This window comes from Abrus precatorius, unplaced genomic scaffold (genome assembly GCF_003935025.1).
Source record: "Abrus precatorius isolate BTA unplaced genomic scaffold, Abrus_2018 Scaffold7, whole genome shotgun sequence".
In the NCBI taxonomy this organism is placed as follows: Eukaryota; Viridiplantae; Streptophyta; class Magnoliopsida; order Fabales; family Fabaceae; genus Abrus; species Abrus precatorius.
The window spans coordinates 14,394,383-14,466,471 of record NW_020874417.1 but is presented as its reverse complement, the minus strand read 5'-3'; the positions used below and the strand labels follow the sequence as shown (position 1 = coordinate 14,466,471).

The 72,089-nt window shown below is 30.3% G+C and overlaps 7 protein-coding genes across 8 annotated transcripts; 4 read left to right on the top strand and 3 right to left on the bottom strand.

The window, feature by feature from the left end:
- Positions 1 to 1,713: 1,713 nt before the first annotated feature.
- On the top strand, positions 1,714 to 8,251 carry LOC113872337 (eukaryotic translation initiation factor). Its single transcript, XM_027509824.1, has 5 exons — positions 1,714 to 2,011; positions 2,471 to 2,645; positions 2,761 to 2,886; positions 7,795 to 7,860; positions 7,940 to 8,251. The coding sequence occupies exons 1-5, from the start codon at positions 1,818 to 1,820 to the stop codon at positions 7,985 to 7,987; spliced, it is 609 nt and encodes a 202-aa protein (XP_027365625.1). The 5' UTR covers positions 1,714 to 1,817; the 3' UTR covers positions 7,988 to 8,251.
- Positions 8,252 to 14,658: 6,407 nt separating this feature from the next.
- Positions 14,659 to 16,546, bottom strand: LOC113871523 (zinc finger BED domain-containing protein RICESLEEPER 1-like). The gene is made up of 4 exons (XM_027508613.1): positions 16,085 to 16,546; positions 15,626 to 15,904; positions 14,942 to 15,103; positions 14,659 to 14,862 (listed from the first exon to the last, which is right to left on the bottom strand). Exons 1-4 carry the CDS (start codon positions 16,544 to 16,546, stop codon positions 14,659 to 14,661), a joined length of 1,107 nt encoding a protein of 368 aa, XP_027364414.1.
- A 2,439-nt stretch (positions 16,547 to 18,985) lies between these two features.
- On the bottom strand, positions 18,986 to 20,524 carry LOC113872536 (protein PROTON GRADIENT REGULATION 5, chloroplastic). The gene is made up of 2 exons (XM_027510164.1): positions 20,064 to 20,524; positions 18,986 to 19,362 (listed from the first exon to the last, which is right to left on the bottom strand). Exons 1-2 carry the CDS (start codon positions 20,346 to 20,348, stop codon positions 19,258 to 19,260), a joined length of 390 nt encoding a protein of 129 aa, XP_027365965.1. The 5' UTR covers positions 20,349 to 20,524; the 3' UTR covers positions 18,986 to 19,257.
- A 3,405-nt stretch (positions 20,525 to 23,929) lies between these two features.
- LOC113872271 lies at positions 23,930 to 39,232 on the top strand. The gene is made up of 2 exons (XM_027509699.1): positions 23,930 to 23,940; positions 37,416 to 39,232. The coding sequence occupies exon 2, from the start codon at positions 37,519 to 37,521 to the stop codon at positions 38,386 to 38,388; it is 870 nt and encodes a 289-aa protein (XP_027365500.1). The 5' UTR covers positions 23,930 to 23,940; positions 37,416 to 37,518; the 3' UTR covers positions 38,389 to 39,232.
- Positions 39,233 to 39,574: 342 nt separating this feature from the next.
- On the bottom strand, positions 39,575 to 45,471 carry LOC113872270 (actin-related protein 2/3 complex subunit 2B). 2 transcript variants are annotated; one of them, XM_027509698.1, is made up of 11 exons: positions 45,346 to 45,471; positions 45,139 to 45,168; positions 43,134 to 43,200; positions 42,659 to 42,863; positions 41,503 to 41,669; positions 40,929 to 41,006; positions 40,714 to 40,846; positions 40,444 to 40,535; positions 40,291 to 40,347; positions 40,000 to 40,051; positions 39,575 to 39,762 (listed from the first exon to the last, which is right to left on the bottom strand). In XM_027509698.1, exons 4-11 carry the CDS (start codon positions 42,819 to 42,821, stop codon positions 39,575 to 39,577), a joined length of 930 nt encoding a protein of 309 aa, XP_027365499.1. In that variant the 5' UTR covers positions 42,822 to 42,863; positions 43,134 to 43,200; positions 45,139 to 45,168; positions 45,346 to 45,471. The 2 variants fall into 2 exon arrangements, with proteins under 2 accessions (XP_027365499.1, XP_027365498.1); XM_027509697.1 differs by lacking the exon at positions 45,139 to 45,168.
- A 6,062-nt stretch (positions 45,472 to 51,533) lies between these two features.
- Positions 51,534 to 55,927, top strand: LOC113872887. The gene is made up of 2 exons (XM_027510762.1): positions 51,534 to 52,137; positions 55,378 to 55,927. Exons 1-2 carry the CDS (start codon positions 51,899 to 51,901, stop codon positions 55,433 to 55,435), a joined length of 297 nt encoding a protein of 98 aa, XP_027366563.1. The 5' UTR covers positions 51,534 to 51,898; the 3' UTR covers positions 55,436 to 55,927.
- A 10,596-nt stretch (positions 55,928 to 66,523) lies between these two features.
- LOC113871522 (protein unc-13 homolog) lies at positions 66,524 to 71,700 on the top strand. The gene is made up of 5 exons (XM_027508612.1): positions 66,524 to 67,102; positions 68,513 to 69,397; positions 69,505 to 69,960; positions 70,080 to 70,266; positions 70,739 to 71,700. Exons 1-5 carry the CDS (start codon positions 66,524 to 66,526, stop codon positions 71,698 to 71,700), a joined length of 3,069 nt encoding a protein of 1,022 aa, XP_027364413.1.
- The last annotated feature ends 389 nt before the right edge of the window (positions 71,701 to 72,089 follow it).

Genomic DNA, 72,089 nt, shown 5'->3' with positions numbered 1-72,089 from the left:
AACACATAGGAAGAAATATAGCAGAAAAAAATATTTATATTAATATAAATATTTATTTGATAAAATTAACATAATATATATAATATACATATTTTAATAAAGTTGATGACAAAAAGTGTTAATATTTTTATTTTAATCAAAGTTTTATTTATTATTTTTTATGTTGTTGAATTAAGGTAATAAAAAATATTAACAATATTAAATTTAATAATAAATTATAACTTGCTACATGTCAAATTTTATTTAGTTTATTTTAATTTTAAATTTTAAAATGAAAATATAATTAAATCATGTAAAAATTATGATTAACAATGTGTTAGTATATTAAAATAATTTAGATCAATTTTTTTATACTAATAATTAAATACACTTAATTTTATAGAAAAGCTAACACATTCATTTATTAAGTTCTATTATTTATCTTTTCAATGGACAGATTTTTTAAAATATAAATAATATTATTATATATTTTAATTTGTAAATTTTTATTTATAATAATCTCTTTTATATAAAATAAGAAGTTAAAAAATTAATATAAATATTTACATTATTTAAACAAACAATTATATATCATGGAAAGTAATATTTACGTTAATATAAATATTTATTTGAGAAAATTAGAATAATATATATAATATATATTTTTTAATAAATTTAATGTAAAAAATTGTTAATTTTTTATTATAATCAAAGTATTTTTTATTATCTTCTATTTTATTGAATTAAGCTAATAAAAAATATTAAATATTATAAACTATTTCATGCATTGCATAATAAAATATTCATTATTATATTATATATTATACATTATTAACAAATATTCTTTTTTATTTTATGACAAAATAACAATACTTACTTTAATAATCATAATAATCTTATAATACAATAAAATTAATAATAATAATGTCATCTTTTAAATATTAGTAATATTAATATAATTTTTTTAATTAATTTCTTTATTAAATAGTAAAAAAATAATTACATTTATATTAATAATGATTACTATCATATAACGATCTATGTATATTTAATCTGTTATATTTTTATGTGACAAAATTTTGCTATATAAATATATGTTTTAAGTAAAAATTATTAACAAAATATACATTATTACATTATATATCATACATTATTAACAAATAATTTTTAATAATAAATTTTTTTATTTTATAACAAAATAACAACGCTTACTTTAATAATTATAATAATCTTAATTTTATTTATATTATTCTAAAATAATATGATCAAAATATATTTTATTTGAATAGTAAAAAATAATTTATTTATTTATATTATTAAATTAATTTCTTTAACAAATAGTAAAAAATAATTATATTTATATTAATAATAATAAATAATATATAATCACTAATGTATATTTAATCTGTTATATATTTATATGATAAATATATGTAATTAAATTATTAAATAATTTAAATTTATTTTATAATTTTTTAATTAAAAAAATTGAAAATTTAATATTATAAATTATTAATGCAAGGAAGTTTACACTAGTATATTAATAATTATGTTAATAATAACAGAGTTAAAAATAGAATAAAATAATTATAGGAACTAAGGAAACTGGAACATTCATGCATATTTGTGTAGTTAGAAATAATGTAAGTAAAAAAAAAACAAAGAAAAGTAATATCCATTTATCATATCAGAAAGGGGAGAGTCTTAAATCATCTTAAACGTTTTTTCATCCTCAAACATTGTTGGGCCATTAGGGTCCAATTACAAAGCCCTAAAACCATCCAAGTATTAACCATTGAGGTTGTTGGCAGAGAGAGAGAGAGAGAGAGAGAGAGAGAATGGCAACGACCGAAGCAGTGGCGGAAGCGGTTACGGTGGCGCCGGGGTCAGTGCCGGAGACAGGTTTGAAGCACAAACTGGAGAGGAAATGGACGTTCTGGTTCGACAACCAATCCAAACCCAAACAAGGTGCTGCTTGGGGAACCTCACTTCGCAAGGTTTACACCTTCGAAACCGTCGAAGAGTTCTGGTGGTATGTCTGTCTCTTTTTCCCGTTTTCCGTTATTTTAAAAATGGAATTTAAATATGCAATCTGAAATCCTGTGTTTAATTCTGATAGATTTGATTGATGCCACTGATTAAAAATAAAGGTTTTTTATGGATCTTAGGAGAAAAACCCTTAAAGGATCCTATCCTTTTGTTGGACTTTGTTAAAAATTTCCATATTTAGAGAAACATGAGTGTAAAAATTTCCATAGTAATATTATTACTGTTGGAGCAATCAGTTTTTGAGCAAAAAAGGGAGGATTTTTATGGATCTTAGTGGGGAAACCCTTAAAGGGTCTTAATCTTTTGTTGTTGTTGGGAAAATATTGTATATACAGAGAATAAAGGCTTATTTATTTATTTTAACTTGTGAGTGTAAAAATCAGGTTTTGGTAAATATTGCTGGAAATTTGATGATTTTGTGATGTGGAAAATTTTGCTGTAGTCTGTATGATCAGATATTCAAGCCCAGCAAGTTGCAAAACAATGCGGACTTCCACTTGTTTAAAGCTGGAATTGAACCGAAATGGGAAGATCCTGAGTGTGCCAGTGGTGGAAAGTGGACTGTCACTAACAACAGCAGCAGGAAGGCTAACCTTGATAACATGTGGCTTGAAACTGTAATTTCTTTTTATTGCTGACCTGTTTCGTTTTTGTGTTTAAATAATATCTGGAGATCTTTTGTTTATCTGATGTTGTTCTTAATGGTTATTTTATGGTGTTCCTACTGAATAGCTGATGGCTTTGATTGGGGAACAATTTGAGGATGCCGAGGACATATGTGGTGTGGTTGCAAGTGTGCGCCAGTGGCAGGACAAACTTTCATTGTGGACAAAGACAGCAGCAAATGAGGCTGCCCAGGTTTGTTAATATCTTGTGAATGGAACTTGCAACTTTATGTGTATTCTGTTATCTTGGCTATATATGATTTCTTGTTATAGTATCTAGAGACTAGATAATGGTATGCATACGAAAGCATCAATGTTATCAATGACGAATGATAGGTGACGGCAGAAGCATGACGGTCATAATAAAATGAAATGAAATATAATAAAAAGTTATCAAATATCAAGTTAACAAAACAAAGTGATAGAAAACAATAAAAGCATAGAGATTGATTATCTAGTCCTTCCTTTTAATACCAATATAGTCATCTTTTTTTTCATCTACTAAGGCATATCCTTTCTTGTCTTCTCCTTCAAAGTCTTGAAGATTAATTTTTAATTCATCTTTTATTTCCTCCAACATGTCTACAATCTACATCTTCTAGTTCTTCATTTTCACCATCTTCAATTATCACTTTCTCTTTTCCTTCTGTTGTTGAACATGACATGAAAACTTCTCTAGCTTTAATAGTAATACTATTTGATGAATTCTTTTGTTTCTTAGAATGATACCTAGTACATGTTCTAGGCTCTTCAACTCCATAAGCTTCATTAGCAGTTTCCCAATTTAAAGTGTTATCAACTTATCATCATAAAAAATTAAATCATTTCTAATATAATTGACTATAATTGGATAAATTACATTTTTAAGATTGAAACGCTGTTTGCATTGTTGATTATATTTTACATGAACCAAATCATGCAATTTTTTGGGATCAAACTTATCTTTCTTCTTTGAATGAATCTGCAACTGCAACGTTAGTATAATTGAAAAAATATAGATTAGTTTCTTTCTAATTTCTAGAAGAAAGTACAACAAGGATTGCCTATCAAAATAAAAGAGAAATGAGATTAAGAAATCATTTGCTAAAAACACTCTAGTTGCACTCACATCTTAATGCACTACATGTCAAGCTCAAAATTTTGATAGTTACACAAATTTGGAGCTGAATGGCCATACATTCACCCGTATTGAGCTACAAAACCAAAGATAAATTATAACTTAAGAGATGTTAATATTAAATTGACTTGAAATTAAAATGTTAAAGTCTTTGAAAAATTAACAAGAAGTTCAAGTAATATGTTTTGTTGCACATCCTAACCTGGCACCAATCTCTTGATACAATCATATAATCTATTTGTAACCTCCAAATCAAATTCTATTTGAGGGTTTTCATGAAAGAACTTCAGGTTTAAACTTAAAAATATGGTCAGTTGCATAAATGGGACAATGAAGTTGGCAAGTCCATCTATTTTTAATAATTGCAAACATATCTTTGTATTTGTTTTAATTATTTTTGAAAGACTTAATAATGGCTTCTTTAGCCTTGTTCATAACTTCATCAATATATCCCATGACTAGTCTTTTCTTACCATAAATCAAATGAAGCACCCAAATAAGAGGGACCATGATTTTGAGAGTATAAACTACATAGTTCTAAAATAAAGTCATTAATATAACTTTTGTTGCTTGCTTTCCTTTAGTTTTGTTTGAGAATTTATTTTTACATCACTGCGTAGAAGTAAACATTTTTTTAAGATTTGTCTTTTCTTTAAAATTTTTCAACAAACTCAAGGTACTTAAATGACTAGATAAAACCAACAAGAGAGATTAATTGTCTTATTTAAGGAAAGTTTTTCAATATCTTCAAGCATACGGTTTATGTAATGAGCTTTATAAGGAGTCCAATCCAATTTTTTTTTCTCTTCTAATATTTTACTAGTTAAGACATAACTGCTTCCATTATCTGCTATAAGTTGAGAGCTCAATGGTATCATGTGATCTATGTAACCAACCTCACTTAGTGAGATAAGGTTTGGTTGTTGTTTATTTGTTATAAGTTGTACAACTTTATTCTCTTCAATCTTCTCCACAAGAGTATCAAGCGAATCAAATAGGTTTTTATCAATATTTACAAAATTAGTTCCGTTAATGGACCTCACATAGTCCCCGCAAGAGAGTTCACTAAAAAATTACTCAAGCATCTTTGCTTATGATCGGTCTATGCATTTGACATGATGGAACAACTATGTTTGCACTATTGCTTATGATTTTTTAAGGGAGAATCAATGTATTCTAACTTTTTCTTTAGAAGTGGAACATCGTGATAACTCGAAACTAGCAAATTTGGACCAAAGGCATCAATGACTTTAACCATTTCTTGAAAGTTCTTCAATTTAATAAAGTTAAAGGAAAAACCAACTTGTACTAAAATTGAACTATGTATTGATGGACCATTGTCTTTGCTTCCTTGTCATATACTTCTCTTATATTTGTTTGTCTTAGTTTTAACTTCTTTCTTTTGTCAATGATAGTTTATGGTTTCCTATAAAACAAGTTCATTGGCCCTTTCTTATCAATCTTCTTATTTTTCATAGCAATACTATGTGTTAAACTATCTTGCTCATCTTCACTTTCATCATAGCCTTTACTTTCAAGGACCCTCACATTTGGAATTTCAAAGTTGTCTTGACTCCTTTTCTCCTTGTGATATGCCTCATGCTCCTTAACTTCTTTTGGACACTTGGGGCAAGATTTCATATCAACCTTCTTTCCAATTAGATGTTTTTTTGACTCTGGAATCCTTGTACTCAACTTTTTCACAAAAATTGCATACAATGTTATTTATTTCACCATCTGTGAACGAATGGACATATTTCCATCTCAGATCAGAATGATTAAAAGCTCTTGGCAAATTTGAAGACTCTTGTTTAGTCATGTTAAGAAAAGCTGAAATAAAGAACTATTTTGTGGAAAGAAAGAGAAAAATGATTTAAAACAAAGAACAAAGAAAGTGGGAGAGGGAAAATGAAAAAAAAAAAGGAAGTCATAGGTAATGCTGAAATAAAATGAATTTAAAACATAGAACAAAGAAAGTGGGAGAGGGAGAGGGAAAAAGGTAAAAAAACAAAAAAACGTAGCTATTGGAAAAAGTAGTACTCAGAGATGCAACAATGACAGTTGCTCCAGAAGAGAGAGGTGAGGATGAAGAAGAAAGAGCTGTTGGAACAGAGAAAGACAGGATTGTGAGAAAGGAAGGAAAAATTTGGAGTTTTTACGGTTTTGGTTTGCAACTCTTACTTTGGACCGGGTTGGGTCAGAGCTGAACTCTTTTTTTGCTCAAAAACTACCATTTTCATCATGGCTGCTAGGAATGTAATGGCCACCATGGCCCTGTCATCATGAACCTGTTATTTTTCGCTATGGTTGTGGCGATTTGGGAGGAAACCACGAGCAATATCTGCCATGGTGTTGTCATGGCCATTTTTTAATGACACTGGAAAGCATTGAAACATTTGGTAGAAGTTGTCATTGAGTATGCTTCTAGCTCTTCCTATCTTCAAAGTATCACTTCTTTTGGTCCTTCCCAAGGTTTTAGGAATTTTTTTGGAGCCAATAATTGAAATACATCAAATATGTATATTACATTCTACACTTTCGATGCTGATGTCTTGCTAATACAATATTGTTTGTTTATTAAAGGAAAAACTCTATCATGTTATGTTCCTTTCTCTTTCCATTGAAGTATTTTATCATTGAAGTTCCTTTGCAGTGCAAGCCATCACAACTGATGATGTAGATAAGCACAACTCTAGAATGCTTTTTCATGTGCTTCTGTGTTTTTCTCAAAGTAGTTAATGGCAGAATGTGATATGAAGCTCTTACCCCAAATAATGTTACAATGACATAGCTAATGGCGAACAGCCACTATAATCAAGATAGCAGATGTAATGTAAAATCTAAAATAATTTTATAATACGTACATAATTAATACTAAAACTGATACACATGTAAATCATCAATTCTCTGCTCTGCTTCTGTTATGTCCACTCCAGCTGCTCCTGCTGACAGCACCTTGCTTAAGATAAATGGTTGGACAAACGGTAACCTTTACCCATTTACAATACTAACCCTAATACAAAAGTAACACAATAGGCCATTTGACTCATTTCATATCTACTTTAGATGGAATGCTTTTTTCTTAAAATGTTTTGATGTCGGATATGTTGATATCACATGCATTCATTCACATTCTTATTTATTTATTTCATGTTGATGTTTAGACTGTATACTGTTATCCTATGCTGATGGTTAGAAATTCTTTTGGTTGTGGTGTGTTTAGAAATATTTGGAATGTTAACTTTATTATAGGAATATTTTAATTGTAATGATTCAAAAGATTTTTCACATTGATAATAGCTCTCTTTATTGGTTTGAAGTGTGGTGATAATAATATTTTTAAGGGATGATTATGTTTCTGGTGACTTTATATAATGGGCTTTGGGAAGGAAGATTCTATATTAACTGAAATTTGATTTACTCGATGGTTTTGGAAGGATAAACTAGATCCATGGTCAGTTGTCTACAACTTTTGAACGGCATGCTACTAAATTGGAAGTAGGTGAAATCCTAGTTCACAGTTAATTAAATTGGAGTGAAAATGGAAGAAACAAATGTAGTGTGATTAATACAAGTGAAGATTTCAGGTGTGTGTGGGGTGGGGGTGGTGGACAAGAATTGTAAGCACACAAAATGTACTAGAAAGATCAATGATGAATTCATATACAGCTTTATACTTTTAACGTTTATCTATGATTTCTCACATCTTACTAACCGCCTGATGTTTTATGCACAACTCCTACGCTTTAGTGAACAATCTTCTACATATTTTTATTTTGGTAGTTGCCCTACAACCTTTCACATTTTGTCTATATATCTGTTAATGTAATTTTGTAACTGTTTCATCTGGAATTTGTGAATATATCATATCATTTAAGTGCCATATTTGTCATGGCGCCATTCTACAGACAAGTGCAACATTCCTTGCCAAAACTCGGCATAACTTTTGATGTGACCTATTTTGTTATGGAATTTATTTTGCAGATGAGCATCGGAAGGAAGTGGAAGGAAATCATTGATGTTAACGACAAGATAACATATAACTTCCATGTAAACTTGTTCTTGTAAATTTTGATTAACTAATGTAATGCATATATATCTATGATTCTTACATCTCTAGTTGTTGCAGGATGATTCTAGAACTAAAGGAGCAACAAAGGGTCGATACACAGTATAAACACTGCTGGAGCATCGTCTTGCACCTGTGCTGGAAAGGCTGTAGTATTGATATTGATATCTTTATCATGTGCCATGTGTACTAGACCATACTACTCTCTTGGTTGAGGGGTTAGTTTTGTTTTGTTCACCCACCCCACTTTTGGGGTGTTAAAACTATCACAAATTTTTGAAATGGTCTGTCAAATTTTTCATTAGAGTTCATTTGCAGTTTTTCATGTCACATTCAGAAAGCTTTAAATTTTGAATATGTCGACTCCAGTTTAGCATGATAGTGAGTATACCTTCATTGTTCTGTTGAGTGTATAGCCCTACGATTAAATTAAGATGAAGTCAAGCTTCAACAAGTTAGAACTGTGGACGTAGAAAAATATGAAAACGAAGATATGCATGGTGAAAAGTAGTAGTAAGGGAGATAATGAGTAAATTGACTGTTGTGTTTGATTACCTTGGAAAGTCATTGCATAAGTTACAAGAGAGGCAATATGAGAGTAAAATTTTTTACGTTGGCCAAATGTCTGTTAGACTTTTTATTCTCTAGAAAAACCAAACGCACACTAAATGGTGAAAACAACTAACATTATTCCATTTTTTAAACCAAGATAAAAAAATCTTTTTTTTTTTTTTTGAGTCTAATCATATTTGGACTTGAACCGTCTTGGCTGTAACAAAAGATAGAAATAGATATTGATGCAAACCAAAGAATAGAGAGTATAATATACGCACAGAATGAAATAAGGAACCTTGGTTAAATTGAAAAAAGGTAACCAAAACAAGAAATATAGATGGGAATGGGAGAGCTAAGTTCCTTAGAGTCACCACACAAAAGAGGTATCTTCTACCAAAATGATGATAGAAAACAAAATGACTTCTATTCTCTCTCCAATCTGATACTAAATAACCGTAAAGATAAAAAAGACAAAAATATCTCACTCTACATCCTCAAAATACCCCTTAACTAACAATCATGACCCAATCACTCCTCTAATACCTTTTCCTCACATAAACATGACCCCATCTTCCATGGTTGCCTTCATGCACTAAAGGCTCACTTGATTGTAATTTCATCTTCCCATGTTGCATCTTTAGTGGGCTTCCCTTTCCATTGAATCAACCATTGTTTCAGTTGCTCTCCATGCTTGAGCATGTGTCTAGAGGCTAAAACAGCTTCAGGCTCTATGAATTCTACTCTATCATCTTTCAGCCCAGTAGGTAATTCTTCCTTTACCTCATAATTTTCCACTGCCTTCTTAAAGCAAGGACACATGAAACACAAGATGGTCCTTGAAGTGGGAGGAAGCTGCAGCTTATAGGCCACTTCTCCAATCTTTTCCAAGATTTTAAACGGCCCATAATAGCGGGCACTGAGTTTGAGACTAATCCTAGCAATTATAGAATGCTGCCTATGCTGATTGAGTTTTAAAAACACCATGTCACCAACTTCAAACGCTCTTTCCTTTCTGTGCTTATCAGCCTGGGTTTTCATGCAATCTTGAGCCCTTAGTAAATGTGTTTTTAATTGTCTCAGTGCTTCATCACGATCAATCAACTCTCTCTATGCTGACTCCATTCTCATTTCCCTAGGAATGCATTGTACCAGTTTTGGAGGCTCACGTCCGTACAATGCCTCGAATGGAGTAGTACCTATAGACTTATGGTAAGTCGTGTTGAACCAAAATTCTGCCCAAGATACCCAAAAGAACCAATTTCTAGGCTAGTTAGTGATGAAACAATGCAAATAGGTTTCGAGACACCTATTTGTAACTTTAATTTGGCCATCCGTTTGTGGATGGTAAGCTGTGCTCATCTTGAGCATTGTCCCCTATAGCTTAAAAAATTCTTTCCAAAACAAACTCATGAATAAGGGGTCTCTATCACTCACATTAGATTTTAGAACCCCATAAGCCTCACTACTTCTCTTACAAAAATTTCAGCAATTCCCTTGACAGTATAAGGATGTTTCAACAGAACAAAATGGCTATATTTGGTCAACCTGCCTACAACAACCAAAACAGCTTCACAGCCCTTTGAACGAGGCAGCCGTGTGATAAAATCAATTGATATATCCTCCCAAACTTGCTCCGATATAGGAAGAGGTTGCAGCAGGCCTCCAAGCGAGGTAGCACTATACTTTTGACGTTGGCAAATGTCACAAGCTTGCACAAATTGTTTAACATCTTCTTTCATGCCTTTCCAAAATAAATTGGAAGCCAATCTCCTGTATGTCTTGTAAAAATCGGAATGACCAGCCTGAGGAGTAGAATAAAATTCTTCCAATAATTTCTGAATCCAAGGAGACTACACATGCACCACTAATCTCCCTTTATGAAGCAACACTCCCTGATTAAAAGAAAAACCAGTATGAGCCTTCTTATCTTGTTGCAAATCAAAAATAATCTTTTTCCAGTGGGTATCTTGCTGCACCTCCTAAGATAATTGCTGCTAATCTAACCACTCAGGATAATAAATTACAATAGTCAATTCAGTGTCCTCCATACTTGTTGACTAGGCATTAACTCCTTTATTCTCCTTCCCAGACTTATAAATTATCTCAAAATTATACCCCATCAACTTGGCTAACCAATTTTGTTGATTACCTGTTGAAATTCTTTGACTTAACAACTGTTTTAGACTCTTTTGATATGAAAACACAACAAATTTCCTTCCTAACAGGTAGGGTCTCCAATGTTGGATGGCAAGGACCACTGCCATCAATTCTTTCTCATAGGCAGATTTAGATAAATTCTTATGACCCAACGCCTTGCTGAAATATGCAATTGGTTGACGATTTTGCATCAAAATGGTCCAATTCCTGTTCCAGAAGCATCACATTCTAATTCAAACTACTTTTCAAAGTTTGGCAACCTCAACACTAGTGCTTCCATCACGCGTTTCTTCAAATCATCAAACGCCTGTTGAGACAAAGCATCCCATTTGAATCCATCTTTTTTTGTTAAAGCAGTCAATGGTCGTGCAATCTTCCTATAATCTCTTATAAACTTCCTATAATAGCCAATGAGGCCTAGGAAGCCCCTGACTCCCTTCATGTTCTTTGGCTTTGGCCACTCATAAACACTCTTCACCTTGGCAGGGTCTACTGCCACTCCTTGAACAAAGATGATATGACCCAAGTATTCAACTTGTTCCTGGTCAAAAGTGAATTTCTCTCGTCTTACAAACAACTTGTTGTGCCTTACAAACTCCAGGACCAGTTGAAGTAGCTGTAGATGCTCTTGCCATCCTTTACTATACACAAGGATATCATAAAAAAAAACCAGCACCCCTTTTCTTAAATAATCCCTGAAAACATCATTCATTAAAGCTTGGAACATAGAGGGAGCATTTATTAGCCCAGAAGGCATTATGAGATACTCGTAATGGCCCTCATGGGTTCTAAACTCTATTTTGGGTATGTCTTCAGTCCTCATATGTACTTGATGATAACCTAAGGTCAAGTCCAGTTTAGAAAAGTACTTGGCCCCCTGTAACTCGTCTAGCAACTCTTCAATTACAGGAATTGGGAATTTGTCAGGTATTGTAAGTTTGTTTAGAGCCCTGAAATCCACACACATATGCCACTGATTATTCTTCTTCTTGACCAAAATAATTGGGCTGGAGTAGGCACTCTAGCTATATCGAATATGACCATTTGCCAACAATTCCTTCACCTGTCTCTCTATTTCATTTTTGTGATGATGAGGGTACCGATAAGGTCACACATTAATTAGACCCACTCTTAGTTGGAGAGTAATATTGTGCTCACGAGCTCGTGGAGGAGACAAACCGGTAGGTTCCCTAAAAACATATGCAATTTCTTCCAGAACACCCTCTAAGGCTTCTTGTTGTTCTCCCCTCGTTGTATTCTCCTGAACTTCCACCGTAAGTGGCACAAAGAAATAAATTTAAGTTCTCTTGGTGAGAGCCCCATCAACGTCTTTTCTCCTTGGGAAGTATTAATCTTCATAACTTGCTTCTTCCAATCCTCCCGCATTTCTCCTAACAAGCTTAACCACGCCATTCCTATGATTAGATCAATGTCCTCCAACTCAAAGAGATAGACGTCAACCATAAAACTACATGCATCAACCTCCACCACTAAACTGTGACAAACCCCACACGTCAAAGTCTTATGACCATCGCCCAACAAAATTCGCATACACCTTGTCTCCTCCCAACTCCATCCCATAGCCTCCACTAACCTTCGAGAAATAAAGTTATGGGAAGCGCTATTGTTAACGAGTATGAAAAGAGGGATGTCAAAGCACTGCATTCTCCATCAAATCCAGCTTCCACATCTTCATCTTCGTGTCCAGACACACGATCCTCCTTATCACATGCCACCTGGATTTTCTCATCCAGTAATATTACACGTAATTGCTTCACAGGACATTGGTGGAATGGGCCATAGGACCCTCCACACTTAAAGCAAAACCTTTTTTGGCGATGTTCCAAAAGGTCTTGGTAGGCCAAGTGCCTAACACCTCTTGTCTCTAGGCCCATTTCGAATTTTTTCTCTAGGATCAACGGGTACATTTGGGCCAAGCCCATTTCCACCCCCCTTATCCTCCAAAACTCCTTGGGTTATTTTGACCCGGTACATTGGAGTTGATTCGGAAACCCGAATAGGATCTTCCACTCCCACATGTCTCCTTCTTCTCACTCCAATTTCTACCATGGCTAGACAGCTCCAACTCAATTACTTTTGTGGCATTCATCATCCTTCCATGAAATATCGGACTGACCACATTTAAACTCCTCATTCTCGAACGAATTTCTTCACGTAAGTCATGGATGAAATAAGCAAAATACTGTTCATCATGGAGCTTTGGAATCTGAGAAGTTAAACATTCAAACTTCTGAATATATTCCTTGACCCCTCCGGTTTGCCACAGAGAAGTTAACTGCTCAAATACTCCTTCCCCGATTCCTACGTAACGTTCTAGTAGCTTTTTCTTGAGATCATCCCAGGTCAACTTGTCGTAATCACTGAGTAAGGCGTTGAAGAAATGGATGGTTCCATTCTCCATACAAAGTTATGCAAGGTTCACCTTCACGTCCTCGCTTGTCTCGTGAACACGAAAATAAATCTCAGCCCTCGTAATCTAACCAGCTGGATCCTCTCCATTAAACATGGGTAATTTCACCTTTTTTAGGGATTGACGGAATTCCTCCAAAGTTGTTCCCTCCAATGGCTTCAAGCTCACACTCGTCTTTGATTTCTCGCTCTCCTTCTTCTTCTGTCTCACTGAGTTTTCCCCGCCATTTTCACCTCTACTCTTTTCGATATTCAAAAAGATGGCCTCCATGAGTTTCGTCTGTTCCTCCGGTTGTTTTTGTAACTGGTCCATGATCAACTTACTCTCTGCTGCTTTAAGATGCAATTCTTCAATTGATGATCGCACCCAACCCAACTCTCCTTTTATGTGACTCAAGCGTGTATCCATTTCCGCTGATTCCTGTTTTTGCTTCTTCTTCTAATTCTCCTGGTTGTGGGTATCCACCACTGTTGATTCTAATCCGGCAGTTCGGACCAAATTGATGCAAACCAAAAAACAGAGTATAATATACGCACTGAATGAAACAAGGAACCTTGGTTAAATTGAGAAAAAGTAACAAAAAAAAAAAAAAGAAAAACAGATGGGAATGGGTACCCAATCTACCCAGAGCCAAGCTCCTTAGAGTCACCACATAAAAGAGGTATCCTCTACCAAAATGATGATGGAAAACAGAATGATCCCCCTTCTCTCTCCAATCTGATACTAAATAACCGTAAAGATAAAAAAAGACAAAAATATCTCACTCCACATCCTCAAAATACCCCCCTTTAACTAACAATCATGACCCAATCACTCCTCTAATGCCTTTTCCTCGCGTATACACGACTCCATCTTCCATAGTTGCCTTCATGCACTAAAGGCTCACTTGATTCACCTCCAATGGCTATTCATATATGAATGGATTTCACTGTTCATATTTTCCCACCAAATAAGATTTACATATCACTCACATTTTAGTTTAATGGAAGAGAAAAATCAATCCCAATTTTCATCTTTTTTAACCACTAATTAGTTTCAAACTATCAACTAATTATTGAATAGTTCAAGATGACGTATCTATAGAGTTGGCAAATGGGCCAGCCCTCACCCATTTAGCCCTGACCCATGTGGGCTAGGGCTTAAAAGTCCATAGGGCTAAACAGCCCTTAATCTAAAAAGCCCATAGGGTCAAAAAGCCCACATGGTTTAGTGGGTTAAAATTGGCCCATGGGTAAGCCCACAAAATTATATCAAATTAAATTTTATTTTTTTTGCACATTCTAATAAAAAAAAAAGGTGCAACTCATCTCCTTTCCCAGCATGCATTATTAAGATCAATTGTTTCTGCTATATGCAAATAACATGTTTAACCAAACTGAACAAAAATTAAAAGTAATGAATCATAATAGATCTAATCAACCTCAATCATCAAAGGCTCAGTCATATATAAATGCAGCATACAGATTCTATCTTTTAAGAACAAATTACTTTTAAAAAACTCTTAAAAAATTATCAAAAGCAAAGAATCATAATAGATATAATCAATCTCAATCATCAAAGGCTTAGTGACATCTATAAAGGGATCAACAATAATAGTATTCAACAAAAACAACCCTAAAAATCACCTTAAGTTTGACTATCTTTCAGGCAAAAAAAAAAATACAAAATATAAAAAGTCTTCATTCTTCAATTCATCACTAGCCTTGGTTTTTTCTTCCAAATAGCTCAGCACATCTAAATCCTCATTATCATCATAATCAAGTGATTTTTCTTCCAAATAAAGATCTAATTCACTCTTCCCAATGTTAGATTTGGTTTCACTTTGAAACTTTTTAAACTCCTGCAATATATAACATATTAATTACTTAAACAAGATAATAATAGAAGTATAAATTTAATAAAGAAACATTAAAAAATACCTTGAATACTTTTGATTGCTTGTGCCTACTTCCTTCATCACTTGCCTTGTCCAACATATTAGATTCAGTTAATGGTTGAGATTGAGAAGAACTTGGTGTATTGAAATGATCACTCACATGCTCTTCATACAATTTCTCAAACTTTTTCTTCGCACTCTTAACCTTATATTCAGAGGTTGACCAATCAAGTTTGGTATAGCAAAATAGTATAAAATCTAATTTCAACAGTGGGTCAAGAATAGCTCCAAAAGTCAATACCACACTATACTCTTTCCAATATTTGTCAAATTTTTTTTCATCCTTACAGACATTTCCTTTATCACCTCATCATCATTAACCAAGTTTTCATCTAATATGCACTCAATCTTCCACACTTGCAAAAAATATAAATTTGAGGTTGGGTAAGAAGAACATGATATCATGTTAGTTGTCTCATAAAATGGTTCTAGAAATTCACACATCTTTTCTCCCCTTTTCCATTCTTCTTCTGATGGACAACATTTATAATTTGTATTTGTCACTAAGAATATCAAATGCTCTTTCGTATTTTATTGCACTTTCAAGCATTAAATATGTTGAATTCCACCTAGTTGAGACATCCAATCGTAAACCAATACTTTTATCAATACCAGCTTCTTGCACACAATTTTTAAATTTAATCATTCTTCCATCTGATCATCTTACATACTTAACACTCTCTCTAATTTTGTAAAGTGCTTCACCAGCCACTTTCAAATCCTCTTGGACAATCAAGTTAAGTATGTGAGCAGAACAACGAATGTGAAAATATTCACCATCACACAATAAACTATTTTGCAAACGAAGATGAGCTTTCAAAATATCTTGCATACTATCATTAGCAGAAGCATTGTCTAAAGTGATAGAAAATAACTTTTTGTCTATTCCCCAGTATTTCAAACAATCAAATAGTATAGCTTCTAATTCAGATCCAGTATGTGGAGGCTTCATTTGACAAAAATTAAGAATTCTACTGACTAATTTCTATTTATCATCTACAAAGTGTGCTGTCAAACAAATATATCCTTCAGTGGTAGAAGCTGTCCAAACATCAAAAGTCAAACACACTCTATTGGGAATTTTAAATAAAATTTGCTTGAGTTTATCTTTCTCTATAGTATATACTTTTTTAATATCTGACAAAACAGTATTCCTAGAAGGCATCACAACACTTGGATTTAAATACTTTATCCATTCCCTAATACTCTCATATTCCACAAAATTAAAGGGAAGATCATGCTGAATTATAGCTTTGGCAAGCAACTCATGGTGGATCTTTTGATTAATTTGTGTCATGTTGGACTTTGGATTAGATAACATCTCATTCACATTTAGATTCGAGTTTGAAATCCCTTTACAAACAGAAATATGACGACTTAAATGTGAAGTCCCATAGTTTGTTTTTGACTTGTGATTTTTACCAATTGCATAATCACGCTCACAAAAATTACATGCAGCTCTTTCCACACCATCCTTATCTTTACCAATTTTTGAAAAAAACTTCCACACATTTGAAGTCTCTTTCTTTGCTGACTCAGCATTTTCAGAAAAAGTGATTGGAGTTTCAGAAACAACTTCATCTTCCATATTTACATGTTGATTTGCAAACTCCATAATAAAATTCTATATTTTAAAAAATTATAATCAATATCCATCTATTTTATATACCAAAAGACTTATGTAAAAAAAAATAACACATATTTACTACAAATGCATTGCAAGTAAAAACCTTATAATATCAATGTAAGAGAAATTTATTATGCACAACAAGTCAAAGTTGCAATTTCTGTTCAAGGGACAAAATTCTCAATACTAAAATATCAATGCAATTTCTTATTATATTAAAATTGCATTCAATTATACAAGAAAGTGTTTCAGTTAGGTATTCACACAAAAGATCATTTGGTACATAACAAGGTGACATCAATCCAAAACAATTTCTAATAAAATAATATGTTACCCACATTACACATAAGCCAAGAATCCTAACAAATACATATCAATCAAAAATTGTTTTTTAAAAAATGAATCATTCCTGTCATATCAAGATTGCACATACGGTTTGCTATTGCTCGATTAAACCTAAATTTGTTATCAGAATTTTCAGATACACACATTTTGCTCGACCAAATTGGTTTAACATATTCCAGATTGGCTCGCAAGCATGGAGGGGCTAAGATTAGTGAGAAAATATCCAAATTTGTACATTATTTAATAATTGAAATGCACATATATACTTTAGGGACTATTGCTTTACTCAAAATCTTTATCTCCAAACACACACACACAGAAAAAAAAAAATAGGATAAATTGTTATCTCCAAACTAAAAGTATGGATTTTCTTCTACAGGATTTTTTTTTATTGTGGCCCATCTAAATTAGCAAGAGAATTGAAGAGGTTGTGCATCAAATTTATAACATGTCAACAAATTGTATCTGAATTTTGTACCGACGTTCAGCAAATAACTAGTAATAAGACAAATTTAACATTCCATATTTCCATTAAAAGAACCGAAAGCTGCATGTTGAATTATAAACGAAAGTTGCGGAAAAAAAATCATATCTACATCAAAAAGCACCGTTCCAAAAATATTACTGCTGCAGAATTGCATCTAACATCAAGGTTAAGCATAAATTTTCAAGCAAGAGAAGTTAAAATATGTGGAAACATCATAAATAATTTATTACCTCCAAGTTGCATTCAAACACTATGACTCCCGATGCTTTCCATTGTTCCAATCTGTTCTCTTTTTCTCTTTTGGGGCTGAAGAAATTGTTAAAATTAGGGTTTAGCTTACAAAATCCTTTTCTGGTTTGGGACTGCAAAATAGTAGAGTTCAAGCTTAGAAAAATTTGATCCAATAAAAGTTACCGACGGGCCAGCCTTTATACTTCATATTTTAACCCACTTTTATTTATGGGTTAGGGCTAGACAGTCCTGTTATAAAATGGGCTAATAAAAAATGGGGCCAATTATAAAATTTTAAGGGTCAACCTATGGATTTTATTTTTATTTGCCAGCTCTACGTATCAATAGTCTAAACCAATTATCATGCGATATGAAGCAGAATTGCTAGAGCTATCACCGTGTGGTGTATAATAATACTTTTTGAACTGAAGCTTCAATTTGTTCCAACCATACAACGTTACCATTTCTTATTTGTGAAAATAATTTAAGGTACTATTGTTGAAGATGCTCTAACACTAGTGATTCTCTTGTGTGAAAATTAGTATGTTAGTTACTGTCTGCTTCCTAGATTAGCACTTTTTTATAAATACCCATTTTGATTTTTTTAGTAAAGTTTCATAGTTGGTATGTGACTGCTGGAGGCCACGATCAAAACATACATGATTATTAATTAGCTTGCAAACACTCTTGGTTATATTTTGTTATACAAAGAACTATACATAGAAGATAACATCAATGCATCATTAATATCTGAATTTGATTAAAAAGGCAATACTTTCATTATCAGTTTTTTTTTTCTGTACAGTTTGGGTACTTTGAATGATGAAATTTTGATTTTTAAAAAAGAAAATTCACTATATATTTTGTATGTTTCAATGACGAAACTTGAAATTAAAAAATATAAATAAATATTGACAGTTTTGTTACTATAACATCAGTAATTAGAATTTTTATTTTTTAAAAATTTTCTTAGTTCCGAAACAAAATTATTTAGTCATATAAATTATTTAGATTTTATATTTTTTAATTTATATTATTTGGGTAAAAAGGCTTACTAATTAATTTGCAAGGACTCTTGGTTATATTTTGAGATTCAAAGAACTATACTTCAAAAAGGGAAGACATTATTTCATAATGAGGATATATTACCATAGGATTAGTTAAAAAAAAGTGTAATTGAATCTGATCAACCACAGAGCAAAGTGGATATCAATATATCAAGTTGCATATGATCACATATTTTGGGAATATGATGCGAGTGCGTAGAAGAATGAGGATAACAGTTAAAACGGGATAATTTATTTTTTTCTTATCAATGATTCACAGAAAAGGCTATGAAAAAATTGTGAAAAATATGCTGTATAAATTAATAACATTGTTTTTTTTTCCTTGTATCACCGTTGAATTGATAGACAAGCTCTGGTTTTATAATATTTCATGTATCTAGAGAACAAAATAAGAGAAGGATTACTTAAGAATGAAAAATCACAACTAGAGATGAGTTCCTCCTAGTTTTACATTTTGCTGTCAATTGAAAACCATCAAGTTTAAACTTGACACTTCCTCACATGGTAATTACAAAATGTGGGAACATTTGTTTATCAATCTATCATGCAAGAAAGCCAAGCCATTCTCCATTCTTCTTGGCCAACCTGATCAACCCTTGTCTCTGTTTTGCATCTGCACCTATTGATTTGCAGAATTCCGTAATCACCTACCATTTCAAATTTTGGAAGTTCAGTACAAAAAAATGTTACATGGTTACATCATATTATTCATATAAAATAGTTAACATTTTAAAACAGTTGCTTGAACAAAATTCTCAATCTCTTTTTCTTTTTTACTTAAATTAAATCTTAAATTTCTTTTTTGGGGTAATTTGTAGGAATAAATGGTAATTATGGACTTGAAATTCAGCAATTGTTCCCTCCTTTCTCAGTCTTAGAAACCTTAACATATTAGTGTTTTCTAACTGGTCATTCAAGATATGGACTACATGAAAAGTATAGTCCATTTCCCATGAATTCAACTTATCTTTAAAATTCCAAATCCACCAACTATGTTTAACAAATTTCAGACCAAATGAACAACTCAAAAAGAGAGTCAAGTATAGTCAAATCTAATTGTTCTCTGATCCTTTATTTTTAACCTTTCTACATGCTTACTGTTTTTCAATTCCATCTCTCTTTCATAACATTCTACTTTTGCTTCTGTTTCAAAAGATTCCAAATCGTTCAATCTAAACCAAGCTTGAAACAGATAAACCAAACACATGACATTAGCCCAATTTACATCAATGATAGAACATGAACCATGGTTCTAAGTTTAAATTTCCACCAACCCACATGCAAAAATCTCAAATTAAACAAAAGGGTAACACTAAAAACTCTTGACAAGAAGAACATTCAAATTCACCTGGGAGTGTAAGGCAATGGCTTTGCCTCTAATCTGATTGAAACGCTTCTTGCCAATGATGTTACGGGTGAGAACCACAATAGGTGCAAAGATACCTTTCCCTTCATTAACATTCTTCATCATCGGTTGCAACCTCATTGGCTTTCCTCTTCCCATGCGCACTTGTGATGGCACTGACTTAGTCAGCATGGTGTAATCTTCACCAACCATAGAAGTGCCCCAACTTCCATAGAAGGAGGAACCAACACAGCCCTTAAACCCAGTTGCAGAAATTGAAGTAGCCATATCTTTATCTATATGTGGTTTGTTATGTGAATATAAAAGTAGATGTTCTTTGTATTAGCCTCTTAAAGCCTGAGATAGATGGTTCTATATTGGTTGTGAAAAAGGGATATTTGTGTGTAAATTGGAGAGCCAGTGGTTTAGAATTGGACGATAGTGTGATTCACAATATAGAAGAATTAGGAGCCACACATATTGGTGGCTTGGATTTTTAGTTTTATGTGCTTAGATAAAAAGGTCTACAACTCAAATATGACTTGTATAGTGTTACAGCTTTATGGCCCCAGCAACTTGGGAGAAGATCTGAATCTCAAATTCTACTGGGTTACGTGTATTTTCTATGGTCATCCTCTAACCCAATTATTAGCCCTTCTTCAATCACATTTTCTTAAGCGAATTAAAAAACAAATGGTTCCTAATCTTTTAAGGACATTTTATTTATTAATAATTTTACTAAATCGATATGATTGTCCTTATTTTTTTTACTAATGCATTGTTTATTTTTAAAATTTTATATGCTAACATTAACAAATACTTAAAAAAGATTTTACATGGAATATAAATGATGTATTTTAAGGATAGTTTTAAACGCATAAAAATAAATTTTTCATTGAGAAAGGAAGTAGTTATACACTTTTTATATTTTTTATTTTTGATTAATAAATATTCAGTTTTTAATAATTGTATCATTTTTTAAATTCTTAAAATTAATTTTAAAAATTAATATTATCATCTTAAATATAAATCAAAAGAATGTTTATTTAAAATAAATAACTCAAATTTTTTTTTATTACAAATTAGTCTTAAAACTTGGATTCGAAGAGGTGTGGACAGAAGAAAATGTAAGCAGAACGTAAGAATTTAAAAGATTTGACCAAAACAAAGTAGCAAACGTGCATTCATGTGAACATTGTGTTCTGTTGGACGATGTTGGACTGCGTATCAACCTTAATTAGGTGGCAACACTCTACCAACAAAACATGTCACCATTTTGAACCTCAAATTTTTTTAGGTCATATGCACGAGAGAAAGTTTCAAGTATTCTACGCGTTTTTTTTTTTTTTTTACTCTTCACCGTCCAAAATGTGTCTATTTATGCATTAAAGCAAATTGTTTATCAAATATTTGCAAATCCAAAATCAAATTATATGAAATATAATGACCGATGGCGATAAGCGGGCTGTTAAATTATATGCATATTTCACTTTTTCGTTTTTTTTTTTTTTCTATATACGTTTAGGCCTCTGCATACTTAATCTCACTCACAACAAATCCCTTCTTAACACGTGTTTGGGAGTTGAGATTAAAAAAAAGAGAGAAATAAATATTTTATTTTTCATAAATATTCTTTAAGTTGATATTTTTAAAATGAAAAATAAAATAATATATTAAATTAAACATAATGTTATAATCTTTCGTTATCAATATTATATAACTCTCTTAATTTAAAATGCAAAATTTATCAATTTTTCTTAAAAAAAAACTCACCCTTTAACATACCTCATAAATGGATTAGTAGTAAAATTCATATTTTCTGCCCATTCTTATTTAAAATAAAAGTGCTTATTTTTTGTAATTTTTTTAAAAAAAAATACCAAACTCAATTTCCATTACATAAATTCATACTAACAGGTAACAAATTGACCGGAAGGGCTTGAATGGTTACAAGTTTTTAAGTTTTGATTTTTTAAATGCAAAATTTAAAAAATGTATTTGACTAAAATGGAGTTGAATTAACTTTTAATTTAATATTAAAATTAATTTAACTCAATTTGAAACTAAAAATTAAAAAAAAAGTTATTTTAAGTTTTTACTTTTAATTGTATAAAAAATGATTTAATTATCTCATCTCTCCTAAGAAACTAATATGTTTTCATTGTTATTATTATGAATTATGGTCAATATTGTTGTTATTATTATCATTAATTATTGTTTATAGTTGCTATTGCCTCCATAACTATTATTGTCACTACATTTATTATATTGCATTGTTATAACTATTGTTACCATTTTTTTTATCATTATTGTCTCTATAACTATTATCATCAACAATGGTCACTAACATTATTATAGCTACCATCATTAATCACCAATTTTTTTTGTTATTTTTTAGTTATCTTGAGCACCAACTATCAACCATTTAGATGTTTTAACCATTGTAACCACCTTTACTATTATCATTACTACTACTATTACTCTCACCATTAACATTAATTATCGCAAGCACTACCATCATTGATTGTTATTATCATCATTATTTTTATTGCCATGACTACTATCTCTTATTTTCTCTTTAATCACCCTGATTATTTATCATTATTAAAATTTAGTTTTTGATGAAGTTCAATAATGTTGTGGGATTCATATAATTGTCCTCACTTAGTAAAATAAGACTTGATTGTTATTATGTTGTATCCTTACCACTTACTACCATTGTTATTACCATAAATTTTTGACACTACCTCCTTCGGTCATGATTGTCACAACAACCGTGACCATTTACCTTTATACTACTAGTGCACCCTAACTATTAATGTTGTCATGGCTTTTAACTCCATTATTGATCACCACTTTCGTAATTTCTTCTTCAGTCACTTTATTGTCATCATAATTTCTATCATCATAATAATCACTTTTTTAATTATTATCACCATAATTATTACTCCATCTGTCCCTCAATAAGTGACATTTTGGAAGGAAAAAAAAATGTCCCACAATATTTGACGTTTTAGCGTTTTCATTGATGAATTAACTTGTTTCTACCTAAAATACCCTTTAAGCAATTTTCTAGATTTCATTAGTTGTTGTACAATAATAACTTTTAATAATAGCAGTTGAAAGTTTTCAATGTATAGTCCTAGCATATGCTCGATTAATGAAAAACTTTTGACATTCTATTTTATTAGTATTCTTTAGTTGTTTTATATATTCATGTGTTTCGTCTGTTGGAGAAAACAACATATTCTTTCTCACTTGTTTTGGCATACTTGAATATTTCTCTATGGAAAAAGGGAAGGAACATGTTTTGATGGAAGAAGATGTTGGCAAGGATGCTTTGTATGCAATGGTTGTAGATTCTATTAAGTGCGAGCAAGGTGTCTCCCCTTTAGACTTGCACCAAACAATAGAGGAGGAGATAAACTCAAACATGGTGAAGACGGTTGAAGGTTCATGTGTGACGGAGGACGAGAAGGAGTTAAACACAAACATGCTTATCAAGATGGTTGAAGGTTCAAGGGCGGAGGAGTAGGAGGTGAACCCAAATATGTTGAAAATCGTTGAAGGTTCAAGTGCAACATCGACATCGGCTAGGAAGGAAGTGTTCTTGTTCGATTTGAACAAAGTCCTAGGAGATGAACCTAACTATGATGTTGAAGAATAATTAAACCAATTTGTGCTATCCTGGTTAAAATTTTATTTTTGTATTTCAGATGAAGTGAAAAGATTAATGATGGTTCGAGGTGAATTTTTTATTGGCATAAGTGAAAAGGTGCTTTTGGTTTGTTATTGGCATAAGTAAAAGGGCCAATTTTTTGGGAGTCTGGTTCACTATTTTGGGTGGAGGCCTTATTATTTGCAATTGACCAATTCTTTTGTAAGTTAGCTAATCTAGTTTTTTGGGAGAGATATACATGATGCTATTATACTAGAATCAGTTAGCTGGGATATCTTTTCTGTAACTCATGTTCACAGGTGACTTTTTGTTATTATGTCACTATTATCTGAATGGTTCTATTTTTTAGTATATTCATCGAGTTTTACATGTATGGGACAAATTGTATAAGTCACATAAAGCTTTAAGTAATATATTTTTATATGTAAAATAAAAATTTTACATAAAGCTTTAAGCAAATATTTTTTTATATGTAAAATAAAAACTTCATTCATAATAATGTTCATAACGTGAACATATGAATTAAAAGTCAATTAATATTCTAGATAATGAATAATATCTTGAACTAATATAGGATCACATTTTAATTGCCTAGGCAACTCTCCTTTACTTTCTAAAGTTGCTTTCTTCAAATGTGAAATTTTGTATTTGAGGGAACCTCTTGCTTTCATGATTTAATATACATTCCTACAATGATAAGAATATATGATTTGACTTCATATGAAAATGCTTCAAATGACTCTTCCACGGCCTTCACAAGTTCATCAATAGTTTTGGGAGATTCTTTATTCTGTAAGGACTAAATTGCATTAAAAAAATTCAAAATCTAAGACATTCAAATCAAGAGAGTTTGTCGGTTGATGCATTAAACAAATATCAAATCCATCTTGTGAAGATAATCAACAAAATTATTCATCATCACAGTCAATGTGTGTTCTTGCATTATCTTATTGAATAAATATTGGATGACTCATCTCTTCTCTTGGCCATTTGGCCTTGATGACCATTAGGAATTTTTGAATCAAGTAACTCTTTATAACTTCTTTTTTAATTGTAGTTATCGATTTAGTCTCTAGTGTACCTGCAATTCTATTAACACTAGTCCTTTTAGCCAATTCTTGTGTGACGAAAGGAAATATATCAATTTTTCTAGAAAAGAGCTCATTCTTATTCGCATCAAACCTTGGCATGTAAAAACATTACCTTTACGATAAAGTTTTTGCTTTTATAACTTCGTAAGGGATCATCTTCATCTAGCAGTAGATAGTAATTCTTACACCTTTTTGTCATGTAAAACCCCTTCTCATCGATATGAACCACGTTATACGTTCCTAAGAAAATTGAATCATTTGGCATGCTAAAATTATCAAGCATCGATAAGCGAAATTGCAATCTATCTTTTTTATTCTCTTCATTCAAAGAAGGCTTTATAGCATTTGAATGTTTTTGTATGACTCCCGACTTTTAAATACCTACATAGTGTGGTCTTGCTTATGTTCAATGCAGAAGCAAGAAACCTATTAATTGTTCTTCGGTGCAAAGGGATCTCACGAATTTGAGCTAAATCAAGTTCAGCTCTCTTGTGGCCACAATTTCTTGTCTTTTTGTGGAATGTAACAGCCCAGCAATTCATTCGGGATTGATGACTGTCCCTACAAACCAATACAAGACTTTTCAATGTGCTTTGTCCTCACTCACATACTTCTCAGGAACTTTCTAGAAGGTTACTTATCCCATAATTTTTTCAAGTTAAGCTTAACTTAGGAATTTTTAAGTGATAGGCCACCGAAAAGTAAATACATTTTGTTGGTATAAGTACTCATAAGCAATTCCTTTAAACTATCCTCAACTGTATACACAGTCTCTGGATCCCTCTCATTCTAGTGTAAGTTTGATTCATTCATATGTCCTTCACCGCTGAAAGCCTGCCAGAAGCTGCTCCTTGTCCGTGCTACACATTGCACTGGCGATCACTCCCCTCCCTTGCCTAACGCCTAGATGTCACATGGGACACATAAGCATGTCACTTTTAATTTCGGTTTGTTTCCAAACGCGCTGAACAGTGCATATAAAAATTTAAAACTGTGACGCCATCATTTTAGTGATTCCTTTTTTTAATTGTCCATCAACACTCTTCTCTAATAAAGCCTCATATATGATCCTTTTCTCATAATTGCTCAAATATTTTTGATTTGCAGGATTTCTATGAGCTTATGGTAAATCCAAACTTGTCATGCCATTGTTAACATTTTCTCTTAATAACATATAAGAAAAAAATTGAATACATTTATAGATTAAATTTTGAAGAAAAATATAATGATAATAATTAAAATTTAGGAAGATACAGATCTCCATGATGAATTAGAAAAGTAAATAAATTACAATTACATACTCCATGCTAAAGAAAATTATTAGTATAAAAATATTGAATGCAAAAATGATTTAAGTAACACAAAAAATTGAATAAATTGATTAATACCATAATCCAAGTTCTGCTATGACAATAGGTGCAGTCCCATTTCTGTATGTGCATCAATCTTAGCAGCATTCTCCATAGATAGTTCTCTAGCTAAATTCAATAATAGACAATTACTTGAAGAATATTCGAATGAAGCATCTAAAATTTTGTACAGGTCACCATCTACATCAGGTTGATTTAAATCAAATGCCATTTGAGTTGGACATAATGATGATTATATATCTTCTGATTGATTCAAATCAAATGCCATTTGAGCTGATGTCAGGAATTGAATTTGGAATAATGTTAACATTGATGTTAGAAATTAAATTTTTTGGTGCATTAATATTTTTTTGGTAAATTGGTGCATCAATATTTAAACCTGAATGTATAAATTCAAATCTAAATCAAGTAATGGTAATTTATGCTTTTAACCCATGTTGAAAGGAACAATGGCTCCTTTGATTTTGTGAACATGGATGAAGAAGAATATATAGTGGGGTTACCTAGTGGTCACCTCTAAATTTTTTAACATTCAAATTAAAAAAATTTTGTGGCAAATAAATTGTTTGATGAGGATATATATGGCGCCAATCAGAAAATAAAATGGAAGGAATATTTTTAAGCCTAAATCATCATAAATTGTAGTAGTACCAGTAGGCAATTAAAAAGAGAAAGTAAATTAATGAGGATATAACACAATTTCACTTTTCTCTCTTTGACAATTGGAGTAGTGGAGTAAATTTTGGATTTTAATGGCATTGTAATCTGGTGGGGTGATATTTAAGGTTTATAGTATCATATGTTATTAATTAGTCAATGAGTAATAGGGGTATAATAGGAAGTTAGAAATGAAAATAAAAAAATTAATTGCATTTGTTAATTTGTATGAAGAAAATCTTAAACAATACATAATATGAGACGGAGGAGTAATTAACACTACCTACAAAATTTACCTTCAACGGATAGAATATTTATCCGTTAAATGGATATGGTTATGGGGATGGGTACCTAAGTACCCACACACACACACACACACACACACACACACACATATATATATATATATATATATATATATATATATATATATATACATATATTTGGGAAAGAATTAGAGTTTATACTTAATACTTTATATATTTGGTTTAGGTTCTTTCTATAGTCATTGACAATTATGTAATCATATAAGTTATTATACAAATGACCTTATTGAGAGTTGTATTTTAGGAGTGTGACTTACAAAGAAATATTTAACCTATCATTTTTTATAGAATTTAGAGATCAAGTACGACAACTTTCATATAAAGATAAATTTTTAACAAGTGAGCCTAAAACTCTATTATAATTATTATTGATATTTTCAATTATCTTTGTTCTAATTTCATATAATTTTATTTGAACAATTTTTTACTTACAATGGAGTAACTAAGAATTTAAGAAAAAAAGATTCTAACCTACTTTTAATTTTTAGAAAGCTTTTATGGATTTTATAAAATTTTTGTCAAGATAAAGATTTCACTATTTATTTTGTGTAATTTCATGTCTTATATTTTTTATTTAGTTTAGAGTTCTTTTATAAGCATAATTATTTTATTTTTTTGAATAGACAAATTTTTTATTTTTTATTTTTGAGTAATATTATCTTTCAATTTATAATTTTTTATTTTCAAATTTTTTTTATGCAAAATAAAAGGTTAAAAAATTTAATATAAATATTTATATTACTCAAATAATAGAATTCATATTTAAAGGTATAAGAATCTATCTAATTAAATTTGTTTTATAAGATTAACATAAAAATATATTTACCAATAAAGTAAACTATAAGAATAATATTTTTTAATATTTTTAATAGAAAAATTTATTTACTATTTTATATCATTTAACTAGTCTAATATAATTTAATTATTACATGATTGATATAAAACTTGATTCTTGTTATGTACTTATATGTTTTAGCTTCTATTGGCATTGCTAGACCAAAGCAATATATAAACTTAAAAGATAAGCATTTATTTGGAGAGTCTTATTTTGATAAAGAGATAAAATAACCTAACTATATCTTTTATTTTTATTTTTTAATAAATAATTAACTAATGTTCTTTTTTTTTTTTTTTAAGTCTTTGGGAGTGACAATACATGATTCTCAAGTTTGTGTGAGTTGATTGTTTTAGACATCTTGAAGATTATGTATGAAATTTTCCTTATAATTTTTAAGTACTTTAGTTTACAAAGTTAATCTATTAAGATATACTTAACACTTGTAATATTTAAATATTTGTTTTCTTTCTATGCTTAAACTTTGTTTGAAAGATCCGCATCAAACTTTTGTATTATACTATTTATGTAAATATATATATATATATATATATATATATCTTATGAGTATTATTTTTTTAGACAAGTACGGGTAATAAAAAGATACAGGTATGTGGATTAAAATTACTATCCACGCGGGTATGAAATTAGGTACGAATATTTTTTTAAAACGCGTGTATGAGAATTAGTACTATAGCACTCTACCTATATCCTATCCATTGTCATTCCTATACCTAATTGTTATTACCAATACAACTATTATCATCAATATCATTTATTAGTATCATTATTTGGTTATTGTTGAACTAAACACAATATGTTATTCTCTTATTAAATAGTAATGGGATATAGTTAGTTAATATAGTTATTTTACTTTTAGCTATTTATAAATACTTTTTTTTATACACACAAACTCAAAATTTTATTTTGTCCTTTTACATTTTACATATTCATAATATGATATCAGATAAGATCAAAAGTAAAAATAATAATAACTTTCAAATTATAAAATGATAGATAAATGTTAAAAAAAATTAAAAAAATCATTGACCAAATACTTTTATTTTAATCAAATAAATTATACACTAATTAAATAAGTTATAAATTACTCTCTCTAATCCTTTTTATAAAAAACAAAATAGAGCATTTTTTTAGTCCTTATTATAAGAAACAAATGATAGATTCAAGAAGTATTAATTGCTAAATTTCTTTTTATTCGTTTTTTATTAGTATCATTATTTGTATAAATTATTAACTATAATATTTAATATCATGGGTGTTTTTGAAATAAAGTTTATATTTATAAAAAAATATAAGTGATTTAATTGCTTTTCTTATCCTAGATTTAGTTTTTTATTTTTTATAAAAATTATCGAAGGTAGAGGTAGTAGTTGAAATAACATCACAAATACACTTTTAATTGTCTATCAAATGAATAGGATCTTAATGGTGTGTTTCGTGTGTCCTGCGTTATGTTAACAGAGATCACAATACAAGGTGCTCAATTTGTCAAAAAATCAAAGTTCAAACATGGCTTCAATTAATATTTTACTCAAATAAATCGTACTGCGCTAAACTTGTTAAAAAGAAAAACCTCAAAAAATAAAAACTTCTTGAAAATTTTCTTTTTGCATTTCCTTTTCTTAATCGTCCCCCCTTTTTAAAATAGCTACTTTTTTAGAATTAAAATTTTATTATGCATTAATAAATTTTATAAAAAAATAAAATTTAAAAGTGATTTATAATTTTTTTAAATTTAATTTCTAAAAAATATTTAACAGATTTCAAAATTGATTTTTCAAAAATAAAAAAAAGTAAAATTCGAGAAAAAGAATACAGAAAAAAGTCAAGTTAGTTTAAACATAAAATTTATCGTCCCAAATTTATATGAATTTAGTCGAACCAAATCAATTAAGTTAGTCCATTTTCTTGTGAGACTAATATATATAATTTATGATAAATATATAACGAATATATGAAATTTATTTTAATAAATGAAATTATATTTATTTTTAAAAATAATTTTAAATATATTAATTTAAAATAAAAAAAATTATTCTCTTGTTTTTTAAAGTAACGATCCATGCATCTCTTTTCCTGGAGGGCTCAGAATATTTTGTGACTTATATGAACAGTGCATCAAACATAATTTTGGACACTTTTCGTTTAGATATCTTATTCTTACTCTCTGAGAGTGTTGCCATAGGCGATCTTGTGGATAATGTTATCGGAGTTTCATCGGAGCCAATTTGTAGCTGACCACAACACAGATCAATTCTGTTCTATTTTATTTGTCATGTCTATGGTTATAAATTGGTGCTGCCCAAAAGCCCACTATTCCCTTTCTTTTAGACGATATCATAGTTGAATATTTTACCTTATTCAAATATTTAACTAAATTATTGTTTAGCATAGAATGATAAGATTCTGATCTTGAGAATCAATTACTTATATTTTACATAGATAGTCTAATTTTAATTTTAAAGAAGCATTAAATATATAATAGAAATACACCACAATTGTATATATTTGTATTAAGAGTATTTTTTTTAACTGATAGTAAAAAAATAATGACACCTTTTGAGTATAATAAAAATCATATAAGTATATTTTGTCCTTTTTTTTTAGTAAAGTTTGTTTATATATATGACGAGATATTGAGCCTTAATTAAACATATATACTTATAAGATTTAGTTATGTACAAATGTTGCTGGACTTACTTTGATAATTGTTTTATTTTTGTGCACTAAAATATATTTTTTTCTAAAGGAATGACAAACCCCACTATTATTATTATTATTATTATTATTATTATTATTATTTAACACCGATTCAACTAGCACGATCTATGTTGGTCAATCAGGACCATCTTAGACTAAATATAGATGGTAATAAATGTTACATAACAGGGAATTCTATTTAGCATCAGGTAATTGTACGTTGATGATACTAGACAATTTTACGTTACACGTGGAACCATTGATAATATTGTGCACACACGTCATAATCTCAATTTTGTCTTCATGTGGTGCCACAACATCACCCATGCCTACTTCTCACACCTCTTTGTACATAACTTTTTCTTTGACAATGAAGCACTTGAGGGCATTGAGCTCAAAATCGTTGCAAGCTAGTTTGATATTGAATGACATCTTTGTATGAGTTTGAAAACACATTAAAAATCTTTAAATGTGAGAACACATAAGTTATAATTAGTAGTGTTAAAAGTAAATGTGGATTCATTAACTTTTGAACATAAATCCAAATATACAACTATGCAATCGAGATAATTCTTTTACTTCCTAGAGAGTATTTGCTTATGCTTTTGCAGCTGGTTTAAGATGGATCTAATTCATCTTTGGTAGAGGGACCTCAGCGAAGAACCTCAAAGAAGAGCTTCTGTTTCCAAATGTCTTGGCCAAATGAAAAAATATAGAAATTCGTTGATGTTATGAGTAAGGATTAAAGAAAAGGATTGTTGTGTTACATGTCATGAATTGAGTAATTGCACTATGGTCTTCGCAAACACTATATTCACTGAGTTACTTAATCTTTGCTAAAACTATATTGTAATATTTGAAAATTCTACCTTTGCAATGACATGGTATGATAAAAATGGCTAAAACACTCTAATTGTAGGATGTACAGGATTCAAAAAATATATATAAATTTTGAAAAAACCAAGAAGTTAACTAAACTTTAAATTTGTGGACAAGGCTACCATGAGTACTAATAATATTTCTCTAATCAATGCCAACCTTTATCAAGTAAATTATTGAGGTTTATTCCACCTTGTACATATTTCTCACAAGAAAAAATTGATAAAATTGAAGCAGAGTCATAAAGAGTTGGAGGGTTATCTTTGTGCCATTCATTTGGCCATAAACTTTAGAAGTTTAACTATATGCAAAACTTTAGATTTATAATCATGTTAGAAAGAGAAAAATATAAGTTTAATTAGATTTATTTAATATATAGAAAGATTTCAGTGTCGATTTGAGATAACTAATAAAAAAAAATAAAGAATTTAACGATGGTTTAACGTAATCAGTGACAAATATAAGGATTTTAGTGTCATTTTTGAGGTAACCGCTAGCAAAAATAAAGAATTTAACGTCAATTATTAGTCAACTATCGGGAAATATCCAATAATAAAAACAAACAAAATAACTCCACACGACCAAACATCAACCTTATTTTTGCTAAACCTTAAACAAACAATGGTTGTTCTGACGAGGAGCAAAGGTGTTCAAAGATTGTGATAGTGATGGCTGATGTGAAGATGCATTTGGCTAAGGTGGAGAAGGATTGGATGATTTGCCATCTCAACATGGATACATCCAACCATAACCATGAATCTGCCACTCCCATTGAGCGTAGATGATTTGACTGTTATTCACAAACATTGCATTGATTTGGCTACTACCCACAAACAAAATTTGAATATGAAGTAGATTTTGATTTTTGTAGCTAACACCTTCACGAACATGCCGCATCTTAAGAGTCTTCCAACCTTGTATTTCTGGAAAAGGGTGGTGCTCTCCGCTGTGTGTTTGATTTTTGACATTTGAATATCAAAGTTTAGCAACAATTTAAAACTGCTACTAAATAACCATCGTAAAAAGTTTATGTTAGTTTCTAAAAGTCACATACAACTGCCGCTCTTTAGTTTAGTGTAGCCAATTTTAGCGTTAATTTCTTAATTGCCACAAATTATTTAGAGACAGGTAAAATTGCTATTAATTGAAAAACTTAACTGCAACTAATGATGCGATATTTTTTGTAGTGTCATTGGGTTGCCACCTTCATAGAGCTTAAGAAAGGTTCATTTGAAAGTTAATGCCATAATTGTCTTCTTCTTTGTGGCTGATACATTCACTATATGACCCATATCCAATCTTTGGTATGGTTCATTAACAATGCAATGGTATGGATGAGAGGTAAAAGAAGAAATAAAAGGAGAAATGCAATACCCTCTTTTCTGCAAACTCATCTCTCAGACCTGATTAGTGTAAAATCAACTACAATTGAGTAGATACACTAAATAAAGAAAATAATTGTTTGACTAGATTGATTATAGAGATAATTTGAATTACTATTGATTTTTTAAAATTAGTTTGAGGCAATTTTGACTTCATTTGGGACTGTTTGGTAGCAATCCTAATATCTGTTAAGTAAAATTCTATAGTCTGATAGAAATTTTTCCAGAGATAAAAAATAACTTTATAAAATTATTTTCAAGAGAAAATTAAATTTTTAGAATTTATTTCATTAGTTTCACAAATTAGTGCGATATGAAATTATATTGTGAAATAATATTTATGAAGAAAATGCAATTGTGATCAGGGGCCCCAAAGATATTTAATAATATCATATTGCAGATGAACTTTTCTTGAGGTTGAGAATAAAATGAGAATCAAGGCAAGAACGACTAATCTGACCCATTTTTATTAAATGACAAAAAGTTATTTTTTATTACAAGTCATTATTTCACTTTCTTTTCTAAGATTTCTATTTTAAATATAGGCCCTTGGTCATGATTTGCAAGGACAAAATCCTATCCATTAAATGTTTTAATTTTCTAAAATGTAAATCTAATCCAATATTCAATCTTGAGCATTGGTTCAAAATTTTAAGGATGCATTCTGACTGTTGAATTCTTTTTCCTTCTTCGAGGAAAGGACAAATGATCACTTCTCTTTCCTTTTCCCCCTTATTTGGCCGTAAGAATCACTCCACTTTGATATTTTGAGTTTTTGCAAAATTTTCTCTAAACCTCCCTCCAAAAAATGTGAAGAATTTGGTGCATTTTTTAAGTTCTTTCATTTTCTCTTCTCTTGCACTACAAACCGTCACTTTTCCTTGCTCCTTAGTCACCATTTCATTATGTCCTTCTTGCTTTTCCCTCTCATTTCTCTTTTTTCTTAAACTCTCCTTTGGTTTAGGAGAGTTTTGCAAATTGAGTGTTTGAGAAACTACCATTTTGCACCACCTTTGAAAGATTTTCTTAGAATACCAAAGGAGCCTTTGGAGCAAGCTTTTGGATTGTCTATTTGGAAGAGATCATTTTTCACCCGAAGCCTTCTTTTCTCTCCCATTTTCGTGCTTCTTCAAACAAGGTACAAGGGGGAAAGTGTTCTTTGTATTCTGCTAGCTTTCTTTAAATAAAATGGAGTTCTACCTTGAGACTCCCCATAGGTGGTTGTAGAAAGTGAAAATCCATATTTTTTTTTTTAATCTATTTTGAGGATATTTTTCTCTTATATTCTTCAAATGTGATGGAATATAGTCTTGCTTGTTTTAGATGCTTTGATGTGAGTTTTATATATTTTCTAAGTATCACAACCCATAAAAGTGTTACTTGTTATATTTAATGTTGGTTGTATATCATGTGGCATATTGTGAGTAATTCACGTGAAAGTATAGGGGAATGTATTTTGTGCATAAAAAAAAAATTTAGTGTGAAGGAATGATTTTGGAAGTAAGTTTCCACAAAAGTTTGAGAAACTTCTAAAAAAAGTGTGTACTTGAACTTTTGTACATAGACTTCACTAAAAAGAGTTAGAACATTTAAGAAATACTTTACTAATGAGTTGAAGTACTAAATTTCCAAAATAAAAATGCGTAAGTGCTTTAAGAGAAAATATTATTTCAAAACTAATTTATACAAAATAAATGTCTTTTTATATATTAAAAATTACAATAAAAATATTATAACTAAGTTTGTAGAAAAGAAAACATGTAAATCTTGTAAAAATAAAGTTATATTATATATATATATATATATATATATATATATATATTATGCCTCCATAATTTTATTTTAACAAAAAATAACTTACAACTTTTACCCAATGGTTCTTTACAAAGAGTTTATGTGTTAGTTACTAAATCTCAAAGAAAAGTATTATATGCGTATGTTTACAAAAGTTTTAATTATTATGAAAAATTTGATGAAAAATCTTAAAATTATATAAAAATATGTAATCTGAGACTTGTAAAAATTTGGAGTATTTTTGAGAAAAATGTGTACTTGTATAATTTTCAAAAGGTAATAGAAGAGTCTCGAAACAAAAAAAGATTTTGCTATATAAAATCATAAACTTTAAGAAAAGAATAATAAATTTATAAGAAATAAAGTATTGAAAAATTTAATGTGGTTGAGCATATATATTGATATTGAGTCTTGCATAAGGAAAGAGGTGGCATCTTGGTGAGGATGACTAGAAGTCCATGGGACTTACATAAAATGTGTATTAAAATTCTAAAGATATTAATAATATCATAAATTTGAAATGATAAATGACACATGCATGGTAATAATATGGTCGTGAAAACTACAATTTTGTACAATTAGAAAATATTTTGTTATTCAAGTTCTAACATAACTTTGAAGATGGTCTAGGGGTGATGTCTTGTAACATTGAATAACTCCTTGTTAGCTAGACAAAACGCATGCAAACCTTCGTCATCTTTACCCATGCAATCATTATTATGATTATTATAGGTCTATTCCTAAACTCGTTCATGGGGCATATGTTTTGTCAACAAAAATAATGATTTGACTATGTGCTTGTATTAGTAGGAAATAAAATCTTTCAATTACTTCTAAAGAATGGTAGTTATGCAATGCATTGTGACATTCACATATTTGAGTCCACATGCATGGCATGAGACTAAAGTTAAGAAAGTTAACTCTTAATTAGACTCGCATCCTTCATTGCATCTTGCATGAAGTGTATGTTTTCATATTATTTAAATATGAACTTTGTATGAGATTTTAATATTATTTATGCTAGAAGAGACTACGTGTAAAATAAATATGAAAACGTAAGCTTATCTCATGTATTTGCATGTGCTTCTATTTCTTTTCTCTTTGAACCGTGCAATGAGATGCACTTCAGATGGGCCCAATGATGATGATGACATTGGTGATGCTTCTCAACGACCAAGTATGGTCATATGACACCAAACAAGTGCTTGGATATTGAGATAGAAGATAGACTTTTATGGTAACATTAAGCTTCTAGAAAGTGATAAATGGGTAGAAGGTATTTTGAATTATTGATAAGTAGAATTACTACTTTGTAGATTTTCTTGGAATGTATTTTTATGTAACTTAGAATGAAAACTTTTATTTGTAATTTTACCTTTTTTTTTAACCATCTTTTGTAATACTTTAAACATTTTAATATTTTGTTTATCTTATGTAAAAGTCATAACTTCTAATTTTAAAAAATTTGATGTAATTGAATAGTTATTATGTATTTTTTAATTCATGAAGGAGTTATAATTTTATTATATGATTAATTTATTATCCATTACATTAAATATATTCTTTATTATATATATATATATATATATATATATATATATATATAAGAATGAGAGTGAGAATCGATGGTCTTATAGGAAAGAAAAAAGAAAGAAGTTAATTAATATACATAATAACTTTTTACTAAAGTTAACATTTTTTTATTGAAAAATTTTATTTAAAATATTTTTATAAGTTAAGAAAATAAAATTAAAAAATTTAAAGGAATAAATCAAAATAAAATTAAAAGTTAAGAGATAAATTTACATAATATTTTTATATGTAAAATTTGTATTTTTTTTAACATAACTATATCATATTAGTTAATAATATGAAAATAAAATCAAAATTTTAATAATAATTTTTTTATTTATCTATGAATGTCATAGATGTTCTATATATAACAAAAAATATCAGTTTTATATTCATATTATAAGTTTCTCTTACCATTGCCTTGTAAAGAAAATAAAAAAATAAAAAACAGAAAATTAATTATAGACTAACAAATTTTTTATACGATATTTTAACATTAAAATATTGTTTAAATAAGCAATATAAAAATATAAAGAAAGATAAATTGATATATTTTGTAAAATATCTATCACTAGAAATTGAATGAGTTTTTATTTTGAAGTAAAAATATTTTTAAAAATATTAATTATTAGTTATATTTATCTTATATTTAATATTTTATTTTTTTAATTCAATTTTAATTTTTGATTTGATTTTTAATTTTAAAAAACTTGTATAAGAAACTTATTAATTTTTAAAAATATTTTTTATTTAACAAAAATAAATATAAAAGGTAGATAAAGAGCTTGGTTGCTTTAAGCTTAAAAGTAAAAAGAAAAAGTTATTTTTACACTTTTTAATTAAAAAATAGACTATATAATAAAATTGCATAATTTAAATTAATTTATATACATATTTTAATTGTATTTAATACTTTAAAATAATTTTATTTAAATTTAAACTACGCTGATACAAACTCAACACTCTCTATAAAAACATTTTACATAACAGGTCAGTATCCCACACGCGCTTTAGAATTTGGAGTGGAAACATTCTCATCAGCAGCAAAGACTGAATCCAATTTGCAATCGATGCAGAGACAGAACCAAAAACCCAGAAACAAAAACAAAAGACATAACAAAACAAAAGAAACCTTAACATAACAGTTAACAAATGGCATCATTGGCGACCCATTTCTCAGCCTCTGTCTTGTTCATCCCCATTGGCCTTCGCCGCTTAGTCTCTTCCTCTTCTCTCTTCCTTCAAAACCCATCTCACTTCAGATCCAAGCTTTGGTATTTCTCTGACCAAAACTTCAAGAACTTCGATCTCTATGCTCTTCTCATAGCCTTACCCATTGCTTCATTCTCCGAGCTTTTCATCTTCTTCTCCTTCTCTGGCCACCCCAATTACAGATTCTCCTTCATCCACCAATCTCTCACACTTTTGGCCTTCTGGGTCTTGATCATCTTGATCATAGTTCGTGAATTCATGGGCACATCCTTGGTTAATGAAAGTTTCGTTTTTGTGTTTGGTGGGGCTGTTTTCTTGATGGAGTATTCTGTGATGGGTAAAGGGGTTTCAGGTCTTGCTGGTGTTTTGTATGGATTTTTGGGAGGATTGACCCTTGTGTGTGCTGGTTCTTGCATTTACTTGTCGGTTAAGCCTTCTGCATTTTTTGCTGAGTTCTTGTTGTGTTCTGGGATGGTTTTCAAGGGCACTTGGTTGCTGCAAGCTGGGTTTTCTTTGTACACTGATGCTTTTGGGTTGAAAGGGTGTCAAAAGGTTTCATTTTTGGAACCCCAGAAGGAGAGTCTGGACGTGCATTGTGATCTTGTTGAGGATAGCTTGAGGGGTGTTGCTTTGATGCATTTCCTGTTCACTGTGCATGCCATTGTGGTCATGATTTTGGGTGTTGGTGTGTTTGGAGTGTTGGCGAGTAACCGGAGCATGAGGTGTGGGGAGGCGAGGGGGCCATTGCTTGCTGAACTCGAATCCACGGGCACGAGGATGCGTGCTCTTCCTGAGCTGGAGATGGATTGAAATGTGAATGGTTTTGATGCAGACAAAGAAGTAAAGTGTGCGGTGTGAATAATTATCCTTTTTACCAACTTTTCTTTAGTTTGTTCTTAAACTAACTTTGTAGCAATGTTTCTCGTCAAGATACTTCAAACAAGATGTTTACAATCATAATCAATGAAAGTTATAGTATTTGGAATAAGCTTGACGATAGGCATCTTTTTCTATGTTTTTATGTTGAACCATAGTTACCAAATACGTGGTTCATGTTGGTATACAGTTCGTCGCATTCTACAATGTTATTACCTCCTATGTGTTGAATCATTATGCTTTTTGCATCCTAGGTGGATAGGGCTCAGGTTTCCTCTTCGCTGTCTTAGGTCCAGGTATTCTCAAGTACCTAAAATACAAAGAACAGTTGCACAAGAACAACCTCTTTGATCCTCTTCTAATTCTAAAGTCAGTATCAAGAAAAAGGAATAATTCTAGGAAGAGGAGTGAGGCAGGCAGAATGAGCCTACCTTCATAATGACAAGGGTTTGGTATTATTATTATTATTACTGCTACTATTACTATGGGTTTATCCCTGTTTTTTCTGAACGACATGCATGGCCTCATATCATATTACTGAATTTGCTTAGGTGAAAATGTCCATTGTATTGCTGCCATCCAACTTACATGAGAAATGGAAAAAAAATTTCCTGCTGTAGGTTGTTACATACAGCAAAATTTTAAGAACAAATAAAGGTAGAACTTCATGCAACATTGGGAGTTGTTTCCTTGAGTTTTAGTATATTTATATACTTATATCAAACCATGGATATAGGAGCAAGTGTTTGAAGTTAGAATTATGGTTGTTGTAGCATTTCAGTCTTAAGTCTGATACTTTCTATTGAATAGTGAAATCAAACATTTAGATGAAATCTCTCTTGGGAAGTTTTCCCTGATGTTGTGTGGAACATTTTGGTATTAAATTTTGTTATGATAGCTAGACATTTGCATTATACGCACACCATCACAGATTTGGTAGATGTCTAGAAAAATGAATATCCTCCTTTCTTTATAATTACAATCAAGAAGTAGTTGGAAAGCCTGGTAAATTTTACAGATATGCATGAGAAAATAGTGCAGTGAAGTATTTATCTTCAAGGTCCATCTGACTTCCTTAAGGTCCATATATTTACATAAGAAATAATAACTGCAAACAAATCTACTCTATTTTTGTATATCCTGTTGAGGGAAATTTTGGGAACCTCAACCATCGTTGACGAAAGCGTGTAAATCCATGAATTTTAAGTCTGAAACGTATCCTCTTTATTTTTCTTCCAAAGGTGCCCCATCTTTGTTTCAATATGTTATACTTTGATGATCTTATCAACTTCTTTGTATACCTACATCCTGCATAATGAAAATGAAGTGTCAATGAACAATTAGCATGTTGTCACGCACTTTATAATCTTTTCATTTGATATCTATTAATATTGAGTATTGTGTATACTATTAACACTGGTATAATTTGTAGTATAAACAAAATGTTACTAGTATAGCCTTTAAGGGATATTTCTGAAATAAGTTTATAACTGTAGGTTGTCTCCTTAATGTTTTATTGTCAATTGAAATGTGTCAGAAGCAGACCTTGATGTTGTTTCGTTTGTTCATTTTCTTCCAAGTTTGTGTGGTGCAAGACCTGCATGTAAGACAAAAGGATCAAACATTTGTCTAACCAGGTTTAGCTATTTGTTTTGGATGTCCGTCTGATATGCAAAAGTATAGTGTCTGGCGTAAGAAATGACTTTTACTAGGCACTTTGAGCATACAGTGGGTCCCATTTAGGTTTCACTATACGGCTCAAATCTTAATGCTGCCTGTGCAAAATCCATTTTACTAACTTAAATACTTAATGTTGCAATTCAGGTGCTTTTGTACCTCGACCAAATTTTCCAAACGTTTCCTCATCCTTCTCTGAATAAAACCTTTGGTGCTCTGTAGTGCAAATGTCAGTAAATGATGTCAGAGATCAAGAGATACAATTATTAATAGTCCTTAAGAGTTAAGAAGCAATGTTAATATTGCTGTTACCTTTACATGGTTTTTAACATAGGCATTAAAATTTAAGAGATTCCAGACAGTTTTGTCTAGTCTATTGCCTTCAACATGCCGAGAAGAGATATCTATTAAATATCAAGAAGATGTCAGTCACAGATGCCTTGGAATCCATCTTGCTCAACAATTCTTTTGTTGATCTCGTTTCATTTTAATTTAGAGTTTAAAATTGTGTTAGTGTCATCAGTTTATGGCTTGCAGGAAACTAATTCATTGGATAATTGCTCGAGGATAACAATAATATACCAATAGTGAAAAAGCCTCCATTGGTACTCAAATCCTCGAAAGCCTCTCCTCTCAGCTCTGGTGGAGGAATGGCTGACCAGGTGCATGGTGGTGCCTTGGCCCATTTATCTGAACTTCCAACATCCACAAGCTCCTGTCATAGGTAGTAAATAATTGAGTTAAAAGCATATTGAGTTGAAAACAAATTACTTTGTTGTGCTTTCTCAGCTACTAACCTGAAAGAAAGCTGTAGCAATAATCACATCTGATTTTTCTCTGAAACGAATTGGGAATACTGCTATGATTCTTTGTGGCTGTATCAATGCAGCATGTATTATTTGATCAATATGGAAAAGCATTAGAATATGAATAACTTTTACAGGACCAGAGTATTGTTAATGAGTTGTTTTCGGTTACTTGGTTGTTGAAGTTTTCATCATTTTGCTGAGTATGAATAAATTTGGGAGAAGTTGTGAGCCAACAAAAATATGCAATGAAAATAGATTTCATAAGTAAGTGGGTTATTGTTGACTATTTATGGGCATCACAGAATAAGTGTCTCATAGTAAATAGTCGAATGTGATTGACAAGAGAAGATATAAAATCATCATTTGATTCAGGTTCAGAAATTCCTTAGTGTGTGACGTGATCTACTTGAATAACTTATACTTTACATTGTTTATGTGATATCATTCCATTTATTGTTATATCTTGTGAATTTTATTTGGAAGATCATGTTATAGTTTGTATTCTTGTTTTTCTTCTGTGTCATTTGGCACAAGTTCAAAGATTTGATTGCCTATAAATTACCTGCCTGATGAGAAAGAATGGTTCCCTTGGATGGTAGACTAGTTTGATGGGTTTGTACATCCCCTGAATTGCATCATTGGAATTCACATTCCACAATATTTCTTTCAGCTGTGAACTCAAAATTACTGAATGAACTGTTGAAATCTCCCTGATGACCTTGACATGGTCTGGAACAAGAATTGTGTATCATCAGATAGGTTGAAATTTCAAGTTAGATTGAGTCCTTTCATTGTTTAATTGTGTACAATGATTATTTGTGTATCGTTCTATGCTAGGTTTGATTTTCAGTACAAGGAATGTTGATAATATCTTTCTAAGCAGCGTGACATTCATTCAGAATGTCACAACTCACAAGTTTGCTGACCAGATTCTCTAGTCTTCTGATAAGAGAGTTCCTATAGCTGCTAATTTGTCGACATTATGCTTTCCATGTAGTACATACATTATTAACAAAGATTCTCTTTACTAGCTGAATTCTCCTATTATTTTGTACTGATAATATGGCCTCCATTAGCGAGTGAAAAATCTAAGATAATAAATATCTGTGTAATACTGAAAATTTAAAGGTGTTGAGATAATTGAGGTAAACTATGAAGGGAAGTAAGGGTAAGTTAAAGTTATTTTAGTCGGATGACTTGAACCCAAATGTAGTATTATCAGTTTCTAACAGGTTTGCTCAATTCATAAAAAAATTGTGTGAGGGGAAACCATCAATTTACTTGTTCATTCTTGAAGGACAAAACTTAAGTGTAGAACCATTAGTACGTGGAGTTTTTTCAATTAGAATTGGTGTTTTATCTTGATAATCTTCATAATAAAGATCAACATTAAAAGTTAGCATACTAACATTAAAGGTCAACATATATTATCAAAATAAACTTAATTTTAATTGGAGAACAACAACACTAACAATATTTATGGTACTACACCTGCCTAAGTTTTTGGTCATTATCAAGTGGAAGGAAAACTAGATAGCCAAACATTAATTCATATACATTTCTACTTTGCAATACCATTTTTGTCAATGTCACTGCTCTGACAGACTGACACTGATTATATAAATAAAATGTTTGCAATCATCAATTATTATGTTATAATTGAGTTAAAATGGAAGGGTGTCAACTAGGCTGCAAGTTGGTAGGTAAGGGAACCAAACCTTTGCTTCTCGGGATCTCATTGAGTTTAAGCTTCAGAGTAAGCTGATATCCTTCCTTGGCAGGCTCCGCAATTTCCACAACATTAGGACAAAGTCCCTTTACCATTTCAATGGTGTATGATGAAAGTTCATTTGGTAGGACCCCATGGCAAAGAGGTGGCATTGATATTGACAAGTAGGCTACTTGTGGATTAGAGGCTTGAGACTGTAACCATAACACACAAAATCAAATCTTACTGGAAATATTTGTTTAAACTTCAATCTAAAATCTTTAACAATCTAAGGATTTGCACACAAACAAAATAATGCATTACATTGTTTCTTCTAATGTTTGTCATGTAACATGTTTTTATTTTGTTTGAAACAAAGGAAATAGCTACATGTTATTCTCCTTACGAACTAAGATTTTGCCGGAATAATAATTGATAAAAACTGATTGGCCAGATTGTTCAAGCTTGCAAGTTAAGAGTTTTACCTGAATATGGTACTCCACTGACCCAAATTCGTATAAGTGATGATCAATCTCGAGGGGCTTCTCAGCACTGTCATGACATGGAAATGCACTTAGATACTATTTTCTAAATGAGGATTACCACTTACGAAACCATCTTATCATGAATTGTGCACGGTTGCTGATGTTACAACAGTGTTTCACAAACTCTAGAGAAGGGTTCCACTTAATATTTACCTTGTCTAATCAAATGCACAACACTGACTTGAAGGGTATTCTACAGAGAGAGATTATGTAACTAATTAGTTAATTTAATCAGTTTATTAATTAATTTACGTGTTTGATTCAAATATTTTTTAAAAAATTGACTTTTCACATATTAATTAAGAATATGCTCATAATACTCTTTATAAATTTTGGACAATATTTTTGTTTTGACTTATTTTTAAAAAATGAGTTAAGTGTGGTCTATTTCTAATATGATATCAAAGTTATCAAGGGTGCATACAGACAAGAACTTAACTAAATACTTATTTAATATATTTTTTTTTTAAATTATAATTTGTCATAAATTTATCTATAAAATTCATTAATATAAATTAAAAACAACTCATTTTAATAAATTATAACAAGAAATTTATTAAAAAAAGTTAAAAAGAGCTTATAAAAATAATAAATTAAGTCTAAAGTAATTTTAAAAACTTCATTAAAATTGAGAAAACAACAAATGAGGTGATGATATTTGAAGTTCTTCTCCGTAAGAATTTCGATAGATCCAACCAAACTTTTCTTAAGCGGAAAAATCATTTATTGTCTGCCAAAATGATATCAAAGACTAGTGCTGTCAGAAGAGAGGTATCCCGCAGCTTTCTAGTGATTGGTAAAAAGTGATGCTTAAGCTAAGGATTTTGCTGGAGAATATGATGCCACTTCTTTTTCATACGCTTTCCAGATTCTTCAATAATAATTTTATATCACTTAACTATTCTAAGGCTCTCAGCTATCATATTTGTTTCTTTTGTTGTGAAACAAAATAAACCCAAGCTAATCAAATTAAGTTTGTAGAAAATTACTAAAAATGTGTCTACAAGCAAATTATTTAAAAAAGAAAAAAGTTTATAAAAACCTTAGACGTCTGAAAAAGTCTCCATAAAAAACATTTTGGGTGTGTGTTTGTCTACGTATATAGGTCTAGGATTGGTGACAACCCTATTTAAATTAGAAAGCATTCACAATATAACAAAAATTAATTCTCAATAAAGTTTTTCTTATTCTATACACGAACTTAAGCTTGAAATCTTAGATAACAGAATTTAAATACATATCACTAGCTGACAATATATATTCTGAACATTCATTATTTCATTAGTTGATAATAAATGTATTAAAATTAACAAAAATTAATTTCAGATTTTTTTATCATAATTCTTGATCATTTCATTATTTTATCTACAAACACAAAAGTGTAATTTCTTCATTCTTTAAATTTTCTACAAAAGTAACAATGATAAAACTCATAATATTTTTTAATCATATTTCTTGTTTAAAGTTTTCTTTCTGCATCTTGTTTCTATCTTTCAACGAAATCGTGAAGTCTCTTACAAAGTTTTCACAGACATAGGTACTTAGAACAATACATGCATGCATACATATATTTTATATATAAATAAGTTATAAAACTTTATTTGATAAATTACTTAATTATTGTGTGTGTATATATAATAAATAATTGAGTTATCAAATAAAGATAATACAGTGACATTTTTTGTTCCTAACTTTGATGTTGAGAAATTAATTATTTGAGAGTTATTTTTTATTCAGTTGTAGTTATATTAAGGAATTATATAGAGATATTGGTGTCACTTTAATAAATGAAATTGAAAAAAAAAACTATTACTGCTCAATTTTTCATATCCCGCGTCTTATATACTGAGCCTTTTTTATCACATATATATATTATATTTCCAAGTACTAACAGACATTAGTATATTAATTCCATGACTAAGACTATTTTCAATGATGAGATTACCTCGTATGTTATGTTCTGATTCTTTTCCCACTTTCCGTTCACCAAAAACAAAAATGAAAAGAAGAAAAGAACAAAAAACAATCAAATAAATAACTAAACCATGTGCTGTATATCAGGAAAAACAAAATAGAGATTAAAGATAAGGGATAGCAAATTATGAGTGTTTCCTAAACTGTACTAGTTTATTCATACATAAACTCTTCTTACCAGTACAGTTTGAGCAGTATTTGCTTGAGTGCTGGAGATGCTCTCTCTATGCATGCCATTCTGATGATAAAACTCTCTCCTTTTCTGCTGAGATTGTGTGAATTTTTTGCTGTGTCTTAAAATGAACTGACACATACAATTTGAAACTCTCAAACAGTTTTTGGATGTATGAGCTTTGAGTAAAATGTAAGTTCAGTGTTGCAATCATGTTTGGTAACCTTTGAAGCAAATCCACATAGCCATCCACTTCCACTCAACATTCCCCTTTTATTTTATTTTATGATCCTTTCTTTTGTCACTTTCCCTTGTGATTGACTCCTTCCTATAATTGAAATGCTTCTTCTTATGATTCATGAAGAAATTCTTATCTAAAAACGTATGAATGTTTGTTAAAGAATAAATAATAAGAATTTATATATAATAAACTTTTACAAGAAATCACAAAATATTACAAGATCTAATATATTGATAATATTAAATGATATAATTTTTAATAAAATATTATTAATTTTGTATTTTACATTCTTGAACGTACATTATAACAAATACATATACAGAATAATTTTGGTCAGAATTTTTTTTAATGCAATAAGGAAATTTGCGTCCATGTTCAGTGGATGGGTTTTCTGGGGTGTGGAAAAGAATACAGAAGGGTTTCTCTCATTGCACAACGTTGAGCCCCACTTTTTGGACCTTGAAAATGACTATTTGTCGCAAAGGGACAACAACACCTTACCATTTTCTTTTGTTGGTGTTAGACGCTGAGCCATTCTTCAATTAAAATAGAAATTTTGCTTTGTTATTTATCTCAACAGTTATTTGGCAAGATATATACTAATGATAAAACTCTAAAAAACTAATCTTTTAGACCATGATAAACAATACGGTGAGAATTCATATCAATAATATTCTTTTTATACAATCAAATCACTAGATCAAATCTAAAATCACAAGTTTAAGGAATTCAAACCCCTCAACTCAAACTAACACTTGTTGATTCTTTTTATGACATATATTTATTTTCTAATTTTAAATATTAATTTATATGTTTAGACAGTTTTTAATTTATATCTTCACAAGTAAAATTGTATTTTATTTATTTACTTGTTTTTGTACTACCGAAACCTTTTCCTTATAAAATATAATCAAAGTTAAAATTCATTTTTTAATATTTTCCTTTCGTAGTCAAATTTTATTTTTAAAATGAGATTTCAGGTTAAGCCTTATAAATAAACAAAATTATAAATCTATAGGTGAAATATTGCTGATAAAATATTATAAAAGATTGCTTCAGTTATAATAATAATCAATTTCAGTTTTAATTACTTAAATTCAAATCTTAAAACTAATATTAATTAAATGGTTAATCTATGTGCATTATTACAACATTTTATATTTAATATTATTATTTAATAATATAATATTTCAACATACAAAAAATTTAAAACATGAGAGTATAATATAAACGTTAAACGACCTGATAATATTATAAAATGATAATACAAACTTATTTATAACAATATGTTAAAATTAAACTGAAACTTTGTATATGATAGAAAGAAAACCAAGTGCCTTTAAAAGTACTATCCCATATTAGTTTCCACTCCACAAATCTAATTTGATCCGAAATTGAATAATGTATAAAATATAAACATTTAAATGATTGAGTCATGGCTAAAACTTTGGAGAGTGCACATTTATATTTAAAAAAAATAGTTGAGTATATGAAAATGTTTTAAATTGAGTAGCATACAATAGTATTTTCATTTTAAACAACAGAGTGGTTTACAATAGGATCACTGACCTCTATTTATGTTTAATATTGATTTTATTTACAATGTAAATTTATTAAATGAATTCATTTATTTTAATAATTACCTTATACGTTAGACTTATGAAATACTATATTAATAAACTATTAAATGCAAATACAAATTAGGTTGAGAAAATAAATTAAAGTTAAAATTCATGATTTTTAAATATATTATAAATTTAAGTCTTATTTTTTAAAGTAAGACAACATCTCGTACGATTACACAGACACGTGCACGTTTTCTTTATTTTGTGACATGACTTGTAGATTCTCATATGTAATCAATATTTTTTTTCTGCATAATTAATTCTTAAATCAAATTATAGTTATAATTTTCTTAATTAACTTTTTTTAATGTGTGTTTAACTTTCTTTAATCAATATTAGATAAAGCTAGCGCAATATCCCACTCATTGTTTGTAATATTGTAAAATTTAAAATCTTTTAAAAAAATATTTTACTAATAATAAGAATATAAAAATATTGGTATTTGAAAATTTTAATTTTAAAATTTCAAAAGTTTTCATTAAAAAAATAATTTTTTTTAATATTAAAAAGTACTTTATTAATGATAATTTGAAACATTTCATTATGCTTAATCTATATTAATAAACTTTAACTATTAATTAAAATAACTAGAAAAATTAAAAATCTTCTTTAATTGAATAACTAGTTAAAAACATTGATGTAATTAAGAAAGACATAAAATAATAAGTTATATTAAAAAAAATTATATAACTAAGGATGTAAATAAACTAAAATACTCGTAAATTATTTGAGCCCAGTTTGTTAAATGTTTAATTAAATTTATTTATTTAACTAAATAAACAACGTCAAACTTTAATATTAATAGGTGACAAATATATAAATAATTTTATTATTATATTTAATTTAGATTATTATTATTATTTTAATTATTATTATCATTGTATATGTATTATTTATCAAATTTTAATTTTTAATTGTATTTTAAAACAAATCATCCTTTTTTTTAAATATCATTTATCATAATAAAATTTTATTTTCAATCTTAAGTTATCTTTATACAGATAAAATTATATTTCATTAATATTTTACTTTACTTTTTAGTATAAAACTTTTCATTAAATACTAAGTCATTTCTTTTCATTAATATTTCATCCATTTCTTTTTATCACTTTTTTCACAATAGTAAAATTTTTACTGTTTTTCTTTCTTTTCATAATAAAAATTCACCTTACTATGTCATTCATGTATAGTTAAATCATCAATCAATCATTTATATTAATTCTCTTTCATAATTTCTTTTAACATGTAATCAAGTTCACACTAATTCTTTTTATTATTTTTTACTAATAATAGATTTCATTATTCAAAAATAGTCAAACACTCTTCATCAATTAATCTCACATCAATACAATATGCCGAAAGTCGAACACCTTCGAACTCAATCTAATTATACAAATTTAGAAATATATTGTCAGAGACCACACTCTCTCAATCTTTATAAAATAAAAAAAATCATTTATCCTAAGGTTTATCCCTTTTTCCTAACACATGTACATATATATTGAATAACACATGAAAATCTTCTTAAAAACTTATTTTTAAAACATATCATAGGTTATCCATACTCAAAAATTCATTTTTACACTGTATTTGTTAAGAAAATATTAGGGATCTGTCATCCTAAGCAAGAAATTTTGAATTTTAAGCCAAAATATATATAAATAAGAGTTAGGGTTTGGGATCAACTTCCCTTACCTGAATATGTGTCTCTTAAGTCGAGTTTTCCTATAGATCCGAGAGAGAAGCACAATGTTTTGAGAGAAGATATCGCCTTGAAGGTTAAGGTTCTCTTGAGTATTACAAAGTACAAAAGTTTATATTAGAGAAAACTGAGACATAAGAACGAAATTGAAAAACCAAACTTCAAGAAACTTACTTAGATTAGAATGGAATAGAAGTTTGAGCTCAGATTTGGAAGAGATATAGAGTTCAGAAGATGTTTCTCTGAGAAAAAAAGGTAAGAGAATAGAGAGAATGAGAGAGAAAACTGTTTTGAGGAGAAATAATGAAAGTTTCAATGTTGAGGTACCTTAAATACTCCTCTACTCGCAACATTATCGCTACAGCAAAAAAACCATATATATTTCTCCCTTTTCTATGTGTCATTTTTGCTGTAACGAGAATCTCCTAATTCCAGTGAGAGTAGTGGTTCACTTTATCTGCTTCTCACTACAACGAGACTCTTTCACTACAGCGAGAAGGCTTCTGAAAGCCTGATTTTTGGATAGTCTTCTTCGTTACAGTGAGACATATCTTGTTATCTCGAGAAATCTTGTGCCAAAATTCCTATTTCTTTCATATAAGGGCAATAAAATTGAGGTGTTACAAGTTGATTCACATATTTAGTAATAAACTATTTAGTTTTAACACACTAAAAAAAATTAACTCAAAATAAAATATTAAATTAAAATTTTCTATTATACAAATGAAATTAAAAACTTATCAAAACAAATAAATAATTTTATAAATTTTTATTAAATTAATTATTAGAATATCTTAATACTATAAAAACATTCAATTATGAATTGCTATAAGAATAATTAAGTTTTATAATAGTTAATTTAAATGTCATATTGACGGAGTATTCTAATTTATTAGTAATATAAATTTTTAAGAAAATAATGTATTAATAATTAAACTTCATTTTACTTTAGTGTTTAAGAGCTGATATTTTATTTTTAGATTTTTAAAAATAATCTAATTTAATTAATTTAATTATTAAAAGAGTATTTACAAAAGATTATAAAAATTTATGAAAATACTTTATAATTATTTTAATATTTTTTTTAATATAACTTAAGAAAAATTAGTGTTTTCGTTGTCTATCTTAAGGTAAACTTCAATATTTTTCTTTAACTTTTTTCCTCTTCGTCCTTTAACTTGTAAAAATATTTAAAATACGTCATTTTTATTAAAAATGCTAATTTTGTTAATATTTTTTTATTATTTTCTGTCACATAAATTGTTTAAGTACTGTCCATCTTCTTCTCATATGTGTGTGTCTTTGTTATCTCTCACATAAACTAAGAAACCTTCTCAATTTCTCACCGAAAATGTACACATTTTTTTTTCAATTCTCAGTTATTCTTCTATTTTCATTACCACCTATTGCCATTTTCAGGCCTACATAAACCTTAAGAACCACTTCTGAATAGGATAAAAATTTAAATGTAACAAGTTAAGATATTTATTTATCAATTAATTAGTGTTTGCTATTTTGCTCTAAAAGAAAAATATTGTAAAGAATCCGTAAATTGAGAAGATAAATACCACTCAAACTACTCTTGTGAATTATGATAGTAAAATGATAATATTGTATCATTATCTCCATGTGGTTTACTATATTAATCTAGTCATTATTTTCCTTTAACTTTTCTTTGTGCTTAATATATTTTTAATAGACTACCAAAAAACTATAATTGCATTAGACCAGGATACTTAAGCAAATAATATTTCAAGATAAAATTAGTGAAAATTCTAGAGTGGTTGTGGTGTTTGCTATTGAAGTTTAGGTTCAAATATCTCCTACACCAATGAAAAGGAATACATCAATTAGAAGATACTATTAAGCAGAAGGGGATGATCTACTCATTGTAAGGGCCAATGGAGAAATTTTATTAGTGAAAGGTAAAAAGGATGTGTTTGAATTGCCAAATTTGATGGGATCAATTTTAGAAGTATTAAGGAAATAGAGAGTTTGGATCTTCTTATAGATGACTAATGGAATTGTTGTGATTATGAAAAGAACCAAAAAAAAAAAAAAATGAAACAGAAGAAAAAGTGAAAAAGAATTAAAGTGATTTGAAAAAGATGATGAACAATCTTACATAAGAGAAAATGATAAAGACTTTTAATGTTAGAGTATTAAAAAAGAAAAGAAAAGTTAGAGGATAAAATCAAAATTAAAAACACTATTTTTACTTATAATTTATTAAAATATTTATTAAAAAACTTATATTCAAATTTATGACATAAAAATTTGTATAAAAATATATAGTAAATAAATATTTAATTAAATTATGTTCCTAATGATCCTCCCTGCTTTGTTAGTGGAGGTTGTTAGATAATAATATGATGCAGAGAAGAAAAGAAAACATGAAAAAGAAAATCCAACAGTGTAACTTAAGTTGCTAATATTTAGCAATTTATTTTTTATTCCAATTAGATAATAATATGATGCAGAGAAGAAAAGAAAACATGAAAAAGAAAATCCAACAGTGTAACTTAAGTTGCTAATATTTAGCAATTTATTTTTTATTCCAAACCCTTACGTGTTTGGATTTTTCTTCCCATATTATAAATAAATAAATAAAATCCGATGTGTTGTCACTCTGTAACGAGAAATTTTTTTCTCATTTTTCGAAAAAAAAAAAAAGATAGAGATACACTGAGATTCTCATCTCACAATCTCAGTTTCTTCTCATTTTAATTTTCTCTTCTCATTTTCTGTTTCCTCTGTTCTCTGCGGGACTTGGTTATAGCCCCATCGTGGAGAACGCGTTGACCACTTTCTTAGCCCAGTTCCTCCAATCCGAAGTTTTGATCTTTTCGGAGATTTTTGAAGTTGGAACATGATTTTGAGTCAACTGGGTCAAATGGGTTTCTTCCAAATCCTTAGATTGTTGTAAATTATCTTTTCTGGCTTGAATTTTGCTTTGTGTGTCTGTGAGTGTGTGGGTGTGTGTAGTTGTTGATGAATATGACTTCCAAAGATGTTAATGGGTGCATCATAGATAAACCTGTGGTGGCTTCTTCTTTGGGTGGTGACAAGGTTGAAGATCATGTCAACGGAGAAGATGAAAGTGATTCCAATTCTTTGTTGCCTCCTCGGAGAGATGTCATGTCCCGCAACTCTGAGAAGACACGCCGGAAAGTGCAGTGGAATGATAAGAATGGAAACAAGCTTGTTGAGGTGTTGGTATATGAGCCAAGGTAACTATTTTTGTTTTTTATTTTTTTTTAATTACTAAATCTTGGTGAATTTTGCTAGGCTATTTGGATTGTTCTGTTTTTGTCTTTATTTGTTTTCTATTTATGGTAACTTGTTTCCAATTTTATGATTTGGATGTTCACTTGGTTATAATTGGAACATTTGTTATGTACTGGTTATTATTGACTATTGCTGTAAGAAGATGAAAGTTGACATGTTTTTGATTTTCCTAATTTGGGGCATGTGGTGAAATTTTTGCTAAATTTATGTTGTGTGAAGCATTGATGACATGTCTGTGACTCTAGATTTGTGTGTGAAATGTTTTGTGATGGTAAGGTGATATTTTTTTGCACAATGTAAGTAACTCTTCCAGAGTGAGTTTAATGAAGACTCTGGAAACTTTGGTTTCTGTCATCTTCATGTTCATTAGACTTGAAAGTCTCGGCGGAAGAAGTTAGCTTTTGTTTGATCAGTTGCATGTGTTTTTGATGACCAATGACCATATTTTATTTGAAATTACCTGTATTTTATGTTAGGAGTATCTGGATCAACATTAGGTAATTCTGCTTTCAGTTATCTCTCAGAAGGCTAAATTGAAGTAGAAATGAGAAAATTATTGTGTTTACAAATGTTCACAGAATATTGTGCGGGGACAATTAATGGATGTTTTGTTTGGGTCTTTAGAGGTTCTTTGAACCAGCACATTCATCTTTATATAGACATTTTTGGTCCTGTTTTTCTTTTCATTTCACTGTTTTTCCAATTGACTTTTGGACCTTTTGTCAGTGCTAAAAGTTTCCCAAAATGAGAAAAAAATAAATTTCAACTTAATTAATGGCAAGACCATGTTTTAACTTGTTCTTCTATCACCAAAAAAGAATAATCTAGTTTTTAACTTGATTTTTCTGCATTTTTAACTTGATTTTTCTGCATTTTTTTTAAAAATCAGTTTGAACTTAATTCTTGGGTTTACAATGTCTTTGGCTCTTTAGAACTCTTGGTTAACTCCTATACAGGTTGGCCTGTATACCATGTCACAGCTTCAGACTTCAGATCAGATCGTAGTTTGACCCAGTAAATTAAAAATCCTTCTAGTTTCTCTGCGGCCCAGTTTGCTTCAGCCTTATTGCAGGATAGTTGATATTTTTGTAGGATTTTATATTTAAATGGTACTTTTAGAGGGTGTTTTCTTCGACCGATTCTCAGTAAGATTTGAATTTGGAGGGCACTTCAGCTGTTACATTCTTTTTGTGTGACCCTCGTTTCTTTATCTAAAGGGCATGATATTTTGTCCTCCATTAGGTGCCCTCTTTTGACTAACAGGATTCTTATGTCATGACTGTTAAAAAATTATTGTGATCTCTGATTGTTTGCTTCTTAGGTACTTGGTTCAATTTAATTTTAAGAAATAATCCCTTATTTTTTTGTAGCTTCCTGAGACAGCTTTTGGAAAACAAGTGATTATTTCTTCAAAAGTAATTATTTCCAAACATGTCTTAGAATAAATGGCAAAGCCAAAAAGATTTAAAGAACATCAAATTAGGTTTTAAATTAGAAAAGATTCATTTGTTTAAACTTTAGACTTTCTGCAGATTTGTAAAATATTTGTCAAGTGATGTCTGAGTTTTAAAGCTAAGGCTTTTAGGATTTGCCGATAATTTGATATGTCATAGCCGATGTTTCCTAAAGTTCCTGATGTCTCCATATGTTAGAGTTAGACCTTACTAGAACAAACTTATGGAGGCCTTTTCTTAATCTTTTGATCACTTGAGTGTCAACACTTGAAAAAAAGGAAAAAACCATTGTCATTAACTGGTATAAATGGTCTTTGGTGGGCAAAATCAATGTAATCTTTCAGCAAAACAAAAATTTACAAAAATTTTATTCTTTGATAATTAGTAATGCTTTTAACTGTACTCTAAAAGGAAAATGTTGATGTAAGTTCCCTGCAGTAATTGGTTAACTTCAGAAAAGATTGCTGGAGTACTTTTGCCTAGTGCTCCTACAATCAATGTTTCCTTTAAGTAGTGGACTCTGTGATTGACAACGAGTGTGAAACATGGGTAAAATTTTTCCTTGGTCTGTGGAAAACGTAGTATTCTCTGATTCTTTAGCACATTCCTCTGATGCATCATAATTTCCTTAGCAAAAGCAATTTGAATACCTAAAATTCATTTATTATGTTTAATGAATCTTGAGCTTACAGCATTGTATTATTAGCACATTTTGGAAAATATGAAACCCATTATCCTCATCAATATAGAATAAAAGAGGTGCTACTGAAATAATAGGAACAGGGATTTTTCTGTTTTCCTTTCTTATTCATTTTTTGCCTGTGGTAAGTGAAAGTCAAAGCTAGAATAGAGTTAAAGACTACATTTTAGATCTGTGGCTTTGTGAATTAGTTAGGAATGAATGACAGAACAGAGGAAGATCAAGGAACAAATATAAAGGTTAGATGGTTTTGATGAGGAAGAGCTTATTTTTAAGGTGTTTTACTTTGATGCAGACTGGAAAAAATTCAGAGAAATAGGGATTTATGTAAGTTCTGAGATCAAATTTCCTTCTGCTCACTTATGAAGTGAAAAATGCAATAATCCCTTGTTCGGATTCTGAAGCATAACCTGTGGTCTACTGAGGGAGGATTTATTGGTCAATGATTCTGCTTATATAGGAAAGATATAAAAAATGGCTGCATGTATTAACATGAGTGAACTTATGGCGACACCTATAGAAACTATGGGGATAAAACTTCTGGCATATAGAAACACTGGAAGAAAGTGAAAGAAGAAAATTTAACATGGAAGTGGTAAGTTTTGAATGCTGTTATTGTTTTGTGCAAAGGGGAAGATATACCGCTTAACCGAATAACTTGATGTGACTATTAGCTTTTTGAGATAAATTAGACTCGTTTCGTCTTGTGTTTTATCTTGATCTACTGAAATCATGTAATTAGATCTATAGTTGATACAATGGTTTGAAAAATTTTGGAGCTGCACCTGTGCCGGTTGAGTTAATTAGGTGAAAGTGTACTTTTAAAATTTTGTCAAGGGAAAAAAGTAGGAAGAAAAAAAATAGTTCTTTTTTATGTTTTTGTCTCTTTGGGATACAAGTTCAAAACGTTTGCATTCTGCAATACAATTCCAATGTAACAAATTGTAATTGACCATGATAATCAGTCCTATGTTATATTGAGATAACACCAGAATTGTGTCACATTTGGTCTCCCATTATGTCTGCAGTGATGTCAGTGACTCAGAAGAAGAGGATTCAGATTCTTGTATCTGTACAATAATGTAGAGATCATCTTGTTAACTGTCTCAAACTCTGCTGGATTAATCAGGGGTCATTATTGTTGCTTGCAAGCCTTGAATTATGACAACCCAGCAGGCTTGATCTTCGTTTTGAGGTGGGACAAAAGTCCAATAAACCAGGACCTGCGGCTTCTCACGTCTACTAACACATGGATCCAGTTCATCTTACTGGGTTTTTGAGATGATTTCTTAGATGGACTTTGGGGTTAGTTCTCGGATGTATATCAAAATACACATGATAGCAATATGATTAGGCAGTGGTGAGGCATTTAGCTTTCATGCTTTGCCACATCTTCTGATACTGTAAAAGTTGTGCTCTCAATTGCTTTTTTATCTTTATAATTAAAGAGGAGACAACTGTATTATTTCCTTTTGTTTCCCTGCTTCCTCTATATATGGAACAAATTTTCATGATATGGTATTCATTCTCAAGTAATTTGTTGAAACCATGTCCCTGTGTACTGCTTGCATCTTTGCTGTAGAATGAGTGTTTAATTTATATTCAGTTCTACTCTTTATGTGACTCTACTCTTCATATCAAACAGACTCTCTAGACAAGAGTCTCCTATTTGGGAATCTATTTACTCCAGAGTATGTTTGACTTGATGAGAACTTTCTATTGACGTTGAATTTTATCAATCCAATTACTAAAAGAGAAGTTCTCATGAGGTAGATTAAGGTTCAGTTTGGAAGATTTCATTAAAATATAAGATTTTTTTAAGCTTTTATCAGCTTATTTCAATTAGCTATTCAATATAACTTATTAAAATAAGATCTTTTCAATTTATTTCAAGATATTTTATAGTCAAACATGAAATAAGTCCTCATGTAAAAAGTGATTATTGAATAAATGTTTAATTAAGCTATGTTTTCAAATGAAACTAAGTTCTTAAAATTTTATAAAACTGAATAATTAATTGATATTTTGTTAGATTACTTTAATTTCTTTTGTATTATGGTTTTGGAATGCAAGTAAATGTCAATTTTAGAGTAGATAGGTGCAATATGAAGGCAAACATAGACAGAACCTCACTCCATTTTTCGTTACAACATTACTATTGACAGCGAAACTCAGAATAAGAATAACGAATACTCAATCATTCCAACTGGCTCATGCCAACTTGCAGAAGCATAAATGACAGAAGAATCAAATTTGATGCGTCCTCCACCGTCATTGGTGTCCCCAGACAGGGTGTTAACATTGTATTGCACTGTACCATGTGATTTCTCCCCAACTGAAAATTGGGCTGTCAAATCAATGAAATTAAGGGCCTATTAGCTTGAGAAAATGTTTTCAAATTTCAGTTTTAATTATAAAAAATATATTTTATTTCTTATTTTCAAAGATTTGTATAATAAATAGTGAAAATAATTTGTTCATTATTTCCTAAGCAAATATTTGAAAACATAAAATTAAATAAAGATGAAGTTTTTGTAATTAAAAGAAAAAATAGTAAACTAAAATTAAAATATTTTTTAAAAAACCAAACATTCCCTAATATTTTCTAGATTTTTGTTCTCTGTCATGCTCTCGTCATTGAATGGAGAGAGAGTTAAGCTTTTTCCGGAGATTATTTGATCTGGTGGAGCATTCTTCTTCTTGCTACTATGCTTATTACTTGACGTGTTGATGTAACTTTTGCTATGATTTCTTTCCATTGAGTCAGGTTCTCTCTACAGGGCTTATTACAAAATGCATGTACCTGCTTCTGCCTTGTACACTTAAATTTGATTTCAGCTCTGCATCATTTGGAGCAAGTGGCAACTGATTCTTTGTTCTTACTTCTTCCACAAAGGAATATAGCTCAAGAAACTCTTTCTGTTGTGTTTTTATATGCTTCAATATCATTGTTGTCTTCTCTACCACCACTGTCCCCATCATCTCCATCATCAAATTCATCATGATGATCATCATATTATGCATCAATATCAGATTACTCCTATGCCATTTCATGTTCCTCATCACAATCTTCTCAGCACTTGTTATATATGCAGTTAGACGGATACATAGCTGTCAAAGCTGCAGATCCTTCTGTTTCTCCATTGCTCTTGTCACTTTCTTCTTCCTAACAAGAAGTATTAACAACACATTTTCTTTTACACTCTTATTTATTAGCTAAAATTTATTGAGACTCGATATATTAAGAACGAGACACATAATTTTTGGGACTTTTTATAAACTTCAACTAATAATAAAGAACATATTTGAACTAGTATAATAGAGAATATACTGCTAATATTTCTCTGTCATCTGTCCAAAATCTGATAAGTATTGGGGTTTGGCTGATATATCTGTATGTTCAAAATATACCTCACTTTCTTTCTGTTTATGCTGCTAATTTGCTCCTTATATTTATCTCTATGTCTACCAAAGTCATATATATATATATATATATACTGGAGAAGAATCTTCTTACATCAGTATAAGTTTAAAAACTCTTATACCCAATCTGAGCCTTTCATTTAACTTAAATCTAACGGATTATAATTTATTACTTTATTGACCATTATATTTAAGTTAAATGAAAGTCTTAGATTGAGGGTAAGTTTTTAGACTTACACCTGGGTAAGAAGATCCTGTCCCTATATATATATATATAACTTATTAGATGTAAATCAAATGAAAAGTTCAGATTTAGTGTAAGAATTTTTAGACTTACACTGGTGTAATAAGATCCTGCCCCTATATATATAATAAAAATGAAAGTTTTTATGATAAATTATCAGTAAACATATTCTCTTAATTTTTGATATAATTTTGTTGTATCTTTAAGTAAATTTTTATTGATTAAGTCTTTAATCAATGATTTAAAAATACTCGTTAGTAGAGATGGTAAAAAAATACACACCAACATGTCCTTGCGATAATACTCATTGCATTTCAGGTTTAGAATTTCAAACATGAACTCGCAAGTGAAATAAATGAATTTTTTTGTACCCATTAATTAAATAGGGCAGGGTTAGGTAGCGAGATACTCGTGCCTCTAGGTACTCATTTATTATAAAATTGCTCGTTTTATATGAATGCACTAGTGTAAAAATGACATTTTAGAACATGATTTTATATTGATTATACAAGAATCAATATAAAAAAGAAAGGCAGTGACATTTTTTAAATTCATGAGAACTTTTAACATTGGTTCTCTTATAACATATATAAAAAGTACTTATTATATAATGTGTTTATGAAATCGATGTAATAAATACTTTTTACATTGGTTCTAAAAGAAATTGATGTAAAAAAGGTGGAGGAACTTCTTAAATTTTTGTAGGAGATTTTTTAGGTGCTAGTGACTGATGCAAAAAGTCATCTTCAGCTTGATGTTATTTATAGACAGATGAATCTCAACTGCTTTCCTCCTTTCATGGGCACTTCTTGATAATTGCCTTCTGTGTGCTCTTCAACTGTTGTTACCCATTATCCATAATTATTTGTGATAATACCTTCTCCATAACTGTTATCATCTACGATCGGTTCTTTGTGTCTCTGACCTTCAACTGGTAGTAACCACTGGTAATTGCTCTTTTGGTAGTCGCTTCAAACCTTGCAGTTTTTATAATATGTTTCTTCATTTTTTGAGCTCCACCCTGTCTCTTGGACTTATAATAATTTCCTTGTCAATTTTTGTTTTGATAAGTTTTAAGGAAAATCTGTGAGCTTCATCTTATCTTTTAGACTTAGAATAATTTTCTTTGTCAGTTTTTGTTTCAACAAGTTTTAAGCAAAATTCGTTGAAAGACTCTGTTTTGACTGGTTCTGGATGTTTTTAATCTTGGACTCGAAAATTTGCTAAAAACTCCTTGATGCAATTACCCCTAATAATCATGCAAGGGAAAAGGTAGATAAAATATAAAGACCTTATGAGTTTGTTAATTTAATAACGGTTAGAAGTGAAGAATTAAGTTTAATTCATCTAACCTTTTGTTTCGTTTTATCCCATTAATTACATGTGATATAGTTGCCTACGATGCAACTAATTATGAGATGTTAAGGGTGATAACTTCTTAACATGCAAAATTCAATTCAATAGGATAAAAACCAAATATTAAAAAGAAACCAACATCATCCTTAAATATAAAAATCATATAGAGTATGCAATAAGATCTACCATAATTCTAGCTATGGATTTAGTTACTCATAATAAAGCAAACAACAAAAGCATTGTAAACAAATTCATAAAAACTTTAGGAGAATTCAAACTGAAGAAACCAAAAAGGGAAAGAAAATGAAAGTTCTTGTTCTCCAAGTAGCACTCAATCACTTGCTCAGACTTTGAAGGAACACTTATCGTTTTTGCCAATGATCTACTACCCTTCAATAACTCTAAATGGTTGATTAAGTTAGAGTTTTGAAGAAGAATTTGATGATGAGGGGATGCTTTGTTAGGAGCATAGAGCTTCTTTATATAGGGTGTTGAATGGCCTTCAATAGATAAGTTTTATCTTCAAGAAAGGAAATTAGCATTGCCAACCTTCAAAATCTCAGCTAAAATCTCTTTCAAAATTTTAGATCTTCATCTAAATTAAAACTACCGAAATTTAAAAATCAAATTTAAAATTTTGAACTCAAATTCAATTAGCATTGCTTAGGGCTTAGGGCTTCGAAGCACGCTCATGACAAGTTGCGAAGTAAGGTCGTGCTTGGTTACGAAAGAGGCCTTGATTTTAGCTAATATTATTCAATTTTTGTTCAAAATATTTCCATAATGCATTTGTAATTGCTCCAAGCGAAATTGCAACAATTAATAATATAATTGGTGTGAAATACCCATAAAATAAGCTCCAAGTATATAAATATAAGTTATAAAACATATTAAATTATTGACATATTAAATTTCAAAGGAAAAGAGATAATAAAAGCTCTTGTCCTCAAGACATACTCTCGATCACTTGCTCAGACTCCAAAAAGATATCTTACGTCTTTACCAATAATCTCAACTCCCAAATAAATCCCAAAGTTATTACAAGTCAGCTAGGATAAAGCATCTGAGTTCAAAGATCTTTGATAAAAAGGTGTCTCCTTCAAGTGTGTGAGACTTTTTTATACAGAACACAAAAGATGATAGGTTTTTGCCCCTAAGAGATATGTTTTATCTTTAATAAAGATATGACATATTAAGAGAAAGATCTAATTTCCTGTTGTCAAATTTAAAGTTTAAATTATCTCTTTGCAGGCCTTTTAGAAATCTCTAAGTTTGTTGCACCAAAAGAACAAAGCATAACTATGCATACCCTTCAACTCAGCTATGTATGGTTACAAATTACACCTAAGCAAGCTGTTAAGCAAGGTCATGCTTCCTGTTGTGACCCTGCTTTCTATCAAAATTTCTCCAATTTTGATCAAAATATTTCTTTAATTTATTGATAATTGACTCGTGATAATCTAATCAGAGCCTGCAATAACCATATCATCAACATAAACAAGAACAATACCATTTGCAATTTTATGAATGAATAAGGATCAGTCATACTAGCACTGAAGAAAATAGAAGCCAAGGAGAGTAGAGTGAAACTTTCCATACCTCGAGGAGCCTGACGCAAGCCATATAGTGAATGTTAAAGCTTGCACACCTACAACAGAAGAAATGCAATATTCACATCCATTTGATGGAGTGACCAGCCATTAGAGGCAGCTATAGCAAGGACAGTTCTAACGGTGGTCATTTTAGCTATAGGTGCAAATGTTTCATCATAAATCACACCATATTCTTATTTGTTACCTAAAGCAACCAATCGAGGCTTGTAACAATTAAGAGAACCATTAAAATTATGCTTCACAGAATATACTCACTTGCAACCAATGAGTTTAACATCAGATGGGCAAGGAACAATATCCTAAGTATAATTCTCCTAAAGTGCCTACAACTCATCTTGCATGACTTTTGCCTAACACATATCCTTAATTTCCTATGAATAGCAAGTAGGTATAGATATGGTAGATAAGGTGGCAATAAGAGAAGTATGTGTAAACTCATACCTATCTAGAGGACAAGAAATGCGAGTTGACCTGCGAGGTCCTTTTTGTGTAGCCTCAGGCGACAGGTCAGCATTGGAAGGGGGCAAAGGAGGCTGGTGTTTGGCATAGCATGTGTTGATTTAAAACATTCTATAAAATGAGAGACTTTAGGAAAATCAAGAAGAGTGGCAAAAATATTAGAGGTAAGTGTTTCAAATGGAAAAAAATATATTTATCATATAAGAAAATCACATTCTTAGATATGTGTAAGCAATTTGTAGTAACATCATAACACAAGAACCCTTTTTGACTGGCACTATAACCCATAAATGCACACTGAATAGATTGTGCCCTAAGTTTATAATGCTTAATAGGAGGTAAGTGAACAAAATAGACACAACCAAAAGTGTGAAAGTTGTCATAACTAGGATGCATACTATAGAGACAGAAGAAAGGGGAATCAAAGTCTAGAACCTGAGAAAGAAGACGATTGATCAAATAGACAATAGTGGTCAAAGCTTTAACCCAAAAATGAGAAGGACTAGAACCATCAAGAAGTAATGTTTTTGTGACATCAAGCAAGTGTCGATTTTTTCATTCAACAATGCCATTTTGTTAGGGCGTATATGGACAAGAACATTGAGAAAGAATTCCTTTGTATTGCATGTACTCTTTAAATTCATTAGAAATATATTCTCCATCGGAATCAATATGCAAAGTTTTAATGTCTGTGTTAAACTGATTATAAACAAATGCAAAAAATTCTTAAATATTGAGAAAACTTCAACTTTAGAGTGGAGAAAATATATCCAAGTAAAGCGCTATAGTCGTCAATACAAGTCACAAAATATTTGTACTTTGGCATGGATTATCACAAGAGATATACCCTAAACATCACTGTGAACAATATCAAAACAATTTTCAACGGGATGATCATTATATGGAAAAGAAAGAATTTTGCTTCTAATAATCTTACATATTGAACAATCAAAGGAAGAAATAGAAACCATAGTTTTATTGCCCAACAAACCATTTTTGAGTAAATGAGACAAAATAACTAACCTAACTTTTTATGCCAGACCTCACATTTATTTGAGACACCATTACATGCTGAAGAAACAAGATTAGAAAGAGTAAATTGAAGTGGAAATGATTTCCTCACTTTAGGCCCTTTTGCAATCACCTTTCTTGACCCCTAGTCTTGCACAAAACAGCTATCACGAGAAAAATTCATATCACAACTATTATCAATTAATTGGTCAACCGAAATCATATTTGAAACAATTTCAAGGGACACAAACACATTACAAAAAGAGGGATTGATGTCACCAACAACAACACTTAATGTCTTTTTAAGAGCAAATATTATACAAATATTCAGGGGAACTAGTCATATGATTGGAGGCCTTAGAATCAACAAACCAGGTCTGAAAGATGAGATTAGACTTACATTATAGGCCTAAAACAAAGAGGATTGAAAGCACCATCTGCTACACAATTTTTGGAGATAAAGCAGGAGTAGGGAAACTGCAGAAGGTGTTGGTGAGGAGGTCTAATATGCAGATCCAATTGCAACATGAAAAGCTTGCACTAAGCTTTAACCTGAATGTGTCAGTAATTATATGACCATGTTGCTTATAATAGTTGCAGAATTTCTTATTACAATTTTTAGCAATAGTCCAAACTGCTTACAAGAATAACATTGAATTTGCTGCATATCTCTATCTTTTCCCTTTCCTTGAGCAGAATAGGCAGCAATTATAGCATTAGAAGAAAGGCTATCACAGATATGACTCCTTGAGTGATAAGATGCTATTCTAAGAGACAGTCTTAGCATCCTTTGTGTTTCATGTTACTAACTCGGTTGTTGTTGTAGGTGCAGGAGAAGATCTATCAACATGATCCCATGTTCCTTTTCCTTTCACGAACATCTTAAATTGAAACTCTCAAGCAGAATTGTTCTTCCCAGTAAAACAAATACAAAAATTCTTAGTGCCCATAAAAAAAAATGGAACCTCCAAGATTTGCTACCAAAAATTTCAAAGGACCAAAAACCAAGAGACCAAGAAACTGCAAGTGATAAAAAACAAGAAAAAAAAAAAGAAAGAACGAGAACCAAGAAACTGAAAGCACTTTGCTGCCTCTACAAAACTCTTTATACCATGTCATAAAAAATTGACTAAATAACTCTTTTGTCTTTTTTATTACATTTTCTCACAATAAATAATATAATATTTTATTTTATTAAAAGTTAATTTCTAATTTTCTATCATTTTTAATTTATACAATAATGGAAAACAATCAAATACATTTATAAGCAATAATAGCTCACATTTGTTAATTGCTAGTTGTAAGGTGCTGTATAAATACTGCAGTGTAATATATTTTAAGTAGAATATAAAAAATTCTTTCTATTAGGCTGCTAAGAAGAGGTTTAAAAAAACTCCCAAACACTTATCTCCTTCTTAAAATGACGTCTAAATAAAACCTAAAGTGATTACAATTACACTCCACGCAAATTATTAAAGAATGAGTTTAGACCGCCGTGATCTTCAGATAAGAGTATTGAACCACCTGATGGTTGCCTCATCAATGCGTTCAAATATTTCAATTTTTATTTACTAAAATCAGATCTTCTAATAGAACTTAGTAACTGAATATAAAGAAGATGCACGAAGCTCAAGTACAAAAATACACCAAAATTCAATAATAATCCTCTTTCCTTTTCTATGTTTGCCAAAATTCTCTCTTTCCCTTGTCTGTTGCTCTGCTTAATTGCCAAAATATACAAGGCCTCGAAAAATAATTTTACCATTAATAATTTTACTTATTGTTAATTTAAATTATTATGTAATAAGTTTTATTGAAAAATTATTGAGAGTTTTTTTGTCACATTTATTTTATTCATTATCAACGTAACTATCGATTCTTAATTTTATATCTAAGCTGTTATTATAACATTCTAATAATTATCTATATTATTCGTTGCATTGATTATTCTTTTATAATTATTTTCTCAATAGAATTTTATATGTCTAATATTCTAATTATCTTCTCTCTCTCTCTCTCTGTTTGCCTTTTTACTCCTAGGTCTATTTAATTTATCTTTCTAATTTTTTTAATCTTTTATTTCTAAGTTGTTGTATTTTATCCTTCTTCAGTAATGAACTTGATTTATTTTCAGAATTTAACGTATTGAAAGAGGTCATAACAAAATAAAATATTATCTCATTTATATAGAGGTATTAAATTACATTACTTATAAAATATTATTGACAATATTATAATTATTATTATTACTGAAATTTTTTAAAACTAAATCATTTAAATCCTATTTGATATTGATTATAAATTATATTTTTGAATTAACCATATTATTTATTTAAAATATCACAGTTTCTGAATTATAAACTTTTATTAAATAATTTATAATTAAAAATTATAAAAATAAATGATAATTAAATCACTGTCTCTATCATAACTAACTATTTCTTCATCTTCTTATTTACTCAGGCTGGCATCTTTATAAGATTGCTTGTTTTAAATAAATGATATTTATTATTCTTTGTTGATATGTAATAATTACTAAATTTTGGTTTATCATTATTAACAACAGATTATATCATAATATGAAAAGATAACACTTTAAAAATATGATTAACAAAATTATAATTATAATTATTTTATATTTTATTGATGTGTTGCAAATGTAATAAATAGAATTTTGTGGCTTACATAAATTCTACCAAACTCAAAGAAAATTGTCTTCAATAAATGATACCAGTTGGACAAAAATATTGTAATAAATTGAATATATAAATATTAAGTTTTGTTAACCTTAACCCTTAGTACTTAGGATAAACAATTAATAATAGTAAAATTTTATTAGAAAAATAAGTATTTATTATATTTTTATAACTTCAATATAATAATTATGTACTTTTTTTATAAAAAAATTATATTTGTTAATGCTTAAAATCAGCTTTAAAGACTAAGGTTAACAAAACTTGTAAATGTAATTTGAAATATATCGTAACATATTTGATAATTTTATGTATAATACAATATTTTTTTTTAAATTTGTGTTAAAAAGTTTATAAATAAATTTGCTACAAACTTAAGAACTTATATTATTATTTGTAACATTGAATTTTTAATGAAGCAAGATCTTCTCACACTAGTGTAAAATTAAAAATTCTGACACTTAATCTAAGTATTTTATTTAATTTACACCTCACAAGTTATAATTTATTATTTCACTAACCGTTAAATATAAGTTAACTAAAAAATTCAGATTAAGCATAAAAAATTTTAAACTTAACTAATATAAGAATATTCTTCTTCAATTTTAACAGATAATACGGTTAACTTAAAATCTCATTTCAAGCTATATTTAATTATATTCGTTCTCCATTCATTTATGACAACCAAATGATTAGTTAAATGGGGAATGCTGTTTATCTCAATCAAGTTACCTCTAAACAGAAGATGGTGAAAACACATTCCAATGAAAATCCACAGTTGAATGATATTTTCAAATTAGTCTATTTTCAAGCAAAATTGATGATATACGTTGTCCATCCATTACAGCGCAATTACGAGTTAAATAGATAACGACGTTTATTATCTCAATCATGTTAGCTCTCTGGAAAAAAAGTGACAACACATACAAATAAACACGAAACAGAAAATGAGGTGCCATAACTGTGGTGCAATCTATGCGAACACTTGCTTAATGCAACAAAAACATAATACAAAAACGAACAAAATAAAAAAACTTCCGAGAAAAACGCATTCAAATGCACTAGTCTTCTAATTTGGTCAGCATACCACCTTTTGTTTCTCTTATTCTTCGCTCATGACAACGTGGGCAAACCCAAAATCAATCATCTCTTCCCCTCTTCTCATGCACCATCCGTGCAAAAAATCGCTGTCATTAACATAAACGAACACGCACACCCTCAATATTCATGGTCTCTCTCTATTCCTTCTTTTAAAACAAATGCACCACTCTCTTCTCCCACACATATTTTTCTAACATAATATAAAGTTATATTATTGTGGTCACCGCCACCATTCATCGTTGGTTGCTGACCCACAACCCATCTTCTACACCCTATGGGTCAGCAAACCCGTCGTGAATTCTATTCTGGCCCATTGCCTTCAACCGCATTTCATAAAGATTATAATAATTATCATTATCGTCACTATCATAATGACCAACGCCTCTTTGATCTTGTTGCTAAGGATGAGAGTAATAATGACCTAGTTGCTCCCTTCGGCAAGATTGAGAATTTAGGTCAAGATGACATTAGGGAAACAGCCTATGAGATCTTTTTCATGGCATGTCGATCATCTCCGGGATTCGGAGTTCGACATGTGCACACATTTCATTCGAATAACCATGAGAATGAGTCAAGGCCAGGCCAAGTAGTGATGTCACCGACGAGTAAGGTGAAGCGGGCTTTAGGGTTGAAGATGTTGAAAAGGTCACCATCGAGGAGAATGGTGTCGGGCGGTAGTGGCGGTTCGCCGTCGTCGATGGGCAGTGGAAGTAGCCCTTTCCATCACACGATGCCACCGTTAAGGCCGCGGCGACCGATGACTTCCGCAGAGATCATGAGACAACAAATGAGAGTGACTGAACACAACGATAATCGACTGAGGAAAACCCTCATGAGGACTCTTGTTGGCCAAGTACGTTAACACCTACATGCTGCATTCGTATGATATATAAATTGATAGTTAATTTCTTTCTTGTCTTTTAATTGTTTTAGTTATGATTTCTATTTTTGTTAAAAATATGTGATGATCACGGAAGGTAAGTAGATAGAGAAAGTTGGGTATGTTAAACACAAGGCTAATTAGAGTTCTAATGTCCTAAGATCAGGTGCTTTCCCAAGGCATGGGTTACATGAATGGCCTTTGATCTGTTGTGTTAAATTGTCAATTATTGAATTAACAATTTTTTCTTTTTATAATTTAGTTTCACAAGTTAAATGGTTTATAATTCGTTTATGTTTTAATCGTATTTTTTTATATTCAAATTCTAACCCCCCCCCCCCCTTTTTTTTTATTTCATCATTTCATTGTCATCCTCTTCTGTTCTCTCTAATCCTCCCTATTTCTTTTTCTTTAAGAACGTAAAACGATCACGCTTTACTTTATTTTTTAAGACAGTCTTTTTACTCACCTTGTGATTTGACTCATTATTATGGATTTTGTGATTTGTTCTATTATCGTGTGGTTCTTTTAAAATTTTGTTTTATATTTTTTAATATATTGTTAACATATACATGTATATGGATGCAGATTAAGTTACTTTACTTAATAATTATTATAAAATATAGATAAATATTGCTAATAAGTTATATATCTACAAATTTCTGATTTATTTATAAACTTTTATATACACATTTAACATTAACATATCACCTTACTCAATAATTAAATGATAAATTTTAAATTTTATAGAAAAAAATTTCATAAATCATTACTTTAAGGATCTTTTTGATAAATAGATAAGTCTACACACGGCCTCACAACAAGATAATTATTTTAAATTTTACATAAAAAATATTTGATTATTATGAGAAATAAAAATTTATGAGCATTTTAATTATTAAATTTTATTTGAATAATTAAAATTAGATGATAGATGTACATGTATTTTTAAGTAGTCATAAGACTAGTAACTAGCGTTTAATATTGACAATTTATATATAGTTCTATAGTTTATATTTATAGTTTTTATATTCTTATACTAATATATATATATATATATATATATATATATATATATAATATTGTGGTAATTGAACAAATTATTAGTCGGGTCACAGTTCAAATCATACAATTAACTAAATTTGTTAAATTGAATTACTTTTTTCTAAATTTATTAGAAATCAATATGAAAATACTTTCAACTAAATCTGTATTAATGATGAAACTTTGATCGAGTTGCTAATTGAACTTCGTTTCTTAAATGTATAGTGTATTTAACACCTTAATGAGGTTTAGTTAAAGGATGAGTGAGTAAATATACCTATAAACATGCAAAGCACTAGATGTGTGGGTAACTATTTAAAATTTCTTGCAACATTGCAGGCAGGAAGAAGAGCCGAAACTATCATTCTTCCTTTAGAACTTTTGCGGCACCTAAAGGCAGCAGAATTCAGTGATTCCCATGAGTACCATATGTGGCAAAAGAGGCAACTCAAAGTCCTTGAAGTAGGGCTCTTAACGCACCCTTCAATCCCTATAGAAAAGAGCAATACCTTTGCCATGCGCCTTAGGGACATCATTCGTGGTGGTGAGTCAAAGGCTATAGATAATGGCAAAAACTCTGACACCTTGAGAACCCTTTCCAACTCTGTTGTTTCCTTGGCATGGAGAAGTTCTAATGGGACCCCCACTGATGTTTGCCATTGGGCTGATGGATTCCCTTTGAACATTCACTTCTATACTTCTCTTCTTCAAGCCATTTTTGACAACAGGGATGACACATTAGTCCTTGATGAGGTTGATGAGTTACTTGAGTTGATGAAAAAGACATGGTCCATATTAAGAATCACTAAGCCAATTCACAATTTGTGCTTCACTTGGGTGTTGTTTCAACAGTATGTAGTAACTGGGCAGATAGAATCAGACCTTCTCTATGCCTCACATGCCATGTTGACTGAGGTGGCCAATGATGCTAAGAAAGAAAAAGATTCCTTCTATGTCAAATTGTTGACATCAGTGTTGAGTTCAATGCAAGGGTGGGCTGAGAAGAGATTGATTGATTATCATGAACATTTCCAAAGAGGGACTATTGGTCAGTTTGAAAATGTTCTTCCAGTGGTGTTGTCAGTCTCAAATATTTTAGGTGAAGATCTCATAATATCTGATGATGGAGAAGGGGGAGAAAAAGGAGATATAACCATAGTAGACTCGTCTGGGGATAGAGTTAATTATTATATTCGATCTACCATGAAAAGTGCATTTGAAAAGGTTTGTTGTTAACATATTCATCTTTTCTTACGTCTTAGTAATTTAAAGTATAATAGTGTATATATGTTTAATAAATCATAAGGTCTTTTTCCTTTTCATGAGTGTAGGTAATTGAGGCAGTGAATGCCAAGGTTTCTGAATTACAAATGAAGGGAGAATTAAATGAAATCCTGCTTCACTTAGCTCAGGAGACAGAAAATTTGGCATTGAAGGAGAGAGAGAATTTTACTGCAATGCTAAAGAAATGGTACCCAGCGGCAGGTGCAGTTGCAGCTTTGATGTTGCACAACTGCTATGGGCATGTGCTAAGGCAGTATTTGAGTGAAGTAACCTCATTGACTCATGAGACAGTTGAGGTGTTGCAAAGGGCTGAAAAGCTAGAAAAGGTTTTGCTTCAAATGGTAGTTGAAAACTCAGTTGACGGTGAGGATAATGGCAATACAGTTTTGAGAGAGATGGTTCCCTATGAAGTTGATTCAATCATATTGAACCTCTTGAAGAAATGGATTAATGAATCATTGCACAAAGGCAAAGAATGTTTACAAAGAGGAAAAGAAACTGAAGTATGTTTTGCCTTCATGGTCCTCTTTCCTTCACATATTAAATTGAAAGACACAACTAAGAACATTTATTTTTGTGATTTTTGATAAAATTGAATATCATGTTTTAATTTATTTTGTAGACTTGGAATCCAAAGTCCAAATCAGAGCCATATGCACAATCAGCCGCAGATCTAATGAAATTCGCCAAGACAACTGTGGACCAATTCTTCCAAATTCCAATAGGAATAAATGAAGAAACAATTCACTATCTTGCTGATGGATTAGAAAGTCTCTTCCAAGACTACATGATGTTCGTTGCAGCATGTGGTAAGTGTTGTATGAGTACACAAAAAATCAATTTTTTTTGCTCTAGAGAATAAATAAAATAAATAATAAAAATTACGCCAGTAGTTTACAAAATATCGATAATGAAAGATAAAAATGTATACTGTTCCTATTTTCTCCGTGCAATTTCTCTCACTTGCAGAAGTTCCAGTGCGAAAAGATACTTATTAGTCAGACACAACCAATTAAAAGATTATTATTACTGTTTTCTAACTTGTGCAATATTTCACATAATAAAAAGTTACATATATATTTTTATTTAAAATTATACAATTCAATACATTGATACTATTAAATGTTATAATTTTTAATAAAAATTTATTATAGATAACCTGTTATTAACGTTGTCTAATTAAAAAAAATGATTGATTGGTTATCCTTACTCCTGAAAGAATCACATTCTATGATTTACCAATGTAACAATCTAACAAGCTACACCCCTGCTGTATTTTAGGTACAAAACAGAGCTATATTCCTTCACTTCCCCCGTTGACAAGGTGCAATAGGGATTCAAAGTTCATCAAGCTATGGAAGAAAGCTAGCCCCTGTGGTGGTAGCCTCTCAGAGCTAGAACACATAAATGGAACAACTGAAGGTCACAACCCTCGGCCATCAACTAGCCGTGGCACGCAACGCCTCTACATTCGTCTCAACACCTTACACTACCTCCTTTCTCACATCCAAACACTTGAGAAATCGCTCATTCAAATCCCAAGTGTGGTTCCTTCAAACCGTCACCGTTTTGCAAACAACAACAACACCTACTTTGAAATTGTCAACTCCTCCATTCCTGCAGCATGTCAACATGTCTCAGAAGTTGCAGCATATCGTCTCATATTCCTTGACTCAAATTCAGTCTTCTATGACAGCCTCTATGTTGGTGATGTTGCCAATGCGCGTATTCGTCCAGCATTGAGAATCCTGAAGCAGAACATGACACTAATGACTACACTTTTAGCGGATAGAGCTCAGGCACTTGCAATGAAAGAAGTAATGAAGGCCTCATTCGATGCATTCCTCATGGTTTTGCTTGCAGGTGGGAGCTCAAGAGTGTTTAACAGGTCTGATCATGTTATGATCCAAGAGGATTTTGAGAGTTTGAATAGAGTTTTCTGCACATGTGGTGAAGGACTAATAGCAGAAAATGTGGTTGAAAGAGAGGCTGCAGTGGTGGAGGGTGTCATTGCATTGATGGGACAAAGTACAGAACAATTGATGGAAGATTTTAGCGTTGTCACATGTGAGACAAGTGGGATTGCAATCATGGGCAATGGCCAAAAGTTGCCTATGCCTCCTACCACAGGAAGGTGGAATAGGTCAGACCCAAACACAATATTGAGGGTGTTGTGTCATAGAAATGACAGAGCGGCAAATCATTTCTTAAAGAGGACATTCCAATTAGCAAAGAGGAGATGATGGCAAATGTTTTAATTGATCTACAATCATGATCAAAGTGTATTTGAAAGCACTCAAAGTGGTTGCCAAAATGGAAAATATGATGGTCTGATCATAGCAATGCATTGTGTTTCATCATTACAAGAGACTACTGAAGGCCAATGCAGAATATGTGCTGAATTGTATATTTATACCATAAGATATTCTTTATTTTTTTGGGAGAAAAAGGGACAAGAAAAAAATGTAGCAGTTTCTTAGCGTAGTTTGTTGATACTGCATATATATACAACAAATAGTCTAAAAGTAGCCTGTAGCTGGGATACGCTACCAGCAGGTGTGCTACAATTAGTCTACACTACAGATTACAGAAAACAAACTAGTAGGCCTATATAGACTGCTATGAGAAGTTT

Bases quoted from the DNA above. Each gene is read 5' to 3' on its own strand.
- LOC113871523 (XM_027508613.1), bottom strand. From the start codon at position 16,546: ATGGAAGATGAAGTTGTTTCTGAAACTCCAATCACTTTTTCTGAAAAT. The intron at 15,905-16,084 runs GTATATACTATA...TGTCAAATGAAG, and splicing joins TTTTGTCAGATATTAAAAAA to CCTCCACATACTGGATCTGA. The intron at 15,104-15,625 runs GTAAGATGATCA...TCTGAATATAAG, and splicing joins TTAGAGAGAGTGTTAAGTAT to GTTAAGAGTGCGAAGAAAAA.
- LOC113871522 (XM_027508612.1), top strand. From the start codon at position 66,524: ATGGGTCAGCAAACCCGTCGTGAATTCTATTCTGGCCCATTGCCTTCA. The intron at 69,961-70,079 runs GTATGTTTTGCC...TTTATTTTGTAG, and splicing joins AAAGAGGAAAAGAAACTGAA to ACTTGGAATCCAAAGTCCAA. The intron at 70,267-70,738 runs GTAAGTGTTGTA...GCTGTATTTTAG, and splicing joins GATGTTCGTTGCAGCATGTG to GTACAAAACAGAGCTATATT.
- LOC113872887 (XM_027510762.1), top strand. From the start codon at position 51,899: ATGAATATGACTTCCAAAGATGTTAATGGGTGCATCATAGATAAACCT. The intron at 52,138-55,377 runs GTAACTATTTTT...TTATGTCTGCAG, and splicing joins GTGTTGGTATATGAGCCAAG to TGATGTCAGTGACTCAGAAG.
- LOC113872337 (XM_027509824.1), top strand. From the start codon at position 1,818: ATGGCAACGACCGAAGCAGTGGCGGAAGCGGTTACGGTGGCGCCGGGG. The intron at 2,646-2,760 runs GTAATTTCTTTT...CCTACTGAATAG, and splicing joins ATAACATGTGGCTTGAAACT to CTGATGGCTTTGATTGGGGA. The intron at 7,861-7,939 runs GTAAACTTGTTC...TAGTTGTTGCAG, and splicing joins AGATAACATATAACTTCCAT to GATGATTCTAGAACTAAAGG.
- LOC113872270 (XM_027509697.1), bottom strand. From the start codon at position 45,404: ATGGCATGCATAGAGAGAGCATCTCCAGCACTCAAGCAAATACTGCTC. The intron at 43,201-45,345 runs GTAAGAAGAGTT...ATGTCATGACAG, and splicing joins ATACTGCTCAAACTGTACTG to TGCTGAGAAGCCCCTCGAGA. The intron at 41,670-42,658 runs GTTTGGTTCCCT...TTCTTGTTCCAG, and splicing joins TGAGATCCCGAGAAGCAAAG to ACCATGTCAAGGTCATCAGG.
- LOC113872271 (XM_027509699.1), top strand. From the start codon at position 37,519: ATGGCATCATTGGCGACCCATTTCTCAGCCTCTGTCTTGTTCATCCCC.
- LOC113872536 (XM_027510164.1), bottom strand. From the start codon at position 20,348: ATGGCTACTTCAATTTCTGCAACTGGGTTTAAGGGCTGTGTTGGTTCC. The intron at 19,363-20,063 runs GTGAATTTGAAT...TTGAAATGGTAG, and splicing joins CCATTGCCTTACACTCCCAG to GTGATTACGGAATTCTGCAA.